Below are 72,089 nucleotides of genomic sequence, written 5' to 3'. Positions count from 1 at the left end.
CCTTATCTATTTACACTTCCATCCAGCTTTGCCTCAAATTATTTATTCGACAAAACCCATTTTGTCTAATCTTAGCTAGGGATTAGGCCTTTGTCAATCTTTGTGGCCCCAAATGGGTATATTTCCACAATGGGCCTATTGCCTTAGGACAGCTATAAAAAAATTAGCCCTAAATAATGTACTACAAATTTTATTTTATATATATAAACTTTATATATAAATATGTCAAATTTTAATTCCTATAAAAAATTTCATAAAAAAATGTATAAAGATATTTCTTCATTGTGTTGCTGATTAATTGCTGTGTCAATTTGTAAGTTATTTTTTTATAGTAAATATTTGATAATACCTTTAATAGTTTCCTTTTTAGTCAGAATTTCATTTTAATAAGTAATGTGAAATTTCCTTAATTTCTCATTTACTAGTATCAAGCCTATGTAATGCATAACTTAATCAAGAACCATACCTAAGATAAGAAATAATTTCCATAATATAATTATTTAATAATAAAATATCTAGCAATAAAAAATGTAAGCTACACCATGAATGCACATTGTGTAAGTGCAAGTTTTTATCGAAAACCAAATATTATAGTAGATTGTAAAATAATTTACAAATAAATAATGAAATTTATTTTAAATATATTGAAGCTTTTGACGATTAATTCTTAATTGTAGTTGTAGGGACACGATTTGCGTTGGACCACGGTAGGATTGGGTTCGCACGTAAATGGACCCGTGCAATATCATTTGTAGAGAGTGGGGTCGAAAGGCTAAGTCATGTTTACTCGGCTGTGGTTTTGTTAAGTTTTTCCTGCATGATTTAGAGGTGTTCACCCCTTTGGTCCTCTTCTTTCTGGAAGGCCCCTTTTTTAGGTTGCAAATTTTCCTTTTATATTAACATGCATTCAATTTCCTTCGTCCACATGTAGGGTCGAACTTTCCTAGCCTGACACTTGTCCCATCAGTTTAAGACCTGAGTTGTTGGGAGTGGTTGAGTAGGCTAAAGAGACACGACTCTGTGAGAGGCAAAGCTCCGTCTAGGGCAGGTAGTTTGGGCAGCCTTTCCTAGATATTTTAGATTTTTTACAAGATTATCCCTATGCCGCTTTTACCCCTTTCCTTAGTGTAGCTCTGGGCTAGCCGAGGACTGTACCCTCCTCGGCGGTTTCTATGGCCCATTGGTGCTTTGCGTTTATTGGGCTGGGACTACTATCCTCTTCGGCCTGGGCCTTAAGTATTCCTGTGAATAGGTGGACCTGGCCCATCTGTTGTCGGGCCCCACAATAGCCCCTCAAAACCCTGCTATCCAACTCCTCGGTTGGAAAGGTGGGTTTTGATGATACCGAGACTCTATTGCGGCTCATTAAGTTCGGCCCTTAATCAACGTCTGCGACTTTCCACCTCCCCAAGGAATGCGCCGGTCTACGAGGTATTTCCCTTGACTTACGCGTGAGGCGTTTATTCCGTTTGGTTAGCCGTAGTGCGCTTTTAATGTCTTCCTTTTACGAGGCCTCTTAAATCTAGCGGTTATGGATAGCTTGGAGAAACGAAACGGTTTTGCATTTACTAGCAGATTTCTTAGAGGATCGGAGCGTGTCACGTACCCTCGTCTTTTTCCCTATATAAAGAGAGAAGATAAGAAGGTGATTCTCTCATATGCGAATCCCTTAGACCCTTCTCAGAATCCCCTTCTTCCCTCTGGTTATTCCTCAGTCGATAACACGTCCCCCATAGTGATCAACCATGAATGAATCCCTCCTTTCCCAGAAACACCATACCTTAACGAAACTTGAGATGGCTCGGTCAGGGAAAGGGTGGTGGAGACTCAAGGTTTGTCTCCCCATTCTTTTAGCCAAAATCCGAAGCAGGGGCTCGTCACATCCTATTTCCGGTGTGGCCGAGTCAAAAACCTCCCTTGTCATCTCCATCTGCTCTCTCATGAGCATACCTAATATGACTCCCCTTTTCCCTCTTTTGCTCCTTTTACTTTCTTTTCATTGCTTCCCTCTTCTTCTCCTCCTTCCCGCTCATGTCTTCCATCTTCTTTTTCCCTTACTTTTTTCAGCAACAAGAGCTTGCTGAAGTGCTTCCATGTGTTCCAATTCTTCTTCCTTGTCCTTCATTATTTTTGTATAAGGATCTTCTCCTGATGTGAACAGTACTGAGGCATAGATTTCAGAAAAACTTTGAAGGCGAATTCAGAAGACACCTGATGGTTTAATTATTTGTGTTACGGATGTTGTTACTGTTTTAGCAGTTCATTTTTTGTATTGGCTCATTTAAGCCCTTCCTTGTAGGTTGTAACAATTTTTCATATTAATAAAAGTGATTGTTACTCTATTTCGTATGTCTTGTTTATATACTTTAACAAATGTGAATGCGCTGCTCGGCATAATAGTATAGCATTTCAATTAATAAGAAATAAGGCCAAAGTAATCGTTGATAAAAAGATGCCACGATGACTTTAATAAAATAATTATTCAACGTAGCAATCCGACCAGTGTGGAATGAGACTTGTCTTAAAATTAGCCGTGATGGGTATTAAATGCTCCGATTAGATATAAGAAGTAGCTATCCGAGGACGTGTTACCCACCGGATGAATGGCCTCTTTAAGTTGACGATCATTAGGTTGTTCTGCCATCTCGATGATACGCGAGCCTTAACCTTTTCCAGTATTTAAGCCGAGAAGTTTCTTCATTTGGGCAGTTGATTTCCCGGGCAGCCTGAGTCCGAGGACTTTGCAAAACCTGGGTTTTGTTCAGGATTTATGCGTTTTATCTTATGTACTTGATTTTTCCTTTTAGTTTGAGCCCGAGGACCATGCAAGCCTTAGGTTCTGTCCGAGACCAATGTCCGCATTAGTACTTGGTTTTCCCTTTTAGCTTGAGTCCGAGGACCATGCAAGCCTTAGGTTCTGTCCGAGACCAATGTCCGCATTAGCACTTGGTTTTCTCTTTTAGCTTGAGTCCGAGGACCATGCAAGCCTTAGGTTCTGTCCGAGACCTTGAGTTCAAGTTTTCCCTTCCTTTGAGCATTTCCCGAGGTGCTTAACAGTGGTTGTTCTCGGCCATGGTCATTGCTCGGCGTCGGCCAAAGTACCTGGGCCCTTACCCAAAGCGGGCCCGGGGCCACGAATCCACCTAGCCCCTGATTTAAGAGATATTTCCGCAACTTCTGGCCACGTGGTACTCTCTGATGTCACGGGGACCGAGGTGCACCTTTACGAGGCTTTTTAATCTTGTGGTTGCAATTGATGTTGGAAGTTGAGCCAAGACTGTTTTGTCTGTAGCGTTTCTTGGGAAGCCACATGAGTTGACTGCCATAACCTTGTCTTTTCCAATAAATGGGAAGGAGAGAAGGTTGCTTTATATACGCACAAATCCTTCAGATTTTCTCCCACATCACAGCTTCCATATTCGGAGTTCTCCCTTCTTGGCATTACATGTTGAAAGTGAGGGTTGGGAAGAAAGAAATGTCTCCGCCGCAGAAGCGCCGTGTCTTCATGAGGCTTATAACAGTAAGGTATGGACACAGGAAGCACAAGTTCAGGAGAGTTTTCCATCTCCACCCAGGGAGAACGGCGTCTCTCCCTTTTTTAGCCAAAATCCGAAGCAGTCTCTGTTCATGCCAACACTTTGGTATGGCAGAAGAAGGGTTTTCCTCCATCAGCGCCTCTGCTTTGCGGCAGGTGTATATTTAGAGAAAGCCCCATCACCTTCAACTCCCTGCACCTTTTCTTCAACGGTGTCAGGTTCAAGTTGGGTCTTTTTGGCTGCCTGAGTTATGGGCAGGTAAGGGTGCGGGGGAAGAATAAGGTCTCGGAGCTGTAGCCAACCTTTCCTCCGACATACCTCCTCGGCTTTCTACAGCTTTCTTGTATTTTTCTTTTTCTTACTTATGTAGTACTCATGTAGTAAGCTTTGACGCAGGCTGATTCCAGCTTTTCATTGCACGATGTACTATTTCTTCATCGTAATAAAAATAGCAGTTTATATACTTGTTTTTGGGTATGGTTCTTTTGGCACATCATCTCGTGAATGAGTGTACTCCCCGTATGTGCTTTCTCTCAGCGCTACTTAGGGCAGGAGCCCCTTGAAACACGATTCAACTCGTTCTAATTCGTTCTAACTTACCTATACTACCAGGCATAATAATAATTGACAATAAGTTAAATTCAGGAAACTAACCTTGGTATCGGTTGAACGTCCCGTGATATGTGCGGGAATGCTGTCCGAGAAACGATGAACTCCAAATAATTCATTGAAGGGGGTGACTGAGCATCGAGCGACTTTGATTATGTTTTTAGAAACATGTTACTCCATTTCATATCGGCCCTTTTGGTGTTGAGGGTCCGAGACTTGTATGCTTCCCTTTAAGTAGTTGGTTTCCCCAGAGGCTTGGGTCCGAGGACCATGCAAGGCCTTGGTTCTGTCCAAAACTTGTATGATTCTTTTTAAGTAGTTGGTTTCCCCAGAGGCTTGAGTCCGAGGACCATGCAAGGCCTTGGTTCTGTCCAAAACTTGTATTCTTCTTTTTAAGTAGTTGGTTTCCCCAGAGGCTTGGGTCCGAGGACCATGCAAGGCCTTGGTTCTGTCCAAAACTTGTATTTTTCTTTTTAAGTAGTTGGTTTCCCCAGAGGCTTGGGTCCGAGGACCATGCAAGGCCTTGGTTCTGTCCAAAACTTGTATGATTCTTTTTAAGTAGTTGGTTTCCCCAGAGGCTTGAGTCCGAGGACCATGCAAGGCCTTGGTTCTGTCCAAAACTTGTATTCTTCTTTTTAAGTAGTTGGTTTCCCCAGAGGCTTGGGTCCGAGGACCATGCAAGGCCTTGGTTCTGTCCAAAACTTGTATTTTTCTTTTTAAGTAGTTGGTTTCCCCAGAGGCTTGGGTCCGAGGACCATGCAAGGCCTTGGTTCTGTCCAAAACTTGTATTTTTCTTTGTAAGTAGTTGGTTTCCCCAGAGGCTTGGGTCCGAGGACCATGCAAGGCCTTGGTTCTGTCCAAAACTTGTATTTTTCTTTTTAAGTAGTTGGTTTCCCCAGAGGCTTGGGTCCGAGGACCATGCAAGGCCTTGGTTCTGTCCAAAACTTGTATTTTTCTTTTTAAGTAGTTGGTTTCCCCAGAGGCTTGGGTCCGAGGACCATGCAAGGCCTTGGTTCTGTCCAAAACTTGTATTTTTCTTTGTAAGTAGTTGGTTTCCCCAGAGGCTTGGGTCCGAGGACCATGCAAGGCCTTGGTTCTGTCCAAAACTTGTATTTTTCTTTTTAAGTAGTTGGTTTCCCCAGAGGCTTGGGTCCGAGGACCATGCAAGGCCTTGGTTCTGTCCAAAACTTGTATTTTTCTTTGTAAGTAGCTTGTTTTCTGAAGGTTTAGCTCCTCAAATAAGGTGGGGGGAGCTGGCTTGGTGTTTGAAGCCCCTAGGCTTGTCCATGTCGTTGACAACGTGGAACGTAGCCCCTAGCAAGAGCTTATGTTGGAGTATCAGCAATATGTCGCCGGTGATATAGGCACCTTCATAGCCCCTTGTTCGAGAGAAGCTCAACTTCACCACTGCGCGAGCTAACATGCAAGCCTTCCCACAGACGGCGCCAATTGTAGGGACACGATTTGCGTTGGACCACGGTAGGATTGGGTTCGCACGTAAATGGACCCGTGCAATATCATTTGTAGAGAGTGGGGTCGAAAGGCTAAGTCATGTTTACTCGGCTGTGGTTTTGTTAAGTTTTTCCTGCATGATTTAGAGGTGTTCACCCCTTTGGTCCTCTTCTTTCTGGAAGGCCCCTTTTTTAGGTTGCAAATTTTCCTTTTATATTAACATGCATTCAATTTCCTTCGTCCACGTGTAGGGTCGAACTTTCCTAGCCTGACACTTGTCCCATCAGTTTAAGACCTGAGTTGTTGGGAGTGGTTGAGTAGGCTAAAGAGACACGACTCTGTGAGAGGCAAAGCTCCGTCTAGGGCAGGTAGTTTGGGCAGCCTTTCCTAGATATTTTAGATTTCTTACAAGATTATCCCTATGCCGCTTTTACCCCTTTCCTTAGTGTAGCTCTGGGCTAGCCGAGGACTGTACCCTCCTCGGCGGTTTCTATGGCCCATTGGTGCTTTGCGTTTATTGGGCTGGGACTACTATCCTCTTCGGCCTGGGCCTTAAGTATTCCTGTGAATAGGTGGACCTGGCCCATCTGTTGTCGGGCCCCACAGTAGTTTTCTTTTCTTTTCTTTTTTGTGTATAAATTTTGTTAATATTTTTTGCATTTAAAATAAACTATGTTAATCATTTTTTTGTTTGTTGAGAATTAGTCACGTGGCTAAATTAGGTTGTACAATTTATAATACTTATATCAAACCACATAATATAAGTATATGATGTGTAGGACCCAAATTCTTTATTAAAATATAGAATAATAATAAATTATTAAAATAATATAAAATAAAATAATAAAATATATTTTAATTCCTAAAAACTTTTGGTAAAAGAATTTTAATCAGAGTAGAATTTTTAAAATTTTGACAACATAATTTTTCTTAGACCAACTATATTAATTATTTCATTATACTTATAGTGTCACATTACATACTATAACAAAAACAATTCATAAAAAAGGAAAATGCATACACTAGGCACAACCACATTAATAACGACACAATTTTTATTATATAATAATAACTAGTTAATAACTCATGCAATGCGCATGAGAAAATAGAAAAGCAATTAAATATGAGACATTTTTTTATTTAATAAGCAATAATAAATAACAAGTCAATCACGCTACTTTGACGTAAAATATTATCCAGACAAATATATATATATATATATATATATATTCCTTAATGGTTGCTGTAGGGACACGATTTGCGTTGGACCACGGTAGGATTGGGTTCGCACGTAAATGGACCCGTGCAATATTATTTGTAGAGAGTGGGGTCGAAAGGCTAAGTCATGTTTACTCGGCTGTGGTTTTGTTAAGTTTTTCCTGCATGATTTAGAGGTGTTCACCCCTTTGGTCCTCTTCTTTCTGGAAGGCCCCTTTTTTAGGTTGCAAATTTTCCTTTTATATTAACATGCATTCAATTTCCTTCGTCCACGTGTAGGGTCGAACTTTCCTAGCCTGACACTTGTCCCATCAGTTTAAGACCTGAGTTGTTGGGAGTGGTTGAGTAGGCTAAAGAGACACGACTCTGTGAAAGACAAAGCTCCGTCTAGGGCAGGTAGTTTGGGCAGCCTTTCCTAGATATTTTAGATTTCTTACAAGATTATCCCTATGCCGCTTTTACCCCTTTCCTTAGTGTAGCTCTGGGCTAGCCGAGGACTGTACCCTCCTCGGCGATTTCTATGGCCCATTGGTGCTTTGCGTTTATTGGGCTGGGACTACTATCCTCTTCGGCCTGGGCCTTAAGTATTCCTGTGAATAGGTGGACCTGGCCCATCTGTTGTCGGGCCCCACAGTTGCTTTTCTGAAACCTGTCCCGCATATATATATTCCTTAATGGTTGCTTTTCTGAAACCTGTCCCGCCTATATGGTTTGAGTCAATATCATGTAAAAGTCTGAAGTTCCCCATGGTAGAACCCTGATACATCACCTTAGTTAGCTTCATACTACAACAGCATTTTAGTTTAGGAATCAAGACGGAAAAAGATATAGATTTATAAGTATCTAAATTATTTTGGAACTCAGACTCAGAGTATTTATCTTGAACTTAATGTGAGTTTGAGATTCAAACATATAAGTTTCATGCCTTCATGGAATAATTCTTTGATGCCTTTATGATGTTTTAGAGGTATTTTATACATTGATACCTAAATAAGACATAATAGTAATTTTATCAGATTTGTTAATACTCAACTCACGACAGTACCTATACCAAATCTTCTTTTTTTTGGTCACTTTGACAAACAGTGACAGGATATGTGACAATGATCTTGTTATATCAAAGTCGCGGCTCCAATTTTTGTATTTTATTATTATTTTTTATAAGAGTAAGTATCAAACATAAATTATAAAAAATCTAAAACAAAAAAAAGAACTTAAATATACATTATAAAAAAAAATACACACAAATTTATGAAATTTTACAATTGCCTCTTCTCTTATCGGTTGGGATTTTTTTTATTGATTTATTTGAAATTTGTTAAGATCTAAATGGGTCTTTTTTTTTCTTTTTTTCTTTTTAAGTTTAAGATCAACAAATTTTTACATTTATTATTAGACTTACTATTTTTTTTCCCGGATTAAAGATCAAATTGGTTTATTGTTGGCATTTTTTTTTAAAGGTCAAGATATTATTAAGATCATCATATTCAAGTTTATTTCAGTTGGGTTTAGTCAAAGTGTTCAAATTTTTATATTAGGGGGTCAAAAATTTAAAAAAAAAAAAAATATATATATATATATATATATTCACTTATTTATTTTGGCCAAGTCAGAATAACCAACTCTTGGGCTGAACTTGGCGTGCCCCTGGTTATATCCTTTATTAACTTATTAACTTATGTTTCACATTATAAAGTGACATAGGTCAAATTCATTAGTAGGTATTACATGGTAACTCAAATATATATATATATATATATATATATTTTTTTTTTTAATTTTTTTTTAATTTTTGTCACTTTGGAAAAACAATAATTTAATGATACTACATTATTGGAACATTTATACTAGTCATCAGCTATTAACTTATCTTGAAAATTTATAAAGAAGTACCATAAATGTAAACTCTCCATTTTGCATGAATTATGAATCCCACTATGAATATAATTAATAAAACTTACTATTATATAAGAAGAGGAAGTATGCGTTTATGGTATATATTCTCGGAGAGTTTTGTATAATTACCCCTCATGTCAAATCAAATAATAACAGAATATCATATAATAAAAAAAGGAAAAGAAAATTGCACTCTTCTCTCACGAGCTTTACTCAAATTACATTGACCTCCCTTCTAACTTTGGACTGTACACCTTGGCACCATTAAATCCACAAAAGGATATATATAGGGTTTTACCAACATGTGCCCTTAGGGTACACATTAGTAAACTATTTTAAGAAATTTTTATGAAAAAATGATTAACTGTTTTGAGAGTTTTTTTTAATTCCTCATAAAAAATTTCTTAAAATGGATGGTTAATGTATGCCCTTAATATGTGTGTGTATATATATATATGTAAAGAGAGAGAGAGAGAGAGAGAGAGATTCTCATTTTACCCTCCTTCTATTAAACCTACTCCAAACACACTTCAACAAACTCAATGTCAGTATTTAAATTAGTAGATAGCATATCTTACCTACCTTTATTAAGGAGTACCATTTTTATTTGTTTTATTTTATGTACAATATGGTTTGATGCAAACTCAATGTCAGTATTTAAATTAGTAGATAGCATATCTTACCTACCTTTATTAAGGAGTACCATTTTTATTTGTTTTATTTTATGTACAATATGGTTTGATGCTTTTGATTCGCAGTGTAACATAATTTTTTTTTTTTTTTTTAATTCTAGTTAAGAAAAAAAAAAAAAAAACATAATTTACTGAGAACTACATCTAAATGAAACAGAAGTCATTAGTTGAATATCTATATTCTCTTCCCTAAGCAAAAAATATCACTCATCATCCACATTCTTAGGTCCAAAAACTCAATTATCAAATAAAAATAATAAACACAACTCTTTTCATTAAACTTTCTCATTATATGAAATTGAGAACAACTTCTTCTTTTCTTTCTTTCTTTTTTTTTTTTCTTTTTCTTTTTTACGATTCAATAGTTATGGTGTTGAAGAGAAGATTAAACCTTGAATATTTTCGTTAAAAATATTTCTAGTTAAGTTACAAATTTCTTGATAAAGAATGACTATTTAGACATTTAGAAAATTAATATATCCTTGGAGATAGTTTTTGCATGAAAACAAGTAGGTCTTATTTTGAGCAAAAATATCATAATTTTGGGTCAAGCTTTTCATATGTATATATATTACACATAAGAGAGAAATTTGAAAGAAAAAAAAAAAGAAAAAAAAGAAAAGAAAGAGTAATGCTAATAGAGATACAAACTATTTTATAAAAACAAAATGTACAACTTGCTGATATGATGAATGATTATTGGTAAATGAAAAAATGATGTTAATGGTGGGTCTAAATGAAAACCAGTTAGCCATAATATTAATTTGTAAAAATGTTGTAAAAAAGCTTGTGTTAATTCTTAAAAAGAAGAAGAAGAAGTAAGGCTATAGCCGATTGGGTATACAAGTAAGCACTAAGAGCATTCACAACCGGTCTTCTATAGGCCATATGTTGGTAAATTTTAGCATCAAGGCACAAAAATAGCCCATTACCCGGACTTGCAAAATCTTGCAATTGTGCTATAGTGCCATCCTAAATGTATGATGGCACTGTAGCACAATTGTAAACCAAAATAATATATTTTATTCTTTTCACTTTTGTTTTCTCTTAGTTTTTTCTTTCAACTCATCTCTCTCTTTCTCACGGAAAAATCTCTCACAGAGCTTATCTCCTCTCTTTCTCTCTCACCGGTCACCATTTGCTCTTTCTTTCTCTCCCATGCCTTTGCCGATGACCCTTTCTCTCCCCATGCCTCTCACTAGCCATTGTGCCTCTTCCCATTTTCTCATCACTCCCTTTCTCACAACGTGGTTGTGGGTTTCGGATTCTCTATACGAGATCGGCGTGGTCGAGGATTTGGTAGTTGTTGTGGCAGCAAGATCGATGTGGTTGTGGGTTTGCAAATCGGATTTGGTTTATGGGTGGTGAGGATTTGCTAATCGGTTTTAGCTGTGGGTTTGGGGCTGAGTTTCAATGGTGGATCATGGTGGGTTGTGATGGGTTTGGGGCTGAGGATCATGGTGGGATCAGTGTGGTGGGTTGTGGTGGTACAATGGGTCTGGGGCTGAGTTTTATGGTGGCTCTGGTGTTTGATGGGTTTGCTTGGTGTTTCTTATGATGGCTGTGTGATGTAGTGATTGTTGGTTGTGTTGTTGATGGTGGGTGGTGGTTGTGTTATTGATGGTGGATCAGTGGGTGATGGTGTTGTTGATGATGGATCAGTGGGTGATGGGTTTGTTTAGGGTTTGGGATGAGTTTCTATGTGGGTTTTTTTTTTTTTTTTTTTTTTTTTTTTTTTTTTTTAAATTGTGTTGGGGTTTTGGGTCTTCAAGGTGGAGAGAGAGAGAGAGAGATAAATATATTTTCTTGTGTAAATATATTATTTTAATGTGTTATATAAGAAAATAAAAGTTGGGATGTTGAGTGTGTTATAAAAAAGTATGGTATAATTGATGAAATAATTTTTAAGATGGTAAAATAGAATAATTTGAAAATAGCGAGTGCTGTTTTTTTTAGAAGACTAAGTATTTTTTAACATATACACACACACGGGGGGAGGGAAGAAGGTTTTTTTAAAGAAATTTACAGTGATTTATATCCAAAAATGCCTAACTCTTAGATACACAATACAGACTTTAAACCTCTTTAACTCACATTCATTTTCCAATGTGAGATTAATCCACTATTTTTTCTTTTGTGAATATTAAGTATTTTTTAACATACACACGAAAAAAAGAGATAAAATTCTTTTAAAAAAATTACAGTGGTATATATATAAAAGGACTTAACTCTTTAATACAAATAAATAGCAAATGTAAATGCTATAAGCAAATGCTTATTTAATTTGATTTTTCATAAAACTTATTTTTAACGTATAACTTTTAAAACGGAACGGTAAAAGAAAAGAAAAGAAAAGAAAAGGTTGGCCCATAATACTTTTGCTCCTCACCATTGCACGTGATCCCCGTATGGGGGACCTCCTGAGTCCTGAGTCCAACAACTTGTGTAGTGTGGGCCCACGCACAAAAGCATATGGGGGGAGGACCACCAAACTGACGTTTGCTGCGACCAGCATATTTAACGTTTTAATTATCCCCACGTGTCGACAGCGATCTCACCTTTCTCTCTTGGGCCGATCTTTTGTGAGGAAGGTCTACTCCTCTTATAAATTAGAAAATAAAATATCAGCCGTCTACGTGCGGGCCCTTACGGAAAATTGTGTGGTCTATATTTTATTTTATTTATGAGCTGATAAGTCAGATTAGATAGGACTGACTGAGTCTGCCTTCTGAAGTCACAATTGTGGACTGTTGGCAACGACATTGCTAATCGTGGCAATCACGGCGGACAACACGTAGACTTACGCCAAAAGTCTGTCTGTATACATCCATATGCATGAATGATGTTACATCCCTTTATTACATGCAAAGAATTTACACAACCACCAGAATATATATAGTCATGTGGCTAGGGATTAGGCTCATGGAATATGGTGGGTACTAGGTTGGAATTTTCAACATAATATTCATCCACTTAAGAAGATTATTATTGTCAAATTGTAATCCTACCAAACTCACAAAAAATACTCCTACCTAAAAGCATTATTGGTCGGTATTGAAGTCAAGTTATAACTCAACTTATGTGATCTAGTGTTTATCATCATTTATCTTCATTTAGATCCCTCTAGCATCGATTATTTAGAGGGCAAAGGAAGTACTATGGTAATATTCAAGTAGAATATCCACCGCTAATCCCCTCTAATAACACTCTAAGATACTTTTTTTTTTTTTTTTTTTTTTTTTTTTTTTTTTTTTTTTTTATATCAACCCTGCTCCCATTTTGAGTTAAAAGATGGAAGAAAAAAAAAACACCCCATTGTATTTATCATTTTCTGACCTCGTTACTTTTAAGATAGGCTCTATACTCCATTCACAATCACGTACAACTATCCATAAGCACCCACACACTTAGAATCTCCATTCTTTTAGTTTTTAGCTTGTTCTTTCTAAGGCGGTAAGAATAGTCTTGTAAGAGAGTGGTTCTCATTATTTGGTTTTCATGCTTGTAAATTGAATATATGTGTATGTATATTTAGGCGGTTTCATGCTTCTAATTAAGGATATTGGTAGTCAGAATCAATAGATTCTTAGTACGTATTAAAACTTTGGGGATTAGTTTCTCAGTGGTCTTGGTTATGCGTGTGATACCATTTGCTATAAACATTGTTTCTCTCCCTCAGTTTAATTATTTATATTATAAATAATATTCTTACTCAATTGTTATTGTTGTGGAAAACAATTATACTGGAATGAATAGGGGCAACTTATCCTTCTTGTGTTAGTATCTTTTATTGTATATATATGCTGTGAATAAATTATTTTGCTAAAGTTTTGTTGACTACATTATCAAACTTTTACTAACAACCACTATGTTCATCAAACGAAAGAGAGGTAGGAATAAATGCATCGATTTTGCATGACTTAGAGAAATTGGTCCAATTATTGTAACTGAAAGTTCAATTAGTGTATAAAACACTATGAATGTTTGGACCCCCAATAACAAAATTACCAATTCAAGCTTTATGACAAACAATAAGTGTGCGAAAAATAAACACAAACTATAAATAGAATTGGTAAAACAATCTAAACCAATTAAAATCACATTCACAGCAAAAAATAAAAGGTAAAGATTAAGGGAAGAAAGATGCAAATATAAGGACAACACACGATGTGTTATCGAAGAGGAAACCGAAGCCCTCGGCGTAAAACCTCTCCGCCGTCCTCCAAACGGTAAGTAATTCATTAAAAAATGTAGTTGGGATACATGAACAGCAATAGACCCTCCAAGTCTAATCTACCCAGTGTACTTAAGCCCTCCAAGTTTCTTGCTCCAACGAGGTTGCGCCGAACCTATTTCTTTTCTAGTTTTCCGGATTCCGCTACTTGACCATAGCATCAATCAGTGTGAAATTGGTTCCTTCCTAACTGCTTCCCAAAGCACCAAACAGTCCTCTCACAGTAATGGATATGGTGAGAAAAGGTTTTGGTAAAAAGCCTCTCAAGGATTTAAAAATTGAGAGGAGGAGAGTTGAGGAATTTGAAGAGTCTCTTAATGAAGATTGGAGATGAATCAATCTTGTTTTTGTCTAGGGTTTCTCACTCAAAATTCTCTCTGAAAGCTCTCTTTCTTTCGTGGGTATAAGGGGTATTTATACTAGGGTGAGAATGGAATGTGAAGAGACAGGTTTTTCAAAACAGGGCTCGCTCGCGGCTTGACTGAGTCGCGAGTTCCAACCACGAGGTAACTAAATGACCAGTTGTCCTATTTTGTCCTGTAGTGCTCCAGCTGGCATGACGCTTCAACTCCTGGCATGCTTGGCATGTGTGCAGCTTCTGGCGGCTTGCAGGTGCGAGTCACCCGCGAGATCCAGTCGCGAGTCCCTGTTTTTCTTGCACACTCTTGAACATTTCTTCACATTATCTCACTCACTACCTTTACAAGAATCCCACCTAAATACAGGGTTACTAATTGCTGAAATATAAGCAAATTTAGTACGGAATAAAACCAACAAGATGGTTAATTAAATTCAACCTTACAGTAACCATCTCTCCAATGGGACAAGGAGTTTTAGGGCCACATGTTAAGGTTTTCACTAGGAATGGTGGGCTACATCATTAATAATTAATCAAGCTAACCTTACTTATGGCTCTTGGTCTATAGTCCCTAAAGAACACCAACAAAAGTTGAAAACAAATTTTATTGGTGAGTTTTACTGCTAGAGACTACGTTTTTTTAGAGTAAGGTTTGGGTCTAGTATCCAGTTGCATTGAGCCCGTTGAGATTATAACACGTGTCCACTTTTAAACATGTATCATCATCTTAACGGGTCCAATACACTACATGCACTGGACCTAAGCCTCACCTTTTTTTTTTTATTACATTGATCATAACATTAATGTTTGACTATTGTTTTCTTAATTATTATGTTTCAGTTTGATTTCACATTGGACCCAAATCATATTGAGGCTCTGATAACCAACGTATGGAGAAGTCATTGTCCAGCATCTATAAGTATCATGCGCACTTCAAGAAGTTTATCAAAAAAAAAAAAAAAATGCGCACTTCAAGAAACACTTCAACAAAAAGCAACTGGTGGAGGAGGCGAGGGTCAATATTCCAAAGGATTTGTCACATGATACATGGCTTGGTCTATGCGATTCATTGTAGTCTTTAGAAGCAAGACTGGATAGTAAATATTCTTTAAACTAAATTGTTAATGAATTTGAACACAAAATCGTTTGACATGATTAGTTAATTGAAATTCTTTAAGTGGTAATTGCTACATTTTGTTTTACTAATATTTTTAGACCAAGTCAAAACGGAATACAAAGAATAGAGAAAAGTTGAAAACGGCCGATCATACTTGGGATCAAAATCATTTCTTGCTGTTTTTGGGGGAGGTTGCTACAATTTAATATTAGATTATTAAAATAATGATGCTAGTGTATGCACGTTAATTAACGATCTATCATGTGCAGTAAAAACAAAGTAGGCAAGAAATTGAGAAAGTTTAATTTTATAAGAAGTTCCGCACAAAGAAAGATGGGTCTTTTGTGACTACATCATGTGAAGAAAACTAAGTAAGTAATATCTTTACACTTTTATTTGATAAGAATAATTTCGGTAATGTGTTAAAAATTTTGAATTATTTTTATAAATTATTTAATTCAAGTTTATGTTACTCTTGCAGAATCCAATGCAAGAAAAATTAACCGATGAAGATGTTCAAATGACTGAGGAAGATATTGTTACACTAATGCTAGGGACAAGATCGGGGCATGCTAGGAGGATGGAAAATTTTTTCATACCTACAACATCCTCCTCTTCTCGTTTGCATTATGAGATAGGGGTCAATGGTGAGGTAGAAAGTTGCAAGCTAGAATTTTCTGAAGCAAAGCAACAATTGGTAGAATCAAAAGGAGAATTGGTGGAAACAAAGGGAGAATTGGCGAAAACAAAGGAACAAGTGGTACTGATACATGAAGCTAAAATACAACAACAAAATCAATTAAAGCTTATATTAGCTAGATTACCTGCTAGTTTGCGCTAATTTTTAGGTAATTAATTGGAAATTTTTGCACTTGGACTGTTGGACATATATTAGTTGAATTTTGTGGTAGACTTTAAGTATGATGTTTGGTCGTACATTTTTTAAATTTTAACTAAATGCTCTTGGAAAATGAGTTTTGATATAGATTAAGTTTTCTTACGTATTAGCTTATTGTTAAAGATTTTATAGATTCTTAATTATTGTATTTTTGGAAATTATAAAAGTCAAAGTTTTACTAGGATGAATAAATATATTTAGTAAATTTTGTTGTCATTGATTCTTACATTGAGTTAGGAGAAAAATGTTTCATGTCATGGGTACAAATGACGCTGAGTGGAAATTAATTGCAACAAGGTTGAGCCTGATTAGATTTTTAATATCCTCATGAGGAAGACTATTTTGATCAGTTGATGAGACAATGTATGCTCATGTGATTGTGAATACAAAGGAGAATGCTGAATGTTAAATATTGCGATCAAATATAGACAGCATGTCATTTTGTAGTTGAATGTTTTTCATTGTAATAGAATATTGAGTTGAATATTCGAGTATTGTATTTTATCTTTATACTCATGTGAGTATTTTCTTAATTGAATGACTGTAAAGTATTGTAATAAATGTTTCCCATTAGGCACGTATATGTGACAATTAGAATTGAAAAATATTTTAAAAAGTCCATAAAAATGTGAAAGATTATTATCGACGACTCAAAGTCGTCTCTAATGTAATATCTCATTATCAACAACAGCACAAATGTAGTCGCTAATATGTGTTATTTGTGACAACATTTGTGTCGTTGCTAATATGTATCATTTGCGACGACAAAAATGTCACCACTAATACTACCTATTAGTGGAGACACTACAAGAAAGTTTGCTATTTTCAATTGTTGAAAACATCGAAAAAAGTATTAGAAACCATTGAAAAAAGTATTTTCAACGGTTTAAGTGACCGTCGAAAAATGTGATTCATCTTTATCAATAATTATTAAACGTTGAAATATTATTAAAAACTATTGAAATATATGTTGTCTTGAGATAATTTCAACAGTTTGAAACGGTTGAAATAAGTTTTTAAAAAAAAAAAGGAAAAAAAGAAAAAAAAAAAAAAAAACCTAATTTGGATGTAGTCCTTCACTTGATCCAAATTTAATAACTTGATTCAAAATATAAACATAAACACAATTGTGCAATTCCAAATTAAACTCCATTCTCATATAAAAACCAAAGCACCAGCCTAATTTTTAAGTATTCAAATGGTTCCAAGTTTTCAAAATGGCTAATTAAAAGAAGAAAAAAAAAATTGAAAACCACTGTGCTCCATCAATTATCCTCAAGTAACAAATATATGAAGAAGTGCCACTTCCCAACAAGAAGGTCAGGCCCATGACAAATGCTAGTATCATTGAAAACAAGATGATGCATCCTTTCTTCATGTACTTCCACGTAGAGGACACCCCATCCCTCCAATATTTTCCTTACTCCATAAAGCACATACATCCACTTTAACAAGTGCATAACCACCCAATTTGCTCCAGGTTTCATTGTAGATATTACACCACTGGGTGCGTCAAAGACAACCTGTAAACCACATAAAATTGGGTAAGACTTAAGTGATGAGCTACCTAAATTTTATTAACTGTGTGGATCAAAATGTCAAGGCCCAGAGGTAAAAATATTAAATTTATTAAAAGCAAGCAATTTACTAACTTTATATGGCATAACCCAATGTATACCAAACAAACAAAAAACCATAGACCACAACTCATATGCTATAGGACAATGAAGAAGAAGGTGATCCACCGATTTCCCACACCTTTTACACATAAAGCACCACTCAAGCATTGAAATGTGCCTCTTCCAAAGATTATTGCCATTCGGTACACCCGATTCATGTAGCACATGATTGTTACTTTGTTTTACTAGTCTAGTATATAATGCGTAATAGCTAAACAAGATAGTAAATCATAAATGTCCCATTTTATTGCATTTATGAAGTGAATTAGTCTACCAAATTCATATTGCATCACCTAATTGAAAACAGAGTGAAGCCGTACCTTTCAGGTATTCTTTCACTCACTAATTTGCTCATCTCAAAAGTCAAGGGATTAACCAATAAACTTGGTAAACCTAGTTTCATCAAAGGCGAAAGAAGTACATGCAAAACTTCTAGCTGACTTTCAATGATGGCTAATAATAGTCCAACACTCTGTTCAGAAAGGGAAGCCTCTTTAGCAAATGAATAGTAAGTTTAAGATTTCTAGATGAAGTATTTTCAATTCAGTAATAAAGCATTTACTTACTGTATACTTAAGCAATATTTATCACTCTAAAGCATTAATTCCTGAAGCAATGAAAAGGGAATATTTAAAGTCTTTATGAGGTCTCAAATTATAGTTTTATAATTTAACCCAAAATAAATAAATCTAGAAGAGCTAGCTTTTTCTAATCATCCCCAGAGAAGTTTTATCTCATTAGTAACTTTCCAAGTTGAATTCAAATGTTAATTAAATTTTCTCTGTTGTAATTTACAAGTAATATTGTTTTAATCGTCTCTGATTGGACATCATATGGAGTGAAATGCTTATAACACCAAAGATAAAAGTCTTTTTGACAATCTTATAAAAAGCTCACAAACTTTAATAGACACAAGAATTCAAGAATTTCCTTTTTTCGTAAGTACAAGAATTCAAGAATTTTTAAAATAATAAAATCAGAGAATATTATAAACCCTGATTGTATACTACCAAAAACATTTTCAAAAAAAAAAAGGTTCTAATTGCTTATTGAGTTTGAATGAAACAATAACTGGTGAATAAAGTACTAAGACAACATTTTAGGCCAAGAAGACTACAATAAATTTAACACTTTCTAAAAGGCAAAAGTATCTCTTTTAAGAAAAACTTTTACTAAAGATTTTTCCAACATTCCTAGAGTTTATTTCACTGCAATTGAAGCTTAGTCGAGTTGAATAGTGCTGAGTATAAATTCCTTTTGTCAACAATCCATTCAATAAGCTCTTTTAGAAAGATTATATAAGCTCTTTTAGAAAGATTATCTTTCTCTGTTTTATTTTTATTTTTATTTTTATTATAAATCATATTAAATCATTTAAATAGTTATTATAACCAAAATATTCCTAAAACTAAAACATTTCTTCATTCCTAAAATTATTTAGCCAATTAGCCCTCTTTGGAAGCATGAAGCCCCAGCCCCTAAAATGAGTTTGATAAAGGATCTATCAACTCCATAGTTGGTTTCATATTCTTATTGCTGCAACTGGAACTCAATGTTGTTCACTTTCTCTGAGATTGGTACTCACTACCACGAAATATCACCACAAGCACCAATCAAAATGAGAGTTGATCATTAAAAATTAAAGGCATTTCCTTGAGCTGAAAGCTTGTTACCTTTTCAATAAGCTGGAGATTTAGGGTATTTTCCACAATCCATAAAATATAGTATATAACATGTTCAGATTGCAATGCTTTAGCCCATGTAATGCATTCACTACTTTGAATACCCAAAGTTAACAACCTGCATCAAAATATTAACCATAGGAGAAGTATGAAACAAACAAAATATTTACGTGCAGATCTGTATAAGACACTGCCCTACAATATTACAAGGTATGATTAATAACTTGAGCATCATCACTAAATTCACAATATGGAAATAAGTATAATGTGTGTAGTTGGACATATGAAATCTCTATGACATGAGTGATGCAACAAGCAAGAAGAGTCAAACATAGACACTTTACATGGGGGAGGATGAGAAAGAAAAAATATTTCAAGAAAATGAGCATTTCCTTTCAACAAATAAAAAAGAAATATTACCAGCAAGCTTCACTAAGGCACTAAGAATCTTCTAAGAATAGTTGATCCACAACTATCTCAATCAATCCATTTATAGAAACTATATGCATCAACAGAGCTTCATGGCAGGCAAGGTTTCCAATAATTCCAAGGCTAATTTCCTGAAGCACAAAACTAAATCATTTTCACACGAAAGAATTCTTCAAAACCTCTAAAAATACAAGTCCCATGATATCACATTCATTTGAACCTATAAAAATACAAGTCCCATGATCATGATAGCACAATTGTTCTTTGTACTTTAGAAAAAGTCAATTGTAGACAATCAATAATATAGATTGAAATCATTATATGCACAAACCTTGGGTGTTTTCAAATCATCTCCATTGCTCTGATTCATCTCCTTAATGTAAATCCAGAGGGTCCTATTCCCTCAGGAGGGGGTGTTGTCAAAAACTCAATTCCAAATAAAAAGAAATAAAAAAAAATTAAACACAATAGAGGCAGGTGTTATTCCAAGTGCTGCATGCCTAAAGTAAAAAATAAAATAAAATAAAGAAAAAAGTTTCATCTTGGAAAAAAAAAATGGCTCTCCTTCATGTAAATCCAGATGGTCCCATTCCACCCTCGCCCCTCCACAGCCTTAAAAAGTGTTAAGGCAGTCATTACCTAAACCTACTTTACAATGAGTGGTGTCAAAAGTTGTTCAATATTAATAATGGAAGAGTGCCTAGCATTTGTGACTAAGGAAGCAAGAAAAAGAGTTTACAGTTGATATGCATAAACCATTTGTAATGTTCAAACAATAAATAAACCATTAAGACAATAGCATTTAACATTTCGTAGTGCATATTGGCAATGAAGACTAACAATTTAACTTCAAAAAGGCTATTCAGGAATGAGTAAGGCTAAGAGCATAACTTTTTTTCACAATAATTTTCTAACTTGCAAAATTGTGGCAAAGATCAATACCAAATCACTTTTGAATGCCCCCAGTACTGAAACAACTTTTAAAATAAAATGTTTGACTATACTTGTTTGGGAATTAGGGTAGGCCAAGCAGGAAGCACATAAGTGAGTATCTCAGACCATCAAAGCATGGATTGAGAAGCTGACATCTCCAACCTTCTAGTTCAAAGATTATATCATAACACCTTTATCACAACTCACATATATGATATCCAAATCAAAAGGGTGGCAAGCTAATGTATAAAGGGGAAAAGATGCAAAACAGTAACCAATACAGACATAAAAATCAAACCTTGAAAAGTGAGTAGAATGCTGATTTTATCTACTTCATCCTACAAAATCAATAAATATAAATTATGTAAGACAGACTACGTCATGGATGTAAGCATCAGATTAATCAATGATACCAAGTAAAATGTTCAGTATTTGTCAATAAGAATAAGAAGAATTTTAATAAATCCATAAGAAAAAGAAGAATTTTGATGAATCCTTTGCAATACATCAAATATTGATTGAAAATTGAGAGATGGCTCATTATCTTTTTCTTTTTTTTCAGAAAATATAAACCTCCAAAACATCATAGAGAATTGAATTCTAGTAGTAGAAATAGTATAGGCTTTGGAGCAAATTAATTACTATAATCCTTATTCTTTCAATCCCTTAGCATGTGAAAGAGTGAAAAAGGGCTTTCGATATATTAAAATAAGAATCCTTCAAATCTTAAATGCATTTATTTAAATTATTCGAGCTAAAAAATTGGGATCTGTGTTCTAACTATTACACAATTCCTACAAAAACAGTTCAATAATAGACTGAAAGTGAAATTTTACAAAGAAGCAACTTATTCAAACAATTTGGAAGTAAAGATCTATTTTTTCATATAGCTTTGAGAGAATATTGATTGCAAAATGATGAGAATTTTTTTGCTAGAAACAAGATCCATGCACCAACTAGTAATATGAGCTCCAACTAGAAACAGCTCAAGAGTTTCACCTTCAAAGTGCTGCATCATAAAAACACAGACAATTTGGGCAATAGCACCTCCAATAGAAAACAGAAAATTATTAAGCCTATGTTGTATGATTGGAAATGTTGCACCATAGTGGAAATCATCAAATCAATGGTGGCAATAATGATTGACATAGACACAATTTCAAAATCATATCAATGTGTATTGAAAACCTATGAAAGTCATTTTGCTTGAACAAAATGTTCTGTCATCTGTTTTCTCAACACAAGCATTGAAAGAAGAAAATGTTCTAAATTGTCTTCCAAAAAACAAAAAAAACAGAACAAAGAATCCTTTCCATAGTACCAACAACTAACTGCATCCCTCATTTTAATTAAAGGTTCTAATTTATTGGACAAAACTATTAGTGGAAATAGTGTCAAAAATTGAAAAAACTTATGACAGCAACACAATGATTTAAGAAAACTAAAATAACAATTCTGGCACTATTAATATGTTGAAACGTTGGCATATGCGGAATTTTTATTAATAAATAGCAACGGATTACAAGGTTTTTTTATTTTTGTGATGCAGAGCTGCTACTCCTGCACAATGCTAGGCAGATTTTTCTGATCTGCATAAACCAGTACAATAGCACTTATTTATACTTGAAAGAGCCTTCTAGACTTCTAGATACAAGTAACTAACCCTTAGGAACACAAAACACCAACAGACTTGAAATACTAACAGCCATCATCTAGAAATTTCTTTATTAAAATTACAAATTAATTCTAACACCCCCTCTTAATTTGTAATCTTTAATTGCTTCTTAAACCATTCCATTCTGTCAACTGTAGCTGCTTTGGTGAGAACATCTACTGGTTGATCATTGGTACTAACAAATTGCAGTTGGATTTCACCTTCACCAACCAAGTCTCGAATAAAATGGTGCCTAAGCTCAATGTGCTTTGTCCTTGCATGAAAAACAGGATTCTTAGTCATTGCAATAGCTAACATATTGTCACAGCAAATAACAGTAGGTTCTTCAATTTTTTGTTGCAAATCTGAAACTAATCTCCTTAGCCAAATAGCTTCACATGCTGCATTAATTGCTGCAATATATTTAGCTTCTGCTGAAGATAAGGTAACTATCTTTTGCTTCTTTGAACTCCAAGCAATCACATTTGATCCCAAGCAAAAGATGTAGCCAGACGTGCTTTTTCTGTCATCAAGTGATCCAGCCCAATCACTGTCAGTGAAACCAACAAGATTGTTGTCGTTCTCCTTTTTGTACAAAATGCCTAGCTTCTTGGTGCCTTGTAGGTAGCGAAGAATTCTTTTTGCTGCTGCATAATGCAGCTTGCTAGGCTGATTCATGAACCTTGATATAAGACTGATTGAATGAACAATATCTGGCCTTGTATTTGTGAGATAAATCAAAGAACCAACAAGGCTTTGATATGTCTTTGCATTTGCCTTTTCCGCTGCATCTTCTTGCTGCAATTTCTCATTAGAAGACATAGGTGTGGACACTGGTTTACATGCTGCCATGTGAAATTTTTTAAGCAAATCTTCAATGTACTTTTCTTGGCAAATAAAAACTTCACCTGTAGACTGTCGCACTTGAAAACCAAGAAAGTATTTCATCAAACCCAAATCAGTCATCTCAAATTCTTTCATCATGGCCTTTTTAAAATCTTCAACCATCTTCCTATTTGGGCCCATATAGATCAAATCATTAACATATAAGCAAATTACTAGAAAATCTCTAGTACCTTCACGCTTGACATAAAGGGTGCGTTTGAATCGGCTTCAAACGCATTCCAGAAATCAATTTCCGGAAAAGAGGGCGTTTGGCTGTCACGGAAAATATTATTTTCCGGAAAATATTTTCCGTTTCACCGAAATTTTCAGCTTTGACCACGGAAATGAATTTCTGCCTTCATTTTCACTTCAAAGGATTTCCGGAAAAGAGAGAGAGAGAGAGAGAGAGAGAGCGCGCGCGCGCGAGAGGAGATCGACGCTTAATGTAACATGCTTCGCGACGACGGTGATCAACCAGTCCGACGACGGCGATTGACGCTTCGCGAGATCGCGCCGTCGATCGCGATCTCGCGAAGCGTCGATCGCGATCTCGCCTTCACGAGATCGCGTCGAATCGAGATCGCGATCGACGGCGCGATCTCGCGAAGCGTCGTTCGCGAGATCGCGCCGTCGATCGCGATCTCGCCTTCGCGAGATCACGCCAGATCGAGATCGCGATCGACGGCGCGATCTCGCGAACGCGAGATAGCGACGTTGTTCGCGATCTCGCCTTCGCGAGATCGCGCCGGCGAGATCGCGATCTCGCGAACGCGATCGCGTCGACGAGATCGCCTTCGCGCCGGCGGGTTTTCTGGATGTGTTTTCTGGGTTGTGTTTTCTGATTTGTGTTTTCCTTTCTTCTTTTCCAAACACTAGAAAATATTTTCCGGAAAATTTTTTGAAATGCAACCAAACACACAGAAATATTTTCCTTTTCCAGAAATTAGCATTTCCGAAAAATATGTATTTTCCGGAAAACGTTTTACGGCAACCAAACACAGCCAAAGCAATGGCTCACATATGCTCCTTTGAAAACCATTTTGGCGAAAGTAGCCGTCAATTTTGCTATTCCAAGCTCTTGGAGCTTGCTTTAGGCCATACAATGCCTTTCGAAGTCGATAGACTTTGTCTACTTTGCCTTTCTTCATGTATCCCTTCGGTTGCTCTATGTACACTTCTTCTTCTAAGTCACCATTTAAAAATGCTGACTTAACATCAAGCTGAAATACTTCAAGCTCCATTTGCGCAGCAAGAGCTAAGAAAATTCTAATAGTTTCCATGCGAACAACGGGTGCAAATGTTTCATGGAAATCTACTCTAGGCTGTTGCGAATAGCCTTTTGCGACCAAACGTGCCTTATGCTTTGGAATTGAGCCATCTTCATTGTACTTAGTTTTGTAAATCCATTTTAAGCCAGTCACATCTCTTCCATTAGGCAGGTCCATAAGCTCCCATGTTTGATTCTTCTCAATGCTAGCAATTTCTTCATCCATGGCTTTTGCCCACACATTCTCCTTTGCAGCATCTTCAAAGGTTTGTGGCTCACTAGCAAATAATGCAAATTCACAAGATTGATATATATTTGACAATGAGCGAAACTTCCTTGGAGGGTTGTCTGAATCATAAGAATCTGCATTTGGCAAGACAGTGCTTGAAGATCTAGTTGGAGATGATGTTGCTCTTGGGGCTTCTTCAGAATTCATGCTTGGAAGTGAATTAGACTTGTCTTGAAAATCAAGAGAAGCAAGAACTTCCAAGTTTTTGCTTTCTTGGACATTTTCCTCCCATTGCCATTCTGCCAACTCATAAAAAATAACATCTCTTGCAATTACCAGCTTGTTTATCTTGGGATTCAAAAGGCGAAATCCCTTAGACTCATCACTATAGCCAATGAAAATATACTTTTCCCCCTTTTCATCAAACTTCTCTCTTTCTTGTGAGGGAATATGAGCATATGCCATGCAGCCAAAGACTTTAAGTTGATTCACCATAGGTTTTTGCTTAAGCCAGGCTTCAAATGGAGTCTTGTCTCTAACTGCTTTTGTTGGAGAGCGATTGAGAATATATGCTGCTGTGTTGACAGCTTCTGCCCATAGCATGTTGGGTGATCCCTTGCCCTTGAGCATGCTTCTAGCCATTTCTTCAATTGTTCAATTCTTCCGTTCAGCTATTCCGTTTTGTTGAGGAGTTCTTCGAACTATGAGTTGCCTTTGAATGCCATTTTCTTTACAATATTGCATAAATGGCTTATAGATAAACTCCCCACCAAGGTCAGTTCTCAAGATCTTCATTTGATGACCACTTTGCCTTTCAACAAGAGCTTTAAACTGAAGAGAAAATGAGAATGCTTCTGACTTTTGATCAAGAAAATAAATTCACATCATCCTTGTATAATCATCAACAAACAAAAGAAAATATTTTTTGTTGCTCAGTGATGGAGTTCTAGTTGGCCCACAAATGTTTGCATGCACAAGCTCTAAAGGAGCACGAGCTCTCCAGGCTGTCTTTGGAAATGGAAAACGATGCATCTTGCCATATATACAGCCTTCACAAACATTGTCATTTTTCTGAATTGAAGGAAGACCAACCACCATATTTCTTTTCTTCAGCAATTGAAAGCCTTGATAGTTCAAATGGCCATATCTTAGATGCCAAAGATGAGACTCATCAACAGCCTCACTTTTCAAAGCAATTTTCTTATGTAATGGCATGCTAAGAGGGAAAACATTATTTTGTGACATTCCAACCTTTGCCACTGTCAATTTGTTTTTCTTATCATACACAGTACACACACCATCATCAAAGTATAAAGAATAACCTTTTCTAAGCAATTGACCAACACTAAGAAGGTTTTGTGATAAGCTTAGCACATAAAGAACATCATGAATAAATTTTTGGTTACCTTCTTCAGTGTGGACAGCAATGGTTCCTTTTCCTTCAACTTTCTTTAGCTTCCCATCTCCAAGCTTTACTACAGAAGTATAGCTCCGATCAAATTCCACAAAAGACTTGGAATTCATTGTCATATGACTGCTGCATCCACTATCCAGAAACCATGTATCTTGTATTTCATGTAGAGCATTCAAGCAAGAATAAAATAACTGATTTTCTTGACTGTCTTTTACAAAATTGGCATCATTTTTCTCTTGTTTATCTTGGTACCAGCAATCTCTTTTAGAGTGATTAGGAATTTTGCATCTAGTGCATGTGAAACGACATTCCCTTGACTCATGACCAGGTTTCTTGCAAATAAAACATAGACCACTAGAGGTACCTGGTTTTTGCTGGTATTTTTCTCCATTCCTTCCTCATCCTCTATTCTGCCCTTCTTTGAAGTTGCCTCGGCCTTTTTCATACCGACCCTTCTTTTGGTAATTGCCTCCTCTTTTCCCTTGTTCTTCTTTAGAAAATTCATTATGAGAAACATTTAGTTTTGATTGAAATGCTTGCTCCAATGGTTGGCTTGAAAATCTGCTCATCCTTCCTTTATGTGCTTTGAGAGACCCCATCAATTCATACATGGTAAGAATTGATAGATCTTTGGATTCTTCTATTGTTGCTACTACATGATCAAATTTTTGAGGCAAACTCCAGAGTATCTTCTCAACAAGTTTTTGGTCTTGAATAGTATCTCCATAGCTCTGATACCAAAATTTGTTGGCATATGCGGAATTTTTATTGATAAATAGCAACAGATTACAAGGTTTTTTATTTTTGTGATGCAGAGCTGCTGATCTGCATAAACCAGTACAATAGCACTTATTTATACTTGAAAAAGCCTTCTAGACTTCTAGATACAAGTAACTGACCCTTAGGAACACAGAACACCAATAGACCTGAAATACTAACAGACATCATCTAAAAATTTCTTTATTAAAATTACAAATTAATTCTAACATGAAAAGCATATTCCACAGTGTTCAAGATGCATGCCATTTTACAATAAATATACTAGTGTGACAACATATTTTTATTGCAATACATAAAAATAACTAAAGCTCCCTAAAATTTCCAACAACATGGCATACTGTTCCATTCAACAGCAAAGACACTTCAAAGGAACCAGATGGAAAACAAAGGCCAGATCTATTAAAATGAAGAGTAACGAACTTATTGCACAAATGGAAAAAGGTTCAACTATGGTGACTTAGGTGTCTTTAATTTCAATCTGAGTTGGAGGTGATCTTTTTATAAAATTGTTCTATCTTTCAGAAATATTTCACAATTACTAGCTGAATTGATACATACACTTAAAGGTGCCTTTGAATTTTCAGCACATTAATTTTTTAATCTGAGGAAATGACTATCCACTGAATAGCATAATTTTGGTTTATAAATCATTGAGCTCATATTTCTTTTCAATATAAACTAATTTAAGCCAATACCTACCCATCAGCACACATGAGTGGATCCTCGAAAGAAGCATTGTGAGCGTAGATTTCAAAGTCTTGAGGTGTTGCACAAGATCCATAACTGAAAAATCAATTGCAAAATAATTCAAACCCACTCGATACAGACAAAGTGAATTAATTGGTTAATTGTGTCAAAGATTAAAATAATTCAAACCCATTCGAGCATAGTCTACAATGAAAATTAAAAAAAAGCAATCCAAACCCACCAACCCTAATGTAAAGCAAATTATCCAAATCCACTTCTAGACAAGCGAAGAGAACCACAAAAGCATAACAATAGACTTTGATACCACATAAAGCATGAAGCTCAGCTAAAGAACTTACCAAGCACTTGTGATTTGAACTCACACACGTTCTAGCTTTCAATCCCACAAATAATGAAATTTGAACTCTCCTTGACCATTCATTGAGCTGAACTCCCAATGCACCTGCAATCACATTGAAAGCACGCAATACACAACCACAAATTCAATTTTGACATAGCATTTCAAAGTCAAGAACAAAAACCACAAAAGTTCAAAATCTTTCAAGCGAATAACAAAGAATGGACAAAATTCGAGTCTAAGAAAAAACAAACTGATCATAAATAAGTTTTTAGAATAGCAAAGCCAAGAGAAATACAATAGATACCTGATCAGAGGGAGAATAATCGAAAATTTGAGTTGAGAATTTGTTTGGTTGCCTAGAAAATAATAGGAAAATCAACCGCCCATACCTATGAGGAGTGAAAGCAAGAAATAGAGCAAGAGAGAGGGAGCGATTGAATTCTGTTTGGTTGCCTAGAAAATAACAAGAAAATTGACCTATGAGAGAGAGAAAGCGCGATAAAGAGAGTGAGAATGAGATATATAGAGCGAGAGAGAGAGAGGGAGTGATTGTAGGTAAATATATAAAAGCTATAAAAGCTCCATGTTTTTATTTTCCACATTTATAACCTGTTGATAAAAAATAGTTAATTTCTTTTTTTCAACATTCATCCAACTGTTGATATAAATTAGCACTATTTAATCACTTAGCAAATGAATTTCTCACCACTTATTTACCACTTATTTTAATATTTATGTCAACTGTGGAAATATATATGTGAATTTTTCAACAGTTGAGTGTAAATGTAGAAACTAAAGGCTTTTATCAACATTTTTTAGTGACCGTGGATAAAAATATGTTGAAAAAGCTCATGTTTGTTGTAGTGAGAAGACCTTTGTCGTTGGTAATAATTACATATTAATGATGACTCGTCCGTTTAGTTTCCTAAGCTATGTGCGTCAACAATTACCACAATATCGTTGCTAAGAGCATTAGAATCAGTATGTGCAAAAGTTTCCTTCTATTTTACAATAAAAACCTACTTTTTTTATTTTACAAGATCAATTTGTAAAAACACCCGCATCAGATTATCTATAATATACCCTCTTTTATTAAAATAATACTTTTTCACCTTTTTTTTATTATTTCCCTTACCCGGCCCCACCACCTTACCTCACTTCTTTGAAACACTCTCTCTCTTTCTTTTTCTCCTTCTTCTTTCTACTTGCTTATTTCTTCTTCTCCTTCTTTCTTCTTCTACGTTTTTCTTCTTCAATATCTTCTTTCTTTCTTCTTTTTCTTTTGCTATTCTTTCTTCTTCTTCTTCTTTTTCATTTCTAAAAAAAATTCTTTCTCTTTCTCCCCCTCTCTTTCTCTATCAAATCAGTGCTCTCTTCAAATCTTAAAAAAAAAAAAAAACTCTCTACCAAGCTTCCATGGCTCAATACGCTCACACTCTTTCTTTCATGGTGGCGGCAAGCTTGGGTTTTGGGTTGATTTGTATTTTGCCAAATGGGTTTTTTGTTGTGTTTTATTTTGAGTTGATTTTAAGTTGGGTTTGTGATGATATTCATTAATTTTGGGTTGATTGTGTTTGGATTAAATTGATGTTGTAATGGGTTGGTTGTGGTGGTGGTTGGTTAGTTGTGATGGTCGGTTGCTTCTTTTTCTTCTTCTTCTTCTTCTTGGCATTGAAGAGTGGGTGAGAGAGAGTCTGTCAAGGCAAGGGAGAGGAGAGAGAAAAAAACATAAAATAATAGATAGAAGAGCTTAGGAACCGTGTATATATGTACGGTTACTGTAGCAATTGTGCATAAATGCACAATTTTACACCCACTGATGTGGGTGTTTTTTTGCACAAAATGTGTAAAATGAGCAATTTTTTCTATTTTGCAAGACTTTACACATACTGATGTTAATGCTTAATAGTAATGCATTAGCGACGACAATAATGCTAAAAATCTTCTCTTGATGGGGCATTTCCAACAGCAATTAGAAAAGACAAATATCTTTGCAAATAACATTAGTGATGATATTTAAAGCAGTAAAATTCATTGCCAAAGGCCAAATTTCTCGTTGTGCCTTGAACATTGAGTTGAGGAATCAATTGACCAAGGGACCAACTGGTTGATCACAACACGATGCTAACAAAGGATGTTCATGGCTCTATTCCATAACCCTTTACTTTCCTCCTTAGTTGTATAATTTCTTATGAAATCACATGCTTCAAATGATTTGGTTGGTTGCTTCACTTTATTTTCCTATTATTCACTTTTAGCATGAACATGTCCACTGCACACAAATCCCGTAATGTAAAGGTTCAAATTGATTAGAATTGCAATTTCTTTGTCCCTTGGAGTTTATGCCCAAAGCTATGTACGCCTAGATCGAGAGGTGTACTCCACTTTGAACAAGTGACCACCATAATGTAGTGGGGTACATCATATTCCTAGATTGAGAGGTGTACTCCACTTTGAACAAGTGTACACCCTAATGTAGTGTCGTACACCATATTCCTTCAAATGGAGAATTCAGTTTTCTTCTATGTGCTCATATGCGTTCTTGCATTTTGGATTTGTAATTGAATAGAGGCAAATGTATGTTGATCCATACCACTTTGGAAAGAAAGTTTTATCAATTTTTTTCTTTCTTCTTTTGTACAACTTCCTTTATCTTTGGTGTTTAGCTCTTCAGGATTTCAATTAATTTTGATAAAATAAATCATGAAAAATATGAAAACATGAATTTCATTTCATTCTAATAAGATAGTATAGGATTCCATTCAAATTTAAATAGTTTAGGATAGTTTATATTCCAACAAAAAAAATCAAATTATCAAAGAAATTAAAATCAAGCTCAAGACTTTGGAGGGAAAGATCAAACTTTAAATGACTTAATAAATGCTAGATAAAATTAACTAAAGTATTAAGTAAAGGAAAAAGTTAATGGAAGTCCTAAAGACATTAGTTTATAATATATTTATAAAAAAAAAAATTGTGGGCAAAGATAAAAATTAAATTTTTTACTCTTTTTTATATTTCCCTAAAAGTGGTGTTAAAACATTTCTAAAATAATTTATTAATAATTACTTTAAGGGTACTTGTTAACATGACACTATAAGTAAATTATATATATATATATATATATATATAAATGGGTTCAAGTTACACTTGGTGTAACTTCACAAGAGTTACACATTTTGTGAACCATTGCATTGATTACTATTAAATCTAAGGATAAACAAACACTCATAGTAGTATCATTATTACTCTCTAGAAATTAGTGATTTAGGCATTAACTTTTCTTATTAAAGGGAAAAAAAAAAAAAAAACCACAGCATTTATTTATTTGTTATGAAAAAAATGAAAATACCATTTATTTATTTGAAAAAGTGGGATATATTGACAATATTGGCTCCATTCTTCACTTTAGTACAATATCGCCTGTTTATTCTTTTTTCCTTCCTCGATATATAGGCATCTCTTTTATTCAACTTTATTGAGTTCATACTTCATAGTTCACTGTTCTGGGAGCACTGCAATTTGAATAATAAAAAATTCAACTTTTCCTCTTGCCAATAGAAATCTTGAGTTCTTGACAACTCTGCTAAACCTACCTCTGTGTGCGTGAGAGAAAAAGAAGATGAGTGCAGAGCTAGAGGCAAAGCGGGTTCTCCCAAATTCAGAAGAGAGGAAAGGAATGTTTGTCTAAGCATTACAGAACTACCGGCGGACATAGTATTTTGTTGAGACTAATTATTTCTAAAACCCTCATGACAAATTTTATTCAAGGTATTGGCAAAACTCAAATGGATGAAAAAAAAAAATTCTCCTTTTTTCAGACCATATGTTGTGGTTAAGTAATGGCAAAACGATACTCCCTCCATAATAAATGAATTCTCAAAATGGTAATCATGTTTATTAAAACAAAATAAAGATAGCTTGTATTTACAATTTAATATTGAGAATTTTATGAATGGTGGTGGCCTGAAAGTATAGTGCAAAAAGAAAGACAAGAGGAAGAAGATGATGATATGGAAGAAAAAAAAAAGAGTTAATGCTGTGGGTTTTTTTTTTTTTTTTTTTTTTTTTTTTTTTTTTTTTTTTTTTTTGTTGTTGTTGTTGTTGTTGTTGTTGTTGTTGTTGTTAAGAAGAGTTAATGCCTAAATTACTAATTTCTAAGGAGTAATTTTGACCCTTAAATTTAATAGTAATCAATGGTTCGCAAAAAGTGTAACTCTTGTGAAGTTACACCAGATGTAACTTGAACAAACCTCTATATATATATATATATATATAATCAGAGTCCAATTTTGTGCTATTTGTTCCCCAGAAAAATCTTAATTTTAGTGTAAAATGTGAGGATCATACCATAATTATCCTTCCATTTCCAGGTCTCTATTTTCAACAAATCACTTCTATGTTCCTTTTGGAAAAGTAGATAAGAACCCCAACCAAATCCAGATTCACTTCCTTAAATCAGATAGTTTTTATTTTTATTTTTTGTGCAGATCAGAAACTATTCTAGCAACGCCAAAATTCGAGTCTTACACAACTAGTGGTACACATTACCTCATCGGTTTAGGGATTCCATCATATACAACACTCTTAGTTTTTTTTCATGAATACTATGGAATTTGAAAGGGATCTCTGAAGATCTATGATGCATGATTTTGGGTATTCAAAGGGTTACTTTTGTATCTTATATAGGAAGGGGTTCTCCTTTCCTTCCAATTTTATTTTTCTACAACTTTTTAATTGTCCTGGCTTATGCTCTGTAAAACACGTTCCAAGCAATATTGCTAAGATTTTCTTATTCCTTTCTTTCCTCCGACTTCGCTTAATTTTTGTTTAGTTACAAGAAAATAACCATGTATGTTTGCGTATGGTGTAATTTTTTTGTTACCAAGGGATTGTCATAAAATTGGGAAACTCTATTGGCAACAAAGTCAGATATTTTAAACTACTTATTTTCTTAATGAAGGTTAGCTATTTTTAACTACTCATGTTCTTATTATTAATGGTAAATTATATGATTAGTTGTTGATATACTGATATAGACAGCCTTATGTAACTTTTTTAGTAGAGCTTTTATCGTTTTCTTTTCACATGCAATAGTTTGTTTTTTCTTTCCTTTTTTTTCATTTTCCAATAATTTTGATGTAAGAGTATCTAGAAATCTATTTTACATTATTCACAATTCTATTAGATCTTTGTATTTTTTCAGTCAATAATTTTTCAAGTGATTAAGAAAATGATGAGGATTTAGTGGTGAGATTGCATTAATAATTTGATATCATATTCGAATATATTACTGGAGATAGTTATGGATGAAGCACGAGCTAGAAGGTCAAAAAAATACTGTAAAAAAGGGTTGGTGGGACTCAAGTCGAGATGTGTGCTGGAAGTGAAATTGATGCTGAAAATCAATTTGCTGTTCCTATTTTATATGGTCCTGGTATCTCTACCCTTCAAAGTGAAACCAATGATGGAAATCTATTTGATGTTCCTATTTCATATGATTTTGGTATCTCTACCCTTCAAATTCATAATAAAAATAGTGCTATTATAAAATACACAGTTATGTCTGACTTTCCCATTGCAAAAAGAAAGTGAAAAATAAAGAATAAAAAAAAGAAAGCAATATGACATTGTTTATTTTATAAAGAATAAAAAAGAATTTATTATTTATAGAGAACACAAAATTTAATTGCTTAAAAAAGAAAGCAATATGACATTGTTTATTTTATAAAGAATAAAAAAAAAAAAAAAAAAAGATCCTTGCTCTTTGTTGGTTTGGTAAAGGGTTATATAAGAAAAGTACATTTCTTAATTAATAGTTTAATACATCTAAAATGAAATTCTCTTATGAGAAAAATACTTTGTTACAGATGACTAATCCTAATATATGATTTTACAAATATTTTTGAAAATAAATTATATATTATATTTCATTACAAAATAATGACATATTCTCACGCATTGTGCTGGAATGAGATTAGTATATATGATAATGAAAAACTTGATAGAAATAATATTGTGAAAGTTGTAAGAAAAAACCATTTTAGTACTTTTAAATGTCTTATTATCAATATGGTTGATTTGTTATTATTATGAATATTTAAGATAACAAAGTCAAAAAATTATTATGTTTTCACAAACAAACATTTCTCATTATTTATTTAACAATATATTATAGAACATAATTACCCTATAACACAAAACTCCTTTTTTAAAAAAAAAAAAAAAAAAGAATATATAACATAACTCTCTCTCTCTTTTTTCTTTTTTTTTTTTTTTATGGGAGATATAACATAACTCTTGGTTAAACTAATTTCCTAAATGTTTAATAACCGAAGCTTAACATCAATAGGATTACTATAATTGACCATTCATGTGCGTAAGTACTATAGGTTACAAAATAGTTTGTATTTAAGTTTGAAACTTGAATTTTGAAAGTAAATTTGGAGAAAGTGGGGGTATTAATGGGATGATTGATAATAAGACTTCCGAATGCATTGAATTTAAATTCAATTTGACATTTTGACTTGAGGGGTCTTAAATTAGTCATTAATTGTAAATTGATTCTTTCCACAGAAAATAACTAGGTAGTCTAAGTCTTCAAGGTCAAAATATGTCTTCGAATTTGAATTTGTGTTTAGATTATTAATTTGGTAATATTTGAGTATCAAGAGAGGTAATGTATAATAAATTACCCATTCTTTAAAGAGAAAAAGTCAAATACTTAATTCGAAATTTGAATTTGAACAAAATAGGAAAATATTAAAGAGTAAATGCTATATACATAAAATATTTTGACAACTTTTTCATACATGTTGAGTTGGTAAGTTTTCGCTAGTTTTCATTTGAGCTCTTTATTAACATGACTTTTTTCCTTTGGTAAAAAAAAAAAAGACTTTTTTCCTACTACTGACATTCTGCCATATTAGCAAATGTCAAATTTTTTGTATCCGCAAACTTTCTCATTATTAAAAAAAAAAAAAAAAAGTGAGATTCTTAAACGGATTGACTTTGATCACATGTAAAATTGGGCAAAATGAGTAAATATCCTTAATTTTAAAATTCTGTAGCAAAATGCCCTTATTTTTTAACTCGATTTTAACAAAATTGAGTTAGGCTAAAATTCAACATTGCTAATGTCGAGTTCTATGCATATTTTGTAGCTTAAAGATTTAGCTCTGTCGACTCAAAGTGGTATTCTATCAAGCACTAGGCATAGGTATTTTCAGATGATCTTTCTGTTCCTACAGCTTAGGAGCTTAGGAACCAAAACGGCTTCTCTCTTTTGCTTGAACGAAAGTGGCTCTGCCCATTTCTCAAAATGCTCAGCTCTCTCTGTTCCTTTTCTCCTTGCTCACCGACCAAAACTCAAGGCCTACTCTCAAAGATGGCTCAGCCTACAAAAACCTTAAACCAGCTCTCTGAGCAGTCTTGTTCTCGCTCGAATGAGAGTCTCTAGTTTCCAAATTCCTGAGTTTTTCGTTTCACAGAATGATCAAGGAATGCAGTCCCATTTTAGATTACGTTGTCACTATATTTACCAATTTAAGGTGGGTTTGTATAAGTTGTTGCGAAACGACGTTTTGGGGTTAAAATGAGCAATTGTAAAAAAGTTATCAAGAATTGTTGTTGTGAAACAACATTCTGGTTTTAAAAATGTGCTTTTAGGCTCCTAAATCACCTAGGCAATCAGACCCTTAAATCCTAACAGATAAACACACACACGTCCTGTTACCTTTACATCATCATCCATATATAAAACGCTAACGCTATCAAAACCTTGTTAAACGTGTTGTCAAAATTTTCAAATTTTAATTCAAGGCACAATCTCTCTACATTATAAACATAAGGTACAGCATGTACAACTCCTTCCTACGCTTCAATTTAGTTCTTGCCCCTGCTACTTCCTCCCTCTAGCAGTAAAACATCACATTCTTCACCTTCTCTTTCAAAGCTGGAAGAGGACGGACACATGACCCATTAGCGGCCCGTGTGCAACGCGTTTTAGCATTCTCATGCACATCAGGTTCCATGTAGAATCGAGCTCTGTAAGCTGCCAGGTGAGCATAATATGCAGGAGGCACTGCATTTAGAAGAAATGATGTTTATTAAGTTGCCATTACATGCCGTACAGTGTGATAAATTTGTATCTTGCCAGTTGAATGGTGATAAAATCATGCAAACAAGGACATAGGACAATCTAAACAAAGAATTGTTGGTGTAAGTTTCTTTGAAAATTTGATGTATTACTTTCACAGGCAGGTAGGTGGCAATATGTGCATGTCAGTGTATTGTAAACAATGAGTAGAAATTTACCTACAGAAACAGATCGAGTGCATCGAGCATACCTGCAACCAAATCATTAACGAGGTTAATTCACTATAAGTAAAAAAAGCTTATGTAGAAGAAGCAACAAGGGAAAAAAATAACTTACGTATAACACAGGTTGTTGGTCAGTGATTGAATTTCATCTGCAGTAAAATTGTTCTCATCCCAGAGAACATGATAATGAGCTGGTCGACTGGTTCCCTGTCAAATGCCATGTGCAATATAACTTAAAGTTCGAATATGTTTCAGCTTCTTATATAATAGGCTTTTACATGGAGTTGATCTTGCATGCTCAACTCTGTCTGAGGTTTATTGCAACTCTTTAACTAACTTAAGGTCCAATTCTCAAATTATGAAGTATTTAGTATGTTTCAACACCATACCTGGATTCCTGCATGACTACATAAATAAAAGTCGAACTCAGTAGGATGACAAATCTTTGAATCCACCACAGTACCTACATTTGAAATTCAAATCAATAACATATCAGTTTATGAGTTCAGAATGGTAGCTGCATGACTTGTGGAGAGAGCTAGCTAACTCTTTTGCAGAATCTGGTCAGACCCCTTGGCTCAAAGCATGTGATCACTCAATTACCTCATGTGTAACTTTCATAGGCCAAGCATAAAATCATTAGTGGGAGAGTAGGCTAGCTCTTCCAGGTGATTTGAAACAAAGAGTATTACCAGGTAAGATATTTCCACTCTTGTCAGTGCTACTTCTGTCATTGTGATTGTTTGCGAGGAGCCTGGTGTGGTGCCTCTTTTGAACCACAATAAATGTTACTGGGGGTTGGTAACTAGGTTCCAATGATGCACAAGCCTAGACATGATAGGAATGTAAGAATAGGAAGAGCATCAAGTTAATAAAAAACAAGGATGCTAGATCTTCACCAACCTTACGAATGGCATCAAGTTCATATAGTAAGACCTGGTAGAATTGTCCTTCACTAACACCATCCCTACAGATATTATAAAAAGCATACTTTAGCTATTTCTTGGACCTAACTGCAGATTGAAACAATTTCTTTATCTAAATAGTTATTAAATTAGAGTACCTGTAAAATATTATTCTCAATGGTTTTTGTCCAGTAGCCTTCTTAAATGAAAGTAAAAGCTCTCTGCAGTAACTCAAATTAGTAAACTTCAATTAAAAAAAGAAACCTTCATTTTATCTTCTAATAAAAACTACGGAAGCAATTAGAAGGTATGACTCCATGTATGCATCACCAAGTAAGCCTCAAACACCCAATGAATGCACTTTCTACTACAATAAAACCTTATCTATGAAGTTTTTGAAATCGAGGTCAGCCAAAAAAATCCAGTTGTCTTAAAAATTAAACCAGGTCAATAATTAAAGGAATCAAATAAAATATAAAAGATATAATTCTCTATATCACACATGAATATCCTAGATTAGAAAAAAGTAACAACTTGGTCAACTGCTGGTTTCTTAACAGCTAGGCAAATCATATTTCTCAATTTGATAGTCATTATAACTGCAAAATGAATTTTTTAAGGCCAATTTAAATAGCTCTAGCATAAATGGCATCAAGGTCTTCCCACCCCAAAACTGGTCTTGTTGTTCCATCCCTTTACAAATGCTGTCTTGTAGATGGAGTTGCTTGCCTAGTCCATCTTCTAGAAAATTTAGTAATTTCCTTGAGATAGGGGATGGGTTTGAGTGTTGGGATAGTCTTTTATGCTGTAATTTTTTTTTTTAATAACTATGAAGCACTAAACCAAGATGTGAACATAAGAACACCCAAGTCATGCACAGTTTTGAAGGAGTCCTTAAATACGTACCTGATCATGCCTCCAGTAACCATACCCCGTTGAGGATCTTTCCAGGTTTTGAACAAATCTTGGATAAGTTCTTCTCGATGAGGCTGTGCACATACCAAACCGGCATACTTTGTAACTTCTGGCCAATCTTGGGAGGCTACAACCTGTATTACAATAATCAGCATGCTCAAACTTGGGGCCATCCAAAACTTTCTAGTAGAGGTATTAAGGTTTTCAAATGCTTACAGCAGCTATAGATGGACAAGAATCATCTCCGGTTTCTGGATGAGTAACATCAGCTCCAAAAATTATCGTTGGAATGTCACTGACCAAAGGAATCCTCCAACTTAATGCATCTAAAAGCACGGTATTTCTTCCTCCCATCTAAAAAATTGAGAAAGACTTTTTTTAGATAAAGAAATCACTAATCTGACTTCAGCAAGTCAAATGAATACAATATTAACCATAGTAAGCTCTGTTTTTGGGTAGTAGAACCCTGAAAGATCATTCAATTATGACACACCTTGACATTGATTTTAAGTGACACATTTGCCAGATACTGTCTGCTAGAGTTGAAGACATATTTTGTAAGGCAGCACTGAGAAATCAACCCCAGCTCTGTTTCGCAAATTCGTTTTAGATCACCTGAAAGTGGAGCATGCAGCCCTTAGTGAGTACGAATTCCAAATAAATCTCACAAAGTTATGGATAATAGACTTAGAAATTTCTGAGCATCTTTACATGAAAACTTAAAAGTTGGAAGACTTTGTGCAAAAATCATGTTGGAGGCATTTAAATTCCTAAGTATGAGAAACAATATACATATTTTTCATTCTACATTACTTGATCGGTAAAGCTTATAGAAACCATATATATGGATTGTCTTAGTCTAAGTTGATATTGTAAAGTGAGCCCCAAATAGCCAGCTAGTAGCAAAAGTTAACTACATACCATATAAAGAGCCATTGTTGTCTGGAAGAATGGCAATAAGCAACTCCAACTCTTTTCCTTCTAGCTTGCTTGCAGCAGCATAATACACATATTTTAAGGCCTTCTTTACCTGATCTGGTCTGGCTGAATATATTGGAATTACAGGGTCCCGGTTAAATTCCTGAGAGTAAGGTCAACAAAAACATATTATAAACGCAAGAAATAACTAGGAATGTTGGAAACAGTGTTATAGTTATTTGGTTAGAATGATGGTTTCACAAAGTCACTGATTTCTACTTAAAATTTGCCGCTACCCAGAACTGAAACAGGAAAGTTTACCATGCCAGAAATTTGGCACATCTGAACCAACTGTTGACAGAAACTACAAGCAGTGCTCTGTTGGACGGTTTTTGAGAAGTTGATGCAAGCCCAATGTCTGACGGTGCTTCCATTTATTACTTTCTACATTAAAACGAACCTTCTGTCAGATATAGTTAGTCTCTGACTTTAACACTTAGAAATCAGTTTGCTGTTAAATTTTTAAGTTTCTCAAGTTATACATTGACTAACCTTGTTCATCATATTCCACTGACCAACTTGAGGCAAGTATTCTTTTTCCTTTCCAGAATCATGATACTTAAGCTATTAAGAAAAGAAAAGGGATACAATAAACAACTTGTTGGTATTATGAGGCTTAACGTCTGAAGTAGTAAAGTGGCTTTGAACTTACCCATGGAGCTGGAAGAACCCGAGCCTCAACAGATGCAAGCTTGTTGTCTATACTGATGCCGAATTCCTTTGCATAGGGATCTTTCTCATAGTCATTTTGATGAACTGTCTGCAAAGACATTGGAGAAATGTCAGATCTTTGGTGTACCGTTCATCTTCGTGTTGTCATTATTATTTGCATTGACCAATAATTTGTCTTTTGCTGACAGATATTGAGGGTAACTCTTTGGAACAAGCAAGTGTTGCATTTGATTATATGAAAAAAAAAGGCAAGTGTTGCAGTATGGTAGAAAATTGGAACATTGTACAAGCAAAAAACTATGGATTTTCCTTTAGTAGCACTCAAGCAATCTCAGTATTTACAATTTATTTAGATATATGTTCCTTAGTTTATCAACAAAGTCGCTAGAAGCTCAAGGAATTAATGATGTAGACCTGTAAAATGTCCATTTCTTGTTCATGAGGTCTTTGGCATGAAACTTTTAGCAGAGAAGTTATCTGCTTCTCATTCAGCCCTTTAGTGTATCTCTGTCCGCCAACTATCTTGCAAGCCTGTAGAAAGATTCATATGAATTGGCTAAAGAGAATAGACTGCTACATACAAAGGTTGCAAATATTGAGCAGAGCCTACCTCCAATGGCAAATAGTTCACCTTCTTTTGATTTCCCACTTGAAGACAAGGTAGATGAGAATATTGAATGGTATATCCATACACCTCTTGAAAGTACTCAACAACTGATTTCATGTTCTTTTGCTCATCTACTGGGAAACTGTTTAAGGGGAAAAAGAAGATAATCATTCCAAAAGAGTACAATAAGAAAACGCAAAACAACTAGCAAGAGGAAAGAACAATGATGGTGAATCTAAATACATTAGCTCCCTTGTAGGCTGTGATGTCAACCCTGAAATGCGGTATTTCCTTCGAACATTTCCTCTATGCGTAACTTCTACTTTGACACCTCTAAGGGCTTTCTTAACCTGAAATCATTGATACAAAAGTAACTTGGTTAGACATTATTTAAAGATTGCCTCTCAACTTTATCTGCAAAAATAATGGATTGATAAACTGGACTAGATGTGCAGAAATTATTGATCCTAAGAGCGGAAAAGATATGTAGACACTTGAACGTTCTAATGGTGAATTAAACAACTTCAAAGTCAATCTTGGTTGATTTTGTTGGAGAAAGCAAATGCCTACAAGTAGTAAGGCTAAATTGAAATAAGATACATCAAATGTAAACCGTGCAAAGACAGCTGCTGCATTGCCATAGCAATAACTGTTCAACAAGAAAAATGATTTCACAAATTATTCAATCTAAGCTTAACACAGCTCTAGGACTAGGACGGAGAGCTAAACTTGAAAAGTTCATAATAATGCAAAAATTACTCTAAATGATAAATTATACAAGATGTTAGAATAGTAGCTATCCTATTTTGAGTTAGAATCTAGCATTACTATGTCCATTCGCTAATTAGGTAATGCTTTCACCAAAATGTTCTATCTAAACCCATTAGCAGTGTTTTGATGAGGTAAAAGATTGACAGCTATCATAGAACAGAGTTAAGCAGCCAGAAGGATCAGGAACCAGAATGTTACATGCAGCACTTACTCCTGCTTTGAACGTAACATTTGAAAGTTTTAAGCCTATGATTGGGTTAGAACTTTCAATTGCTACACAAATTATCAGATTCTCAACCTACCAGTGTCTAGTATGATTTCAAAGCATATCATAAAACCAATACAGGAGTTTTTAGTTGGCTATAGACAAAATGTGTATATAATTCTGGACAGAATTGCACATGTGAAGAGCATGACCACTTCGTTTCCACACCAAAGGGTACAATACCTTAACACGATCAGCATCTGATAATGGCCTTGAATACACATCTTTATCTAAAATCTGAGCAACAAAATCAATGACAGGGAGTGGTTCAATGAACGCAGTCGATGACATGTCTGAATCATAAGCAACAAGGGAAAAAAATGCAGAACGTTAACTTTTGGGGACAAGTTACTGTGTAAAATTTCAATAAAAACAAAACAACCTAAAGGATTAGAAGAATACCCACCAATATTCAGGGACAGTCCCATCTGAATAGGCCTAATACTCTGGTAGAATCCTCGCCATGATTCTAAGCCACCACCCAATTGCTGTGGTTTCTTAATATCAGGAGAATAGAGAAACCTTCCAACTGATACATACCTAAGACACCCACAAACAAGTAATTGGAAATCCAATATCAGTAACCTTAATTGAAAATAAAACAAGAACATAAAGCTAAAGAAATAGAACAACTGCAAATCTGCAATGCACCTTTGGGCTGCTAGTTGCCTTAAGACAATATCAATAATGGTAAGTGCTTTGTGAGGGGTATCAACTGGCTTCCCAGCAAGAAGCTCACGTAATTGTTGCATACTAGCTAAAGTTATAAAACTTATCGTCACTTTAAATTCTCGTTCCCTGATATGATTAACCAAAGCTTGATCAAATCTCCCACAAACATAAATAAATAAATAAAATCTAAGAATAGACCATAAATTCAAGCAAGATATCATTCAATGAAGAGCACAATCTTAATACAAACAAATATGATTGACAAATAACCTTCTATTGCATGCCCCCTCCTCATCATCACTCAATATTATGATGAAGTTTTTTGTAGTAAAAGGCAGAAATCCAGCTGTGTATAAGTTTCTTGCTCCATCATAGACAGGGAGCCTCATCCCCAGGTCTGACTCTCTATGAAGTTTCACCAACTGGGTCATGATAACTTTGTTCAATTTATGAGAAGTAACCTCAGGGTCAATCTTAACCTGCACACAGAAACATAGCCCCAAAATTTGAATGTGAGTTTCAATAACTTTCCATAGTTCAGCTTACTCTTGAATCTAAGAAACACTTACACTATAGTGACATATATCCGAGTCTGGTATGTTTGCAATGAAGTGATTGGCTTTAACTAAACACTTTGTCCCCAGTTGGCCATAGCCAGGTCTACGATGGAACATAAGGCTTTTGCATGAAGCAGGGGACCCCACATCAGTATCCAGCTTCTCTACTTGGAATTTCTCCACTTTTGGTCCCTTACCTCTTCTCCCTCCCGTTCTCCTTGCTATAATCTTCTTTGTATCTTTCATGAAGTCTTCATTCTTCTCTTTCATTGAGTTCAGTAGAGGTTCCCTGGATATCACAGGGTTCTCCTTAGGGTCTTTCATTAGCATGTGAGCCACTTCTGTACAAAGACAACCTTCAATTAACAAAACATACACACAAACTGGATTCTTAAAGAGTACCAAAAAACCGAGAGATGTGACAAATTGAAAGCTTCAAGAACTAGATAAACTCTGAAATGTAATGGAGTATCAATTTGCACGTTTTCACTAGAAACTTTGAGCGTTAGGATTGTTTTAAAAGTGAAGAGTAAAGACTAAAGAAAATGCTACAGGATAGACAAGGAGTATTTAAAGTAACGGCTGCAACAAACTGAAAAGCAGCCAATTTTTTAAAATAAAAACTAAAAAGAACAAGATTAGCATAAAATCTTGACAGTGTTTTTCTTGTCCAAGTTCTGCATATTCTCTGATAAAGATGGACAAAGAGACGTGCATACATGCAAAAGTAAAAGGCCACGCCCCAAAGATTCAAATTGTCCAATCACAATAATATATAGAAGGGAAAAAAAAAAAAAAAAAATCCTATGGTCATCTCCAACCTAAGAAGAAAATAAGAGAGGTTTTCTGGTTTTGTCTCAAGTAGCTGGCCACAACTCCATGCTTCACAGTTTACTGTGTATGTGTTGAAGGTTAACAGGATGAGTAATGCTACATGCATAAAAGATTCCGAAACAGTGTCAAACAGTAGCGTTGACAAACTGTTACTGATTTTTATCTCGACTCATCACTATCCGCTGGGTGTGAATTTTTTTTTTATACTGTATCTGTAGACTTTTTTTTTCTAACATGCATGACAGACCCATTTGGGTTGTGGTCCCGTGGGAAGAGCTGGATTTTTCCGAGTGTTTGTAGAGGACAAGTTGTAAGATACCAAATAAATTCCTTTTCAGCGAACATAAAGGAGCTTTAACTCATCCCAAAGCTGAGCTACAGTGACAAAACAGAGAAGTACTAGAACAAATAGGGAACGCAGGGCCCCAAAGGACACGAGTAACACCACAATGCGTAAATGATCAAGCAGCGTTTCAGTCTGTTTAGTTGTTTTCCTTGTTCTCTATTGAACTGGCACGGTGCATGAACTTTGTCTAGTGGCTTCAGATGTCAGTTTGTACCAAATTGTGCATACTGGTGACCTTTATCAGGGAAAAACACATGGCTTTTACAAGAGTTGTATGACGGTATTAACTATCATCCGTAAGATTATTAGAAGACATGAAGAATAATCATGTGTCTTGTCCCATTCAGTGGCCCTACTTCCGTTTTTAAAAGTTCAACTCTACTGCTCCACAAATTTATCGAAAAAAGTATTAATTGGAAAAAATAAAATAAAAAATGAACAAGACATTAAAAGTAAAAGATGTTCAAATAAATCCAAAAAAAAAAGAAAGAAGCGAACAAAAATGAAGTAATGGTATGGCCAAGAGTTCGCACCACCACGTGGACGTTCATTATTTAAATTCTTCGTCACTCAATTAGCGATTTATGTTTTTTTCTTAATACACTATACATAACTTTGGAATATTTATAGAGAAATGATATGTCTACAACATTTTTACAACAAATTCTAAGTGGCAAGTTGCTACTAGTTGTTATTGTAGAGGCAAAAAAGTAATCTTAGCGTTAGTTTGAAATTTGAACCAATAACAATTAACCACCTGTGATTTGTTGTAAAAATGTTGTAGACTAACATCTCTCTTATTTATGTACGAGTGTGTGGTTAGTTAAGTAGTGAAAACCTATATTAAATAATAATGACAAGAGATTCTTTTCTTGACAATACAAGAGTGAGTACTAACTAGTTAATTAATCAATATATATATATATATAATTAAAGACTTCATGTGGGAAAGCATGTGATTCTACCAAGTGACTTAATTTTTTGACGACACCCACCTAGCCCTAACATTGCTATTTTATCTAATTTTAACTCATATGAGTTAGCTACAACCAAGGAATGAGAGCTTGCATTTTATATTGAGTGATAACAGCAATTACGATTTTGATGTTAAAGTTAGATGTTGTGGATTTGTGATTTTTGTAAATTATGTCATTGATTGTGAATGTTTAGGATGTGTATTTTGTTTTAGAATTATGAAGAAAGAGAAAGACACATTCTAGATAAATTTTTATTCTATAATATTCCTCCAAAGTTTTTATTTTATTTTTTTATTTTATTTCTCATCACTTCAATTGAATAATTATAATGGATATGTGTGTGCAATTTATAATTGTTACTTTTATGATGAACTCATTACCAATAAAGATTTTCAAAAAACTCATTACCAATAAAGCTCTATAACAATTATACTATAATATATATACAGAATTCTCTAAAACTATTTTACATAAAACTTTACAACATTATCCATGCATCGCATGGATAACTTACTAGTATAATATAATTTGATTTAGACCTATTTTGTTTTCTCTATATTATATTAACTATCTCCCCAATATTGGCATTTAAAAAAGATGAGAAATAAATTATTAAAAAATGTTATATACTTGTATATCCCTAATAATTTAAAAAATTAACTCACTGATAACAAGTTTTGGTCATAGGCTAAGCCCCCCTAAAACTCTTCTAGAAGACCTTAAGGCATAATTAGACAAGCCCAATACCCATTAAATCAATTACATCTCGTCTCTTTCCTCAATAAAATAAAATAACATCCCGTCTCAAATTTTAGGAATTAATTCCAAAACACTTTCTGTTTATATCTTAAAAAATGACTCTGATCCGTTGCAATTATCCCTCACTTCTCTCACAAAAAATTTTACCACATCCACTTTTAACTTTAACTTCCTAACTATTTTTTATTTTATTTATTCAATGGTTGAGATTGAAAGTTGATTTTTTCAACTCTAAATCTCAACCATCCAATGCTATTGTATCAGGTGCAATACTCTATTTGATCTCAATCCCTTAAAAAACAAAAATAAAAATAAAAACCTAAACTCTTCCATTTATCTTGTCATAAGACTTGTTTAAAAACCTTAATTTTTACATAAATTCCAAGAGAGGGGGATTTGAGATGCACAAAATTATTAATAAAGGTACGTATTTTAGTAGTTTAAAATTTAAAGCCTTAAGAATAAAGTTTAGTTCTAACCCAGTTTAGAAAAATCTCTTTTAAACAAGACACGTGATGCAATATAAAAGTTATATGACTAAAACTATATATGAATTATCTCTTCAATTATCATACAATGAGTTAGAAGAAGATAGTTTCAAATTGAATTAGTGCTAGACTTTTTCCAATGCATAATTGGCCCAAATTGGAGTACTCAAGGTGTAAACAGCAATACTTACCAACCATGAATAAGTTTGTATATATACAAACTACTATTCATGGTTGCTAAATATAAAAGTACAAAAAAAATGGAAGAGTAAGATGGGAGAGGAGAGAGAATGAGTTGATAGGATAGTTTATATTATTTTCATGAGATGTATGTAAAAATAAAAACTTAAATATTGTGTGAATTATAAAATAGATTGTTGGAATAAATAAAGTAACTGTTTTATGGTAAAGTAGATATTTTTTTACAAACTAGAGGTGAGTGCTTACTACTGAAGTTTGGGTATTCCAACAAAGTCGGGTTTGATAATAATTTAAAAAAATAAAAAATAAAAAAACACACACACACACTAAAATCCAACTATTCTACATAAAGAATATACTCGTCAGTATCTTCTTTCTTTTGTTGTTCTACGCCTTTGAAGTGTTTGGTCAGTTTTTTTTTTTTTTTTTTTTTTTTTTTTTTTTTTTTTTTTTGGTGATAAACTCTTTAACCATGGTTAACCTACATTATATGTGATGGAATGCGACGCCAGATACGACACGTAGGTTTTAAAATGCAAATAAATTAGCCAGGTCAAAATGGCAATGTAGTCAGATAACAGATTCGTCTGCATACTGTATACCCAGTACAATTCTGTCCTGAAGGCACCCTTTCAGATTTAACACTTTAGACTTAATGCATTGACTAAAATAAAGGGTAACAGGGTAAGAATTTCAAAGCACTGCAGGGCTCATATTATCATCCTCTACAGGTTAATTAAGGAAACAATTTTTGTCATAACCCTTAAATAGTAGCTAGTAGATAAAAGTAATTGGTCATGTAAAAGTTATTATTATCCATCATCATCGATAGTTGACCATTTCATCATGTTGTGAAAAATAAATAAATAAATAAATAAAAATTGTAACTGTAGAAGAACTAAAGATAAAATTGATTGCATCAAAAAAAAGTTTTTTTTTTCCCCCTATAAACCACATCCATTTCATCACTTTCTCAACCAAAAAAAAAAGAAAAAATCCATTTCATTACTATCAAGTGATAATATAGTGCTATTTGTGTCATGTAACAACTTCCGTAGTTAATCTTATTCTTCCTAAATATATGTTTATAGCATTTTTTTTATATATATATTCAAATTTGCCTTTCTTGTATTCTATTCTATACTTTGCCAATAATGATATATTATGTGTGCTTTTTTTTTTAATTTTTGGTTATATTATAAGAAAAATAAAAAGAATATTAATAAGTTGTGATTAGTAGAATATAAAGTAAAAACAAAAAATGTAATATAGTCACGAAGGATTTATATTCTAGTATAAGTTTGGGGAGCGTTAATGTGTAATTTTTTTTTTTAGGAAAATATGTGATTGTGTTTAATTTTAAGAAAAAGGACAAAAAAAAAGTGTCATCAAATTTTTTTTTTCAATCTATATATAATTATAAATGCTAGGTACTATATTTTTTTAAAATAAAATTTTCTAAAATTCTATTTGAAATTAGTGAGTTACATAATGAAATGCTATAAAAATTACCAGGTTTTTTTTTTTAATATGTAGCCCTGAAATATGATGATTGGTTTTCTTTTTTGCTTTTTAAATAAGAAAAAACGATAATAATTTTATTTAAATATGATATATGAGAGGTTTCTTAAAAAAAAAAAAAATCAAATATGACAATTGGTTTCCTTAAACTTCAACTTAAGTGGAAACGATTTCGAAAAATAAAAAACTTAATTGAAACCCTATACCTATTTAAATTTAGAGAGAAAAACCATTTTCCTCTAAATATGTCTAAAGAAATTTCCTCCCACTCATTACTAGAAGAAAAGCAACAATAGCTGTGTCTAGTAACATGCATCTATGTCCAACAACAATAGTTAAAAAATGAGAGAGAGAAAATCTTTTGACAATTGGCTAGAAGTGCAGTTAATTTATGTTTAAAGTGGTAGAAAAATTGTAAGGGAAAATCTTTTGATTTAAAATAAGAGAGAGATTCAAATTTTAGGAAATTTTTTTAAGAAATAGAGTTATTGAAAAGTATTCTGTCACTTCAAGTATTTGCACGGGATGAGACATCACTATCAAGAAGTATGACCTCAACCTCTAACAATGTCCATTTCCTCTCGTCTCTCTCTAACAGCCATCACGTGTGATGGTCATGTATGTAACAGAGAATAATAATATCAATATAGTCCATACTCACAATTCACAAAGAAAGACAAAGAAGATTTATGGTTCAAACCAAACCCCAACAAACCGAGAACCATGGCAATCATGAGACAAAGACCTAGGAAGAGAAAAATTTGTGCGTAGTTTGTTTGTGAACGTGTTTTGTGTATGTGAGAGAGAGAAAGGAAATTAAATGCACAAAAAGAAAGATGTCTGAGAAACGCCGACTACAGTTATGTGCACAAAGTCACATACCTTTTTCTTTACGCTATGTATTGTTGCTGCAAAACTCTATCTGCTCTAGCTGTGTTCGGCCATTAATGCCCTCTATCTGCTTCCCCAAGACTTAAATCTCCGCCTCACTCTAACTTGCCTACTCTGCACACAACAGCGGGAATATATTAAACAAAAAGGCTTAGATATATGCGCACGAACTTCGGCTACTGAACATTTCATAGGCCAAATCTTAGACTGTGTCACAGCTAAAAGAGTCAGAAAACTAGAGGATATGAATTATATATGTACTTAAAACGGTATGACATATTAATGTTGACAAGTCTTAGAGATCTGATCTGCTAGTATGAGTAGGGTGTTTTTTTTGGTATATTTAGCTGACAAAGATTTAGAAAATACCAAAAAGATAATGTACGAGATTTATGCAGAAGATCTGAAAGATCTATTGGTAATTAAGACAAAACTGTTTCTACCTTTTCAGTAAAAAAAAACGACAAAACTGGAAGACGTTGAATTTTAAAGCACAACATTTTCATCCCCCAAAAAAAAAAAAAAAATTACAAATGTAATTCAGAATGGAAACAAAACAGTGGTACTGTGGAACAAGATTTGATTTTGGAAAACAGAAAACATATATGTTTTAAGAGATACTAATAAAGGTAAAGCTCCAGTAAAAAATGCCTTCAAAGCTCCGAAACGGACCTTAAAGTTTTCAACTTGTGCATGGAAATTTCCTGAATAAAGTGTCTGAAGGAGTGAACCTTGAAAATCTTAATTTGAAGCATCAATGAACAAATGTATACACAAGGAAGCAACCTGTGAAGGAATAAAGAATGTTGGTAGTCGGGAATTTTTGGGAAATGTTACCTTCTAAGGCTAAAATAATCAAAACCCACTTTCTGTTTATCCAGAAACAAACTCAGCCTTTGAGAAAGGTACTTTAAACGAAAGAGTGTGAGAGATAGCTTTAAGATGAAAGGCGTGCATTTGAAAAAATAACGTAGCTTTTGTTTTTGCAAAGAATGAATTGTAAAAAAGAGAGAGAAGTTAGAATATATTAAATTAAGAAATCAATAAAGGTGTGAGATTCCATACTCTGAGAGAGAGAGAGAGAGAGAGTAGTGGTGGTGGTGGTGGGTGGTCGCGATGTTGTGGCACGTATCTGTGTCTCTGTGCAAAGCATTCAGTGCATTTCTAACTAGCTGGTTTCCTTTTTCCTTCTTTTTCTTTCTTTTTTGTAGACCAAGATCTATCACATATATATGATAAGAAAGATATAGTTGAATAATTGAGTGGAGGAAGAGAGTATGTGTCAGGCTCTTGACGAAAATTTGGCCGTGAATTGGGATTCTGAGGAAGAATTCCGGCAAGTGAGGCCAGGTGATAGGTGTAAAGCAAATGTGAAGCTGTGCACTCTAGCTTTTATAGAAAAAAATAGAAAGGGGGAGTCGAGCGCTGCCTCCGAGACTGTAGTTTTAGACCACAATTTTTGTCACTCTTTTTAAAGGCTATCTAGATTATCTTATGTGACTAACTGTGGTTTGTTATTTGTTACTTAAGATCTATTACTTTTTTCCATCTATTACTTCTTCCTACTATTATGCCAAATTAGAGTTAAAATAAAGTTGTAATACAAAAAGTTGTAGTCCTAGAGTTTCTTATTCATACATATATTTCTTTTTTTTTCTTTTTTTGAAAATTAAAAAGGTAACAACGGAAAATAGAGTGACTTCCCTACTTAAACTTAGTGAACATTTGGATAGCGTTTGCGTCCAGCGTTTCATATTTTTTTATTTTATTTGAGAAGTGTGTTTTAGTTTTTTCAGTGAGTCCCGTGTACTGTTTATAGGACCTACAAATCTTTTTTTTCAACAAAACTTTCATTAAAAATGAGTTTTACGATACTATTTACACATTTAAAAATTATTTTACTACAGTATTTTCAGTTTTCAACAAAATAAATGGTATCCAAACACACCCTTAATTAGTGTATCATTCTATCAGTCTTTACCGGTTATAACTTATAACTAGGTTTGTAAGTTGGGGATTTATAGAACCATGGTTGTACCCTACCCCCACAAGGCAGGGCACCAGTGGGCAAGAAGTTGGGGATGTGGGGGGTTCTTTCTCAAAAACATCTCATTTTAGGATTCAACATTGGGATCTTTACCTCTAATCCACATGGGGTTTGCAAGCTGGGGAATGGATAGAACCATGGCTATACAAATGCTTCTCATTTCAAGGTTTGATCTTAGGACCCCTACCTCTAAACCACATGGGAGTAGGTTCCTCGCCCACTAGACCACGACTTTTTAGTGGTCTTATATGGAGTACACGTCTTGATTTTATGACAGGCATGAATTTGACATATATATATATATATATATATATCAAAAAATTTGGAAAATGGTAATAATGCAATGGGAGTACTTTGAGCTTATTCTTTTATGAAACGCGGATCATTTTAAGGCTTTAAGCCACCATTTTATTGTATAATAGGATAAAAAAATCATTCATATTTACCGGGAAATGATTGTGTACTCCTGAATTACCATAAATGCATACTCCCTTCTCTCACATGAATGATGGATCCTACTAATTAAATCCATGGTAGAATTTACTATTCATGTGAGAGAAAAAAATACACATTTATGATACTCCTTGGGAGTACCTAATAATTTTTCCATATATACCGGTCTCACATAATTTTAGCTAAATTAATCTTAAAAAAAACTTCATTTTTGCTATTTTAACAAACAACCATATACATCAACTTCAATATTTATTTCTCTATTTTATTTAAATAATATTTTTTCTCTCTCCGACAACAACCAATAAATATATATTTTTTATTAATTTCTCATCCACCCAACACCACCTTCTCTGCTTCTCCCTCATAGAGCAAACCCACAACATTCTTTCTCATCAAATAATAAAGCAAACAGAACATCGCAGACCAATGGAGATCTTAAAATACACAGGAAAACCCAACTTAAAAAAAAAAAAAAAAAAAAGTGAAAGTGAAATCCAGAACAAAATTAATCATGCATAATTATATTCCAGAACAAACCCAGATTTCTCGATCATAAAAAAATAATAAAAAATAATTATAAAAAAAAAAAAAGCAAACTCAAATCTGCCCAGGCCATTGTTGCTCCCAAGTGCAGCTAATAGCCACCATGCACCCCATCGAAAATTGCAGGCTGCCCATCTAAGGCTTCGTCGATCAATTACAGCCACACTTCAGCAGCACCACCAAACCCACCAATCAGCGGCCACCATGGAAAGCCATCCACCACCGTCAATGAACAAGTCGTCTCGAACCTAGTCCACCGATCTATGCATGAGAGAGAACAAATATAAAATAAATAAATCCTATTTGGTTTGGCAATGAACAATCCTCGTTAATTGAGGCGAAATACCTTCAAACGCTAGATTTTGATGCTATTCTGGCGAGACTGATGTGGAGATTTTTGGACTGCTTTGCCAAAATTTTCTCTGTTTTTTGCCTTTAGCGAGGCCATACTGCGAATGCTCTAACAATTTTATTTATTTATTATTTTTAACGGTAAAGAGAATCTAAACTTAAGTTCTATTTTAATGGAGAACTAGACAATGTTAGTGAAGTATATCTTATCTTATTGTGATTTAATTCATTTGGTAATACTTTTTTTTTTCATTACTTATATTCTCCTTGAGGACTTAAAAAATAAAAATAAAAATAAAAGGAGAAGAGGTTGAAATTCAAATTACACTCTTTGAATTTGGGTGAGTTACTATTTTTTTCCGTGAAGTTTTAGTTTCCATCATTTTAGTCCTGAAAATTTAACATCCCTATCATATTGATCAATTTATCCATTGTGTTGATAAAATTCGACGCTATTTACATATGTGATATCAGATATGACTAGTTTATTATATTTAACCGCCATACGACAATAGACGAAAAAGATTAATTTGATAGAAATGTTAAATTTTAAGGACCAAGATGATAAAAATAAATTTTAGAAATTAATGAAAATGACAAGGGCTACACACCCTTAATGCGATGATCACTTCTCAAGTATAAGTGTTTATGGGGTGTGTGGGGGGGGGGGGGGATAAGAGCCGGGGTTTAAGTTTCCAAGAGAAAATTTCACATATATATATACACTTAAATTAGGCTAGAGTAGAAATTCTATCTTGTAAAAAAAAAAAAAAAAACTTAAAAGGTATAATTAAGATTTTGGAAAAATAAAAATATGTTAAGCATGCTTTTGACCTATATTGGGTGTAACCAGGGAGGCCAAGACCCCATAATTTTTTTAAAAAAAAAGAAAATGAAAAGAAAAGAGGTAAGTGCTTTGGCTTCTGAATCCAAATTTAATTGTAACATAACTATAAATAGAATATTTTAAAATATATAATTTTTATAAGAAATTATAAGGTTCCATATATTTATTCCCCCTTTATGTTTAAGGTAGTTCACAATTCTCTCATTTATCTTTGAAATGAACTAATTTCTCTCTCTATGTTTGGGAATGAGAAAATACCCTTAATTTGTTACTTTCAAAATTTTCAAAGAAATTATTAGTTAGTACACCACAAAGAAGAGAAAATTTTGATGATTGCATTTTTATTTTCATGAATTGCATTTGTAACCATTGAAATTTCATTGGATTTAATAGAAAAAATAACAGATTAGAGGTATTTGCTTATTTTCCAAATATAATGGGGAAAATTGGTTGGTTTCAAAAATAAATTGGAGAATCATGAACTACTCCAAATATAGAGGGGGGAATGTATTTTTTTCCCCTCATTTATTTAAAGAGTAATGTTACAGACACAAATTATTTTACAACATTTTTACAAATTGTTGATGTAACTTTAGCACTTTTCAAATAGTTATTGGTAAGTAAAAATATGATGTTAATGGTGGACTAAAATTAGAATTAGTAAGAATTTACCACATCAACGATTTGTAAGAATGTTGTAAATTAGTTTGTGAATGTAGCATTACACTTATTTAAATAGACATATTCTCATTAGTGATAAGTTGTACTGTACATACTTAAACAATTTGATCATTAATAAAATTATAATGAACATAAAATTATCTTAATAATTATTTCAAAAAATAAAGAGAAAACTAAAAAGAAAAAAAAAATATTCCTCACACCTCATAATATCAAATATTTTTTCAATCTTAAGCGAATTTTGTTGAAGCTTAATAGGTATATTTTATATAGCACGTATTAGGTTACAAAATACTTATTAGAAAATTAAATTGTGTTTAAATTGATTATTAGAGTTCTATTTTATACTATTATACGTAGTGTGAATGTAGTAAATACAAAGAAAAATGTATACTTAATCATAAGAATTTTTATTCCGAACTCAGCTGCCACTACAGTATAATCATGTTTTTGGGTTTTGTAATATAATTTATTGATATACTATGGCCAGATCCCTTGTGATAAAAATCATAGTTTGCCACTAAATTCGTATAAACAGTCTTATTTGTTAAGTATTCACACGGGAGAAAGTTGAACGTAATTAAAAAATAAAAAAAAATAAAAATAAAAATAAAAATAAAAAAGAAGAAGAAGAAGGAGAAATTAGTATGAAAGAAATTTAGCTAAAAAATTGGTTGTAGTATTAAGTTATAACCTTACTCATTAAAATAAACATTATTGTATATTTTAAAAATCTAATCATTGAATTGCATGTTCTTTACGCTCTTAATACACAAGTCAAATTTTGTGTCAATCGGATATTATTTACTATATGATCTATAAGCTTATATTTTATGCATAATTTTAAAATACAAAAGCTTGCAATTTAAACAATTTATTGTAAGCATGGAAAAAATAAGAAGAAGATGTAATCTAATAGTGGATTTGTCAAAATTCACCTCTAATAAAAATATATTGAATAAGATTGTAGCCTAAAGTTACAACCAATTTTATAGCTAAACTTTGTCCAATTAGTATTGCCAATAATCTCATAAGAAAAAGGTTAAGACGTATTCATGACCCAAAAAGAGGAGAAATTATACAGTCTTCATGATGGACCACGTCACTTATTCACAATTCCATTAAAAGACTACAATCTATTTAAAATTGCTAAGTTAGTTTATGATAAAAAAAAAAAATTTAATTAAATAGAAAATGGCTTCCTTGTTAAACTGATACTCATCAATTTTAAACAAGCTTGAGTCTTTTAGTAAAATAGTGAACAAGTAACGTGATCCACTATAAGAAATGATGCAGGACACAATATAGGGTATAAATTTTATCATTTGTTAATTTTTGAATTTTATGTCAATTTCGGAATTTTAGAATAAATTATTTTATTTCCTTGATTTTGATGATTTTAAGGGTTTGTTAGTCAAAATAAAGTCCTATTCTGGTACGGTATCAAGTGGAATATGTTTAGTGATACTTTTAATTGAAAATAAGTTTTATGAAGCCTTTAAATTTGTCTCCTAGAATGTAAATGAAAATTCAATTCATAATTTGATCAATAATATTTACAAAGAGGTTTTCTCAATTTATTTTCAGGTGAATTCAAGAGTTTATATTTTGTAAATTCACGAGAGCCCCCTATGGATTTAAGGCTTTGCATTTAGCTAGAGCAACATCTAACTTTTTCACACTTCTCATTTCACGTCAATTCTCTTTCAATAAATTTTAGGTTTTTATTATTTTTTATGGATTTCAAAGTTCTTCCTTGTAGATTCAATAAGCCCCTTTTGGTTTTAAGGGTTTACATCTAGCTAGAACAAGTGAACAAGATATAGCTCCTACTATGCTTTTGTGACAAGATAGACAAGACTCTTATGTGAAGAGGAGATTATTGGGTATACATGTGTGAGTGAAAGTCATTAATGAAAAAAAAAAAAAAAAAAAAAACAGTTAAAGAAGTTGAAAAAATCAATATAACATAATTAAGCCTAAACCTATAGATTTTACATTTTTTGGGTTGAGTGATATATACATACATACATATAAATATATATATATATTTATTGTAGGGTTGACAGACCCAATAGTTTATATTGGGCCGGGGGCCTAATCCGAGGACGCCTAGTAGTCCAAGGACAAGTAAGCGTTATTATGAAAGTTGGTGTTCATAAATAAAGAAGGGGATCTGGCCATGATGATCGGGGAGAGTGGTCCGAGGATGAATGTCTCCTCAGCTAAGCAAAGCTGAGGATTGATGGTGTGGTTTTCCGTCCGGGGCAACGTTCAAGGAGGTTCTGTTGATAAGGACGAACACCCTAGAAACACAAGACAGAGAGAAGCCATATAATATCTAAGAGAAAGCTGCTACTACCGCATCGAATATTCTGTAATTAACTCTCTAGCTGCATTAATGAGGAAGTGATACCTGAACAGTATTTTTCAGCCTTACAGCTACTCCCCAAAGATTTCAGGAAGGTGCTGATGAGACAAAGATCAACACCAACAATCTACTCTACACGTGGAGGATAGAAATGAAAGGAGGAGAATAGTATAAAATAGGAAAAAAAAACCCTAAGAAAAGAGGGTAGAGAATTGATAGAGAAAAATTGTAGCAATAAGAACTGTACTTATAATCAACTTCAAGAATTATATACAATAACTGATCTCCTCGGACTGTGTCAAGGATGATTTTTTTTAGATAAAATTAGTTTATTTTTACTTTGTTGTCATTTAGATTTACTATAATTGCTATCCAACTCATTAAAGCTCAGTTTTCCAACTCACTCTTTACAAATTCATTATATTTGGCTCTTTGGGCCTAAATCCTTTTAACTTTTGGGTCTAGGATTCAAATTGCGCCCCTACATATATATATATATATATATATATATACATATAATCTCAGCGAAGTGTTATTTTTTCAACTATCTTCATATGTTTGTATTTCTTTCGTTATGTTTGCAGATGTATCATATATATGTCAAGGTTTTGTGTTCATTATGTTCGGCCCCTTACATCATTTTTATAGTGAAATCTAAACATCCTTGAAAGAAGAAAGTATTATGTGTAAATGATATCCTCAATGGTCTGTAAGGGAATGTGCCAGGAGGGTCTAGCAGCCCATGTTTTCAAAAGATGTGTTTTTATAATAATGCTTTAGATAGATATGCTTATGCTTATATTTCAAAGGAATTATGCATATTTTATGTCAAGTTATACAAATGCTATGCAATGAGGTTTGAATGGTCTGTTTGGTTCGTGTAAAAAGGGGGTGGATGGAAAGCGTAAACCTAGAGAGAAAAATGGGGAAAAAAATTAACATCAGTATCTAAAATGTTAGTTTGCCTCTTATCTACCCATTCCCAATTGCTTACTCTATCTTTTTTCACCAAAAAAAATTTCTCATTCTACCTCTTCTTCTTTGTTTAACTGAGTTCAAATCAAGACTCGGTGAGTTCCTTCCGAGGAGCATCAACCAAGTTTAAAATTAGTTCAGAGGACACGAGCAAATCACCTACGCGGAACCAAGACACACTTTTGGCAACCAAACCTTTTGTATTGTCATATATAGCAAAGAAAAAGGTTCCAAGAATAAAAGTAGTAGTAAAAATCTTTGATGTCAAAGGTATAATTGTATGAAATTTGGTGATCTAAAACAATAATCGAGAGTGAGCAATGGTCACACCTTTTGGCCGTGAACTATATACGTTGTTTTTGACCAATTCTTAATATAGGCCTTTATTTGCTATTTATGAAAATTTTTGTATCGATTATTATTTTTTATTTTTATAAGTTAGAATAAGGTTCCATAAGTTTTGTAGCATTTTCCTATAAAGTTCGTAATATTAATATTTGTAATTTTCTCAATTTTGCTCTTTTCGGCAAAATTTCCATTTTTTAGTCGAATTTCATGCCTAAATCGAATTATGGTTTTCTTAACATCTCTAAGGTTTTTCTATATAAATTGGAGGCTATAGTCCACTGGACATCAAGTTATTTCATTAATAAAAAATTCAGTGAATTTGTTCTGTTTACTTTGTCTTATAGATTAAGGACTTTTTCTAGCACTCATGTAAATTTTTTGAGGTAGATGGGTCTACTTCTTGTAACTATTCGATTGGGTTAGTGGGTTTGCTTGTCTCCACTGGATAATGATTACGAAGAAGAAAACCTTAATCAGTCAGCACGGAGCCATTTATCTTTGATAGCAAAAAGAATGTCAATAAAGGGAATTTGTTCTGTTAACTTTGTCTTATAGATTAAGGACTTTTCTAGCACTCATGTAAATTTTTGAGGTAGATGGGTCTACTTCTTGTAACTATTCGATTGGGTTAGTGGGTTTGCTTGTCTCCACTGGATAATGATTACGAAGATGAAAACCCTAATCAGTCAGCACGGAGCCACTTATCTTTAATAGCAAAAAGAATGTCAATAAAGGGAAAAGACGAGTTTAAAAGTGGTTAATGATATGTAAATTAATTGTTTTACCTTTAAAAAGTTTGCACTAGAAGTCTCTTTCAACTAGGAAGACAAATTAGATTTCAAACACTAGGTCCAACTTGCTGACGATGATGCATCTGTAAAAGTTCCTTATTATTCTTAAAATTGTAGGTCGTCCCCCTCATGATGTTGTATACTGCTTTTAGGGAACATCCCAGTCTTTGGTGCTCATAGTGGGATCATTGCCACAAGCATTTTTGTCTTTCTATTACTTTGATTCTCATTTGCTCTTTTTGTCAATCATTTGAGTACTACACTACGATCCTTTGGAAGTATTCTTGCATTGCAATGATTGATGATTATCCAAGCTAAATTTATGATATAGCATTGAGAATTTATTTATGGGTTAACTTTGAGATCATGTGTGTGTGTGGGTGTGGAAGTAATCTCTCTCTCTCTCTCTCTCTCAGGTAAATAATAGAGTACAGAGTTATCCTAGGAGACCTGCAATGTCAAATAATGGTATTTTTCAACTTATAATGAAGTGTAGGTGAACTAGGGGCTTAATCATCATAAAGTATCTAACTATGTGTGAGGTCAAATTATACTTTTATGAGTGATTTGATCCTCAATTTCGTGCTCTATTTATGTTATGTATGTGATATGGTAAATGAAGTTGCGAACGGACTTGCCAAGAGGGGATGGGAGAAAGGAAACCGACTTGAAGAACATGACCATTTTTCAAATTTGTAGAATGTGAATATGTTTGACACATTTTGCAAATAGGTACTCCTAAGGAGTGCCATATGGGCCCTTTTGAAACTAGCCATCTATCGTAGATGGCCTATGAACAAACCATGTTGTACTAGTCTTATTTTATAATAAATAAAACCCACTCTTTCTATAAAAATAAAAAATAAAAATCTCAAATTTTGAAATTGTTGATATTTTTGATGTGCAAATATTAACCAGCTCCGTGCGATGCGTGTTATGGTTAAAATAATGTGGATTCTATTTAATAAAAAAAAATTGAATAAATGGAATAAATTATATAAAGCTGATCCTAAAGACTATAAAGCCGACAAAATAATGACATGGTGAATTTACTTGTTAAACCCAATACCAACATGGTGAATTTAACTATGCGGGAGGGTATTTTTATTTTATGTTATTGGAGAGAGAAAGCCTTGGAGAGATTACAATTGAGTAATTAATATAATCTAAAAGTTTAAATCAATGAGTTTTAGCCAAACTATGTTATATTTATAATAATAATAATAAAAACTCACCCTTATCATTATTATTTCATGCATCTAGGAGATGCATAGACATATGGCCATGTACCAAATTATGAATATCAATGATTTAACTAATTCATAAGACTTATAATATAAAACATTTTTTTTTTTTTTTGGTAAGGGTAGCATGAAAATATAGGTCATTGTAAAATGAAATACCTATTCTGTAAAGATTGAAAAAAACTCTTTTTTTTTTTTTTTTTGGAAACATTTCTGCCCAATTAAAATTAATGAAGTTCACCAAACTCGATAATTTGTAAAGGTTGGACCTGAAACCACATGCATGGTTTTGTATTTCAGTATTTCCAACTAAACCAATCCTGCATATTTCTAGTCTTCAAAACACACCTATATACCAGTGAAGGACCATAACAGTCAAGTAACAAAAATCCAGATCCAAACAATCATATTTAAGAGTCTGTTTAAGAACAGTTTATTTAGCTGAAACTGAAAATTTTTTTTTGAAAGTACCAAGGTCGTCAACACCGTACTGGTATCGGTATCAAAACACCAACGTTTCATACTGGTTTAAATACTGAGTATACCGGCCATGTACCGGGCATACCAACCAATTTCGAGTGTACCAACCGATACAGAAAAAAGCTTTTTTTTTTTTTTTTTTTAGTTTTGTAATTTTTGAATTTTTGTAAGGGCAGAATAGTAATTTATTTGCATTAACTTATTAGTATTATTTGTTTTCTTAGTATGCAATGAACAATTAAGCTTTTTTTTTTTTTTTTTTTTTATGTGTTTTATGGTAAATTTTTATATTTATTAATATATATCTATAGGCGGTAAACCCGAAACAGTATATCGATATTAATCGCTACCGAAATATATCGTTCCACTGGTCAAACTGGTACAGTCTTCGGTACGAGATTGACTCCCTTGGAAAATATTGTAGATAAAACTAAAAAGTAACTGAAATAGTACAGTGGAACTCATAAATAATACCAAAAAGTGCAATAGGACCTATGAATATAAGCAAAAATAAGCTCAATAAAAAAAAGTAAAAAAAAAAACTAACATTTTAAGCCAATGCCAAACGCAACCTTAGTATTCAAAAAAGTCAAGTCAATGTACTTCATTTTGAATTTAGTAAAAATCCATACAGCAAGTAATAATGCCTAAGATATTAACCATTCTAGTCCTATAATAGAAGTTGCATAACGACCACCACACACCATTGGTGTGATGGTTACTCCACAAGTATAAATGTTTGTAGGGTGTGGGAGGGCAAGGGTCAGGGTTCAAGTATCTAGGAGGAAGCTTCACACACATATACACTTAGATTAAGTTAGAGTAGAATTTTTATCTTGTAAAAAAAAAAAAAAAAAAAAAAGAATAAGTTACATAATGGAAATAGACAACTTAATGACACATGAACAGCAAGATGAAGATTAGTTTAAGATTTATCAAACACCTAGCAGATATTGCCAAAAAAAAATAAAACTTGGCAACATGTAAACAAGTGGTTCTATTTTTGTTGGGTCTCAAATAATATTATCACAAATATTAGTAATCCAAAACAACAATCACACACAGGAATACAAAATTTACGTGGAAAACACTTTCTCTTAGAAGGGAAAAACCACGGGAAAAAATCCGAATAATTTCACTATTATTAAATCAATTACAATAATTCTTGTGTATGTCTCACGGCTAAAAAAAAAAAAAATCTCTCTTTTTTTTTTTTACTCTTACACACACAAATTATCTTTCTCAAAAGTAACAATCTTTTTTCTTTTCTTTTTTCACTATGCGGCACCCACCTTTTTCTTTTCACTGTGCGGCACCTCCTTTTTCTTCTTGTTTGTGTTCTGCTCTTTAGCACATCACACGCATGCTTTTTATGTATTCAATTCTGCCGCCTCACACTCCTAGGAACATATGGAGTGTTGACTTTCCACATGTCTCCTATTTCAAGTTGAAATAGAAGTCCTCATCAGTTGGGCTTAGCTTATTAAAGAGCTTCACGTGGGATGGACTTTGGTGCCAGCTTGCACCCAACAATCTCCCCCTCCAGCCCACCAATAGGAGGAGATTTTCAATTTATCTCTTGAATTCAATTCCATGTTGGTCAAGCCGACTCCAAGCTTGACCTTCTTCCTTATCTTCATTAACACTAAGAACACTTCATCAACATCAATCCCTTTCATTCTCAAATAATTAATCTCATCTTGGATATCCTTAATCCAATCTCTTGGCTCCCCTTCATCAGAAGCCCAATTATTCTTGAAGCTACAGTATGATGTTTTCCAGTAGTCCTCTTCTCATGAGGTTCAACAATATCTAATGGAGGATATTGCTCCCCCTGCTCAAGACCTCTAGGATCTTTCACTCCATCATCATTCCATGTAGCCTTAGCATCTTCATATTCTCCATCACCTACCACTTCCTCTTTTGAAGCACTATTAGGCAATGAGAATTTCACCCTCTTAGTTTCAACACCATTAATCGCAACACTCATCTTTGGAGTCTTCTCAAAATCTTTAATCTCATTGAACTTCTTCTTACAGATCTTCACATGAGTCATGTACATACCGTAACATGCATGTCCTCTTACAACAACCAATGACCCCTTGGTAAGTTTCCATCTTCCATTACCAAGGTAGTCACAATAACCAGCTCGATCCATAGTCAATGTAGAAAACACATTCATTCTTAAATCTGGAACATGTTGCACATCCTTCAACATCATAGTGCTACCAACATTGGTTTTAATGCACACATCACCAATTCCCACAATTCTTAAGTAACTAGTATTACCCATTTTCAGTGTATCAAAGTCTTCTGCTTTGTACGTGATATACAACCCCTTTGTAGGGATAATATGGTGGGGCGCTACAGAATCAGCAACCCACTCATCATCATTATTAGCAACATGCTCACACTTTTGCTCTTCAATAGAGAGCACCACAACATCCTCATCATTCACAACAGTTGTAGTATTTTTCTCACTATTATTTTTTGTATATTTTCCTTTATTTTGTTCCTTATTTCAATGCCAACAATCTCTTCTTAAGTGACCATTTTTCGCACAATGGAAGCTATCTCTTGATTGACCTATCATTGAATTTCCGATCATTAGATCCTCTGCTTCTACTTCTACTCTTTTTCTCTATGACAAAAGCTTGATCTTGTGCATTGTCTATATTTGCATCTCTCTTGCGAACCTCTACACTTAAAATCAAATCTTGAATATCATCATATTTAAGTTTGTTTTTCCCTGCAGAATTGCTCACCGCCATTATCATGGCTTCCCAACTGTTTGGTAAAGAAGGCCAAAGTATCAATGCACGAACCTCATCATCAAATTCAATTCCCACCGTGGATAATTGATTTGTGATTGTATTGAACTCATTCAGTTGCTACGCTACAGGAGTGTCTTCTGCCTTCTTCAGATTAAATAACTTTTTCATCAAATACACCTTGTTGTTAGCTGGCAGCTTTTTATACATGCTAGACAAAGCCTTAATCAAATCCACTATGGTCTTTTCTTTCACAAAATTGTGCGCAACTGATCTTGACAGAGTTAATTGAATAATTCCCAATACTTGTCTATCAAAAAGGTTCCAGTCTTCATCCTTCATAGTTTCAGGTTTCGTTCCCAAAAGAGGCAAATACAATTTCTTTCCATAGAGATAATCTTCAATTTGCATCCTCCAATACGTGAAGTCTGTTCCATCAAATTTCTCAATTCCTGAACCCTTGCCTTCTTCTCTGGCCATCGCTTCCCTTCTAACCTGGCTCTGATACCACTTGTTGGATCCCAAATAATATTATCACAAATATTAGCAATCCAAAATAACAATCACACACAAGAACACAAAATTTACGTGGAAAACACTTTCTCTTTAAAGTGAAAAATCACGGGACAACCTCCGAATAATTTCACTACTATCAAATCAATTACAATAATTTTTGTGTATACCTCACGGCTAAAGAAAAAAAAAATTCTCTCTTATTTTTTTTTTTTGCTCTAACACACACAAATTATCTTTTTCAAATGTGACACAAATGTGACAATCATTTTCTCTTTTCTATTTTCACCGTGCGGCACCCACCTTTTTCTTTTTACTGTGCGGCACCCACCTTTTTCTTCTTGTTTGTGTTTTGCTCTTTAGCACACCACACGCATGCCTTTTATATATTCAATTCTGCCACCTCACACTCCTAGGAATATATGTATTGTTGACTTTCCACGTGTCTCTTATTTCAAGTTGAAGTAGAAGTCCTCATCAATTGGGCTTAGCTGATTAAGGAGCTTCACGTGGGCTGGACTTTGGTGCCAGCTTGCACCCAACAATTTTTTGTATTAAGATTTATCCATTTATTATCTAATTTAAAGAATATTTAATACGATTTTTTTTTTTTTACTATCTTTTTGGTTTGACCAACCAGGTATTCTTTGGAATACAAATTTTCTGTTGCACATTTTGTATTCTATTTTATGTTCCACCTTTCAATGGCAGTTTTAGAAATTTTTTTTAGGATGGTCATTAAAAAACTTGAATTATACAAAATTTAATAAAAAGAGAACTTGAATATATTAACATATACCAAAACACACACACAAATACATGAAGTTTTACACAAATACATGAAGTTTTAATTTTCATTTTTTTTTTTCTAGACTTTTTGTTCATATCAACTTCTTTAATGTGGAGTGTGTATACATACATACATACGTACATACACAGTTCTTTTTCTCTGTTCTTCTCTTATTTTACCTACAACCTTGCAGGTATGTATTTGTTTATTCTAATTTTTTTTCCATCAAATTGAATAGATTTTATGTATTTTTGTCTTTTGTTTAACCTAATTTCCTTAAGTTTTATCCAATTTATATGGCTATGGTTTGAGAATCAATCATTAAATATGCTTAGACATGATTTTTTTTTTTTTTTTTTTTTTGTGTTATAACATGGGTTCAACAGTGAAACGTTGCTTTCATCCTCTCAATTTTGATTTAGAGAACAATTTTCTTTTTAGCTTATTATTAAGCATGTCTTGATATAAATTTGATGATAAATTATTTGTAAAAAATTTATGTTTTTTCTTTATCGATCATTAAATTTTCTATTATTTTGTATATCATTAAATTTAATAGTAGTACTTTTTTTTTAGCTTTGAGAATTGTTACGGATTGCATACTTATATTACAAGGACCCCTTGTTTTATGATTGAAGTTCCACCGAGTGCACCCTACCCTAAAGATATGTGCTATCCCTTCCTCCAAATCTCGAGAAATTAGCATTTAGCTAAAAACAAAAGAAACACAATTCCTATATATGAAAATATATACTCTATAAGTTTATGATAAAACTGTGCAATGTACGGTCCTTTAACTAGAACTAGTTCATTATAAAAACAGAGCCTTGAACCGTATTATGGTAAGGCTGAAAATACAAATCAGGTACCATAGTTTTACAGGTAGAGTTTCCTCTTCCATTACTTAAGCTCCCTTTTCGCGACCCAACTAACATTAAAATCCAGTGGATCATCAAAAAAATATGTATAGTATGTGTTTTATAGCTGGTCTATAAAATGTTAGCTGGTCTTTTATATATAACCTGAAACACACTCTAGTGATAAATCTTCAAAAAACGTGAAGCACAATCTAGTGATAAATTGTCAAAAACCTGAAACACACTTTAATTGATAAATCTTCAATTTTAATTCTTAAAAGCATGAATTCCATCGACTTAGATGCATTTGATCACAGAGGAAATCCTGCTGACAGGACCAAAACAGGTGGCTAGCTGTTTGCAGCGCAAATCGTTGGATTGTGTATGATCATATGAATTATGAATTTAGCTTGTTATACACAGAGCATCAAATTTATATGCTCATGTTTTTCATTTGGGTGCGCTTAACTTGTTGGATTGTGTATGATCATATGAATTATGAATTTCCTAATTTCTTTTTTGGCACAATTTTGGTCACAATAATAAGTAATTTTACTGGACACAATGGTGGGCACCAAAATTGTGCTAAAAAAAGAAACCAAAATATGAACTCCTGTTGTTCATCTGCAATGCATGATAAATTAGGAAATTCATAATTCATATGATCATACACATTGCAACAAGTTAATAGCACCCAAATGAAAAACATGTGCAGCAATTTTACCACCATGCATGCAACGAAGATTCTGCTGTTACACATTTTCTTCTTTAGGAGGAGTATCTGTTACAATTTCAGTAGAATTTGGTCTAAACCTTATGGCACACAAAATATGAAATCCCAAGTCAATCAAAGTTAATAGTGCTAGAAGCCAATAAAAGTAAAATTACTTTTAATGACGATTTATCACGACATTAGTGATTTTTCTTTTGTCATGTTTTAATGACAATCTTATCACATGATTAGTGATGGGTAGCGCATAAATGGTCGTCTGTCACTCGCAAACCGTGCATAATAACGACAAGTAAGAGTATAAATGAGCATAAGTGCATTAACACCAAACAGCATTCAATGATTGAGTGATAAATAAGAATGGAACCGTTATCTCCGTCCAATAATGTGCTATTAAAGGTCTGTTACAGACAGCAAACATCGGGATTAAATGACCATCATTAAGCATTAAATCCTCCAACTACAGTGTAACATTATACTAAGCATTAACTCAGCATAAGACTATATAAAGCTAGGAAAGACAGGTAAAAAGGAGATGAATACACACATAAATTGCTCTACAGATTACAAATTTCTAAAGAGTGTAAGCTAACTTAAGCATCGGAGGGTTCTTGGTAGGCCTCAAACTAGTGCCATTATCCATTCAGTGCTTTCTCTTACACAGGATCTCAAGTTGTCCATCATACTGACGAGGCGAAATCAGGCTTCATCAATTAGTAATTTAAAAAAAAATACAACTCAATTCAAAAGAAGGTTGCTTCATTTTATTCTAGAAGAAAAATAGTTTCAATTACCACTGGCCTGGGGGACCTCGTCCTTTGTCCGAATTCAGACTTAGATGTTCTCTCTTCTTCTCTAGATGATGATCTGAAATATCATCTTCCTTCTTCCTTTACTGGTAATCCCTTTTGAAGATAACATGTCTTCTGCGTTCATATATTTCTGAACTTTGTGAAGTAATTTTGCTACCGTCTTTGGAGGACATTTGCTATAGCAAAGAAGAAATCCTTAGATGCCAATCCAGCTTGGAAAGCTACGAGTATAACCTGGTCTTCTGCCTTATCTACCTGTAACACTTCTTTGTTGATACGTGTCACATAAAGCCTCAACGACTCTCCTTCTTCTTGTTTGATGCTCAAGAGATGACTCATAGATTTTCTGTGTCTTTGCCCTCCAATGAAATGACGAACAAAAGAATGACTTAATTTTTCAAAGTTAGCTATAGTACCTAGAGGTATTTTGCTAAACCAGACTCTTCTTGCACCCTTAAGCGTGGTTGGGAATGCCTTACATATGACTTCATCTAGTGTCATTTGGAGATGCACTAACGTCTTGAAGGATTCAATATGATCTAAAGAATCCTTCAAACCATCAAAGGATTCAAACCATCGTTCCTTTTTATCAAATTATCCAAGCTTTTGGTAGTCTTTTTCCTCATTGCACTTCTAAGTTCGTCCACCTCCTTTCTCATATCACAGAACTCATCTAAAACTCATGTCGAGTCTTTTCTCCTTCTAGCATTTCTTGCCTCCTGTTGTTCATTGGGTTGCCTACCTCTTCATCGTTCTGATTATGGTGGAGCCTATTCTCTTATTCCCTACGAGGTGGTTGATTCCAATTTTGTGTTTGGGTGAGCTGCCTTAACTCTGGATTTTGTCGTGTTAGCTCTTCTATGTTTGCTGTGAGAGCTTGAATCTACTGTTCTGCTTGTGTTGGATCCATCTTTTAGTACGAGAGACTTTTTGTAGTAGGAAGAAAAGATGGCTTAAGGATGTTCCCCACAAACGGTGCCAAACTAATGATGCAAAAAATCATCAGTTGTACTCTCATTTATCAAATGGACGATGATAAGACTTCTTTCGACAATCAACTATTTGATGGACATTGATAGGGCTTCTTCTAACAATCTAATTGCAAAGAAAGTTGGAGAATGGACAAAGGAAGAGAAAAACGGTATGATGTTGGCCAAAGGGCCTCCGATGATCAAGTTAGAAAGGTAAAAAGATTCACTTGCTCAAATTAGAGAGTAAAATGGCTAATAGTTGTGACTATGAAATTGTGTACCTCTTTACTGGAAAATTATTGAATAATCTGAAAATATCATAAATGCATACTTCCACCTCTCACATGAATTGTGGGTCCCACTATGAATTTAATTAATAGGACTCACAATTATGTGAGAGGGAAGAGTACGTATTTATGATACTCCGAGAGTACTCAATAATTACCCCTCTTTACCTTTGTTCCTAATGGGTTTTATAGCCTCCTCCTTTATTCTCCATAATTAATATTTGCCTTTATTCTGTACGAAACGTCTGTAGTGAATGGAGGAATATAAACACTTCCAACAACCTTCTATCTGTTGGTTCGTCCGTTACGCTTTGGCTGATTGACCTCATAAATGTCATTTATTGCTCTGATCTTCCATCAATATGGATGATGATAATAAATTCACCTTCATCAAATATTATGGATGACCTGACATTTAATACTACGGTCGACCTTGGCCTTATGGACAATTATTGTAAATATACACTCATCAGATTCTATAGAAGAAGTTGATTCAATCCAACGGTAAACATCAAAATGAAGAGATTCAATAAACAAATATTGAAACGCTGCCATTTGTATAAAATTGTTTTGATCTTTCCCTTAAACACGGGTTCAATTTTTAAACACGTGTTCAATTTCAGTAAATCCCACATTATAAGGGATTGTTAAGTTATAACGAACTTAGTTTTCCTGCCCTTTTATCTTTCTCTCTTATTAAGCTGCATATAGATCATAGAGAGCAATTGTAAAGATTAGATTAGCCATTACAAAAATAGAAATATTTTCTTTGTTTTATGAAAAGTTTATAGTGATCTTTATTACCAAAAACTAAAGATTGGAAATTTTCTTTTACTTTGCTTTCTTGGAACCAAATATGGGAGAATTCAAAACTCAACTTAAAATATAAATATATATATATATATAAATAAACCATGTTTACATGTTTAAAAAGAGGGAAGAATTTTCACTTTCTAGATTTGCAATGTGTCAGTTGAAGAATTGAGCTTGTACTGACTTGAATAGCCGAAGGATGGTTGGCAAAAGTCACCATTTTGTCATCCTCCTTGTCAGCAAATACAATTAAAAGCTTTTAAAACATTTGACTAAATTAAAATAAATTTCTTTAAAAAATAAATAAATTAAAACACCAAGAAAGAAGAAAGCCGAAACGCCAAAATATAGCCCAATCATTTTCGAAAGAGAAATATATTTTGGTATTTTAGTCCAAAGCTCCAAACTTTACATATAGGCTAATTTATCCATGTGAGACCAACAAAACATTTTCATCCAAGATAGTGATTGATTCATGCGATAATTGACTAGTCACTTAAAGTTCCCAAAGAGCATAAGGCCTATATTTAGGGTAAGATTCAGCCTTAGAAAATGCAGTTATGGAAGTTCGTATTCATTATACCTACAAAACAGGAAATTAGATTGCAAACTATGTTACTAAACACAGGTCAATTGTGGAAAGATACGAGAACTAAGAGATCTACTCCTAATTTGGGATGTTGTCCCAGATCCCAATTGTGATTAGCAAGAAATTTGAGCTATTTGCTAAATATGGTTTATTGTGAGTTGAGTTGAGTTTTGAATTCATGAGTATTTAGCCCATGTGATCATATAAGCTAAATTAAAAATTTTTTTTTTTAATTTTTAGTTTAAGGACATGTGGCAGTTTACATGGCATAAAATATAATATTTTAATATTACCGTTAGCCATGTTAGTATTTTTCATCTACTACTTAACAATATGGAACATTTTGATACAATATCAAAAGGTTAGGAACTAAACTAATGCATTTGAAACATTATGAACCAAATTGACATACAATTTAAAGGTTATAAACCAAATATATAGTTTACTTTTTTTTTTTTAATGGCCTTATTCAAAATTTCAAAGGGCACAATAAATGTCCAAATTTATGTAAGGACTAAGGACTAAATAAAATGATTTTACACTATTTAGAGAACAAATCTCTAATTTTGAATATTTGTTATTCTTTTTTTTGAGAATCAAAATATTTGTTATTCTAAGAGCGAAATTAGAAAATTCCTCAAACTTTAAGAAACAAATGTAATGTTTATCATCATAATTTTGTTTATTATTATTATTATTATTATTTACACCCCCCCCCCCCCAAGAAATAGTGTATGAAATTTTATTTGGCAAACCTTTTTCTTTTGATAAAACCTATGCTATAATTTCATAATTAGTAATTAAATTTTTTATTTGTTTTCAAAATTGTGTTTGTAAAATAGATATTATCTTGAAATGATATATCAAAACATTAGTATTGACATTTTTTATTTCAATAAATAAATGACAAAGTTTAGTTACAAAATTAGTTGTAACCTAAAACTATAACCTTACATAATAAAATAGATATTACTACATATTTTGAAAATCTAACCGTTGAATTACATGTCCTTTATGCTTTTAATACACATGTCAAATTTTGTGTCAATCAAATATCTATGAGCTTATATTTTATATATAACTTTAAATTACAAAAACTTACAATTGATACAATTTATTGATAACATAGTTATTGATCTTTAATTTTCTAAAATTTTTGCAAGCATGGAAAATATAAGAAAAAGATGTAATCTAATTATAGATTTGTCAAAATTCACCTCCAATAAAAAGTTATTGAGTAAAGTTGTAGTTTAAAGTTACAACCAATTTTGTAGCTAAACATTGTCCATAAATAAATAAATATAAAACGGTCACCAAAATAATATTTAAAACATTACAAGCATCTTTCATAATATTTAAAAAAAGAAAAAAGAAAAAGAAAAAAGAAAGAACATTATAAGCATTAACATTCAACAGGCTGAGGAGGGCACTACCGCACTAGTTACAAGACTCTTGTTTTACTATAGGGCTATTTACTCGGGCCTCTCTTGACGAAATTTGGGTCCATTGTTTGTTCTCGCATTCAAATAGGTAATTGCGTGTCCGTCTTAGGTGTGGACTAGAACCATGCAAGTGGGCTGGATATTAGGGAAAAGGGAAATTGAATTATCCCATGCATAGATATATTTTTTAATAAGGAACTCAAGGAAGTTTGAACCTTTTTTGTTTTTTGTTTGTTTGTTTTTTTTTTTTTTTCTTGTTTTTTTCTTTTCTGTTTCTTTTTTCTTTTTTTGTGACCAAAAGGAAGTATGCGTTGAATATAGAAAAAGATTTTTTGTAAAATGAACGTGAAAAAGATCTAATTTTTTTGCTTATACGTGTATAGACATATTTAATCAATAATTGGTTAAATAGTAATATGGATTATGATGATACAGATTCTAATTCTAATAGTGATATAAATGATTATAACTATAATTATAGCACAAATAATTGGAGTACATTAACAAGAGATAAAATCAATCGACAGAATAATAGACACAATAATAGTTTGTTAGACAAGATTAATAAAAAATTAGAATCCTTAGAAACTGTGGAAAGATCTATAACAAACATTAAAGTAGAAAGGAAAAATGATAGTTTTTTGGACTTACTAGAAAGAATGAAAACTTTAAATTCAGAGTTAGAAAAGGAAAGAGAATTTGAACCTCATCATAGATCACCTTTATCAAAAACCATGATAGATAATTGGTATGATAGACAAAAGAATAATTTAGTAAGTACTGACATATCTATAAACATGACAGATATAAAAAAAATAGTAAAAAAGATAGCCTAATAGAGACAATTGATGAAAGAAACAAGGTAAAGACACTAAAAACAACTCTAACAGATAGTAAAAAAGATAGTCACACAGTGCAAAAGAAGTCAGGAATGATAGAAGTAGAGAAAAAAAGTAGTGTTGTGAAATTTTAAAGTACTCGCAAGTGTACGAACCGTACTGAAATATAGTTTGACAAGAACGAGGTTGAACCCATAGGGACTTGAATGAACGTAGGAAAATTAATTAAACTTTAACCAAATTAATCCTAATCTAGTTTAATAAAAATTGGTTGTTTGCAATTATATAAACTAAACAAATAATTAAACTACACAAAGATATAATATAAAGTAGTAAAGAGATGTAAACAATCTAGAGAAATGAATTAAGGTTTTGGAATCCGCCTTGTTAAGTTATATGAGCATATATTTATGATCATTAATTTTTCCCAACTCACTACATGATAATCTAGAAATCAATCTTGCTATCATGGAAAATATTCTCATTAAAATCCTTATTTTAAAAATCAAAAGTATGTTCCTCTTCACTTCTTAAGTATAAAATCAAATTATCAATTGTACCGTTGACAAACAAATCACAAGAAATATTCAATTTTATAATCAAGAAATAATAAACCAAGTATTCAATTAATTAAGATAAATCCTAAATCATGAGAAAAACATGATTAAACTCATATCTAGAATCCTATCTTAGTCAATTGATATGAAGTAAAAACAATTTAAATCATTAAAGAAAAACTATTGTGGGAAAAATCAAATCACATAAATATTACTGATAATCTTTAACAAGGATTCATCCTCAACCTTAATTATAAATTTTTTTTTTTTTTTTTTTTTGAGAAACTACCTTA

The 72,089-nt window shown here is 33.4% G+C and overlaps 1 protein-coding gene and 2 long non-coding RNA genes across 4 annotated transcripts; all 3 read right to left on the bottom strand.

The window, feature by feature from the left end:
• Nucleotides 1-17,085: 17,085 nt before the first annotated feature.
• On the bottom strand, nt 17,086-19,988 carry LOC126715304 (uncharacterized). Of its 2 annotated transcripts, none has more exons than XR_007651840.1 (3): nt 19,792-19,988; nt 19,363-19,489; nt 17,086-18,181 (listed from the first exon to the last, which is right to left on the bottom strand). It is a non-coding gene; the product is annotated as an uncharacterized LOC126715304 (long non-coding RNA). The 2 variants fall into 2 exon arrangements; XR_007651839.1 differs by having other exon boundaries at nt 17,086-18,161.
• A 15,812-nt stretch (nt 19,989-35,800) lies between these two features.
• LOC126715301 (protein argonaute PNH1-like) lies at nt 35,801-50,073 on the bottom strand. Its single transcript, XM_050415845.1, has 24 exons — nt 49,757-50,073; nt 48,683-48,805; nt 42,687-43,015; nt 42,388-42,596; nt 42,097-42,243; nt 41,852-41,985; nt 41,629-41,738; nt 40,653-40,759; nt 40,413-40,551; nt 40,217-40,333; nt 39,783-39,890; nt 39,623-39,694; nt 39,392-39,514; nt 39,074-39,233; nt 38,646-38,767; nt 38,369-38,506; nt 38,144-38,286; nt 37,396-37,458; nt 37,236-37,299; nt 37,025-37,160; nt 36,722-36,795; nt 36,445-36,539; nt 36,327-36,358; nt 35,801-36,093 (listed from the first exon to the last, which is right to left on the bottom strand). The coding sequence occupies exons 3-24, from the start codon at nt 43,002-43,004 to the stop codon at nt 35,924-35,926; spliced, it is 2,781 nt and encodes a 926-aa protein (XP_050271802.1). The 5' UTR covers nt 43,005-43,015; nt 48,683-48,805; nt 49,757-50,073; the 3' UTR covers nt 35,801-35,923.
• A 1,618-nt stretch (nt 50,074-51,691) lies between these two features.
• LOC126707345 (uncharacterized) lies at nt 51,692-52,250 on the bottom strand. Its single transcript, XR_007648910.1, has 2 exons — nt 52,084-52,250; nt 51,692-51,998 (listed from the first exon to the last, which is right to left on the bottom strand). It is a non-coding gene; the product is annotated as an uncharacterized LOC126707345 (long non-coding RNA).
• Nucleotides 52,251-72,089: the final 19,839 nt, after the last annotated feature.

Source organism: Quercus robur, chromosome 2 (genome assembly GCF_932294415.1).
Source record: "Quercus robur chromosome 2, dhQueRobu3.1, whole genome shotgun sequence".
In the NCBI taxonomy this organism is placed as follows: Eukaryota; Viridiplantae; Streptophyta; class Magnoliopsida; order Fagales; family Fagaceae; genus Quercus; species Quercus robur.
Note: the sequence above shows the minus strand (reverse complement) of the source record. Positions and strands in the feature narration are given on the sequence as shown.

Bases quoted from the DNA above. Each gene is read 5' to 3' on its own strand.
- LOC126715301 (XM_050415845.1), bottom strand. From the start codon at position 43,004: ATGCTAATGAAAGACCCTAAGGAGAACCCTGTGATATCCAGGGAACCT. The intron at 38,287-38,368 runs GTAAGCATTTGA...ATTGTAATACAG, and splicing joins CTTGTCCATCTATAGCTGCT to GTTGTAGCCTCCCAAGATTG. The intron at 36,796-37,024 runs GTAATACTCTTT...TTTCAAATGTAG, and splicing joins GAGTGGAAATATCTTACCTG to GTACTGTGGTGGATTCAAAG.